At 36.1% G+C, this 63,349-nt stretch overlaps 2 protein-coding genes across 6 annotated transcripts; one reads left to right on the forward strand and one right to left on the reverse strand.

Annotated features, from left to right (window-relative positions):
* Nucleotides 1-9,446: 9,446 nt before the first annotated feature.
* On the reverse strand, nt 9,447-35,616 carry LOC117419458 (interleukin-17 receptor E-like). Of its 5 annotated transcripts, XM_034032211.3 has the most exons (19): nt 34,768-35,616; nt 34,567-34,667; nt 20,557-20,584; nt 18,628-18,762; nt 18,224-18,333; nt 17,613-17,721; nt 16,949-16,993; nt 16,349-16,488; nt 16,182-16,253; nt 15,844-15,898; nt 15,391-15,554; nt 14,760-14,804; nt 14,250-14,307; nt 13,438-13,586; nt 12,967-13,032; nt 12,814-12,871; nt 10,863-10,979; nt 10,706-10,777; nt 9,447-10,286 (listed from the first exon to the last, which is right to left on the reverse strand). In XM_034032211.3, exons 2-19 carry the CDS (start codon nt 34,648-34,650, stop codon nt 9,712-9,714), a joined length of 2,082 nt encoding a protein of 693 aa, XP_033888102.3. In that variant the 5' UTR covers nt 34,651-34,667; nt 34,768-35,616; the 3' UTR covers nt 9,447-9,711. The 5 variants fall into 5 exon arrangements, with proteins under 5 accessions (XP_033888102.3, XP_058842098.1, XP_058842100.1 ...); XM_058986115.1 differs by lacking the exon at nt 34,567-34,667; XM_058986117.1 differs by lacking the exon at nt 34,567-34,667 and having other exon boundaries at nt 35,403-35,449.
* Nucleotides 35,617-35,964: 348 nt separating this feature from the next.
* On the forward strand, nt 35,965-42,898 carry LOC117419467 (peroxisomal succinyl-coenzyme A thioesterase-like). Its single transcript, XM_034032230.3, has 11 exons — nt 35,965-36,201; nt 36,488-36,706; nt 37,029-37,128; nt 38,131-38,321; nt 38,612-38,781; nt 39,462-39,581; nt 39,811-39,893; nt 40,848-40,941; nt 41,177-41,257; nt 41,714-41,855; nt 42,159-42,898. Exons 1-11 carry the CDS (start codon nt 36,189-36,191, stop codon nt 42,269-42,271), a joined length of 1,326 nt encoding a protein of 441 aa, XP_033888121.2. The 5' UTR covers nt 35,965-36,188; the 3' UTR covers nt 42,272-42,898.
* Nucleotides 42,899-63,349: the final 20,451 nt, after the last annotated feature.

Here is a 63,349-nt window from a genome sequence, read left to right on the forward strand (position 1 = left end):
TGCATCTAGAGTTGTATCTAAATTGCCTGGGGGCTCCATGGAAAATCAGGTGCCGCAAAGTGTTACTGGCTCAGTAGGGGCCATTCTTCCTTCTTGAGTCTTATATAATGAGTGCACGTGTGAAAAAATGAAATATAGTTACGTGTAAAATCTAAAGATTTTTAGTGTAATCTTGTGATTTGTAAAATATCAAGAAAAACACTTAATCCAGTGATTTATAATTTTATTATTATTATTATTATTATTATTATTATTATTATTATTATTATTATTATTAATAATAATAATAATAATAATAATAATAATAATAATAATAATTGAATGTTAACAGATTAAGCTTTATTTAAGCATTAATGTCCAACACAACAGCTATTCAGCTAGATAATTGACCACAGTGATGGCTAGGTGTCCTGAACCACAGGGGAGGGCATTCAATGAAACACAAGGTTTTTGTTTTGCTTCTGTCTCTTTTCAAATTTTTTTTTTTTAAATCACTGCAATATTTGTATCTGCAGTAAAGATGATGGTTCTGTTTACATGTTGGTTTAGTTGTTCAGCTAATTGGTTCTGATAATTTTAGCAAGCCAGTATAACAGGCAGCAGTGTGGAGTAGTGGTTAGGGCTCTGGACTCTTGAACAGAGGGTTGTTGGTTCAATCCCAGGTGGGGGACACTGCTGCTGTACCCTTGAGCAAGGTACTTTACCTAGATTCCTCCAGTAAAAAACCCAATGGTATAAATGGATAATTGTATGTAAAAAATAATGTGATATCTTGTAACAATTGTAAGTTGCCCTGGATAATACTTAAAGATGAATCTGCCTGATATTTTGAAATCAACAATTGCCATTTTTGTTTTTGTTCAGTGTTTTTAATAATGTAGCCATACCTGTGACTACAGTATGGCGCAGATAGTGTGCTGTAAAACTGTTTAAACTATGAAAAAGATTTGTGTTTCAGAAGAATGTTGAAAGGATGATTATTTTGTTCCCCAAGGCCTATCGATTTTACCAGGCATGATAGATTGTGTCAGAATCTCAAAATCAAGGGGAAAAGTAACAGGCTGAATAATGTTGAAGACCATTGGCTTATTCTACTCGACAGACATAATCCATTAGCTCAGCAAGCCCTTATGAATTCTGTATTATTGCCAAGATGTATACCAAACTCAAAGGGAATTCTCTGATAATTATGTCCAAGCTCACTACAAAGAGACCAAATCTGTTCTATTTTACCTCAGAAACTTTGCCAGTGGTCATGATATACATTATAGCTGCTAGTTACTGTGCATTTTAATAGTGACATTTCATTTTGTGATTGAAGCACAGATAGCATGCCATTTTTTTTTAAAATTATTATGTATTTATTTATTTTTTGGTGAGAAGGTCCAGAGCCAGAACAACTACAATACCTAAAGAAGAAATAAATAATAATGGTTGTACTGTTAACCAAATAGCTAGGCATACAGTACTACTTTCAGGAAACTGAACTGACATACATGGTTCATTACAAAAGGTGTATTTGTGACAGCATGGGTTAACTAAATGCTTCTTTTTTTTTTTAAATACTTTTTTGTTTTTAAATATTTATTTCACACAAAGCGCTTCCAACCAAACTCATTTTTCATAAAAAAACAACCCTTTAATGAAATGGAGAACCAGCTACAGACTGTATTTGAAAAGATTTGTCAACAATAAGGTGTGAAATTACCAGTGAAGGCAACACCGAAAAATTATTTGCTGCAGGGTAGTACCTGTTTTCAAGGCAAACATAGCATAGATGTTCTTCAGTACTAATACTTTATTTTTCACATAGGAAAACAATAGTGCCATCTGCTGCTTATAATTGGTAGTTGTATGTGCCAGGGGTCAATGCTGAAGTGCATTATTCATTGTCATTTTCCACACAGTAAAAAACAGAAATTATAAATCCTAGGCATGTAAATAAAAGCTATAATGTTAATATCATTTAAATATTCCTCTGTCTAGTATGCCTGGATTCCACTTCATGTTTCCGTTTGCCACTGGGAATTGAAAGTGATTTGAAATCAGTCCTGTTCATTTCCATTAAAGTCAAAATGGTTTGAACAGTCTCATACAACGTCAATTATTATTTGCGGGCTGGAAGTAATCATTCAGTCCAGCAATTTCTACAGTATATTCATTCTAAACTAGCCATTTACTGAATAAAGGCAATCTATATATATATATATATATATATATATATATATATATATCTCAATCCTAAAATTCTAAATGATGCTACATTTTTGCTGTATACTGTTGTTCATTAACAAGAGGATTCCTGCTTAAGATTTTACCTGCTGAACTGTCTCTCCATGTAAGCGAACAGTTATATATTAATATTAATAATAATAATAATAATAATAATAATAATAATAATAATAATAATAATAATAATAATAATAGTCATGTATACAAGTGTAAAAATACATGCAATTTATACTGTAGCTGAAGCTATAAATAAAACCTTGTAAAAAGGATGTTACAGTGTAATTTATATTATATGAATGAACGATGTGATGGGTATCACGTAATTAAAGATTACATGATGCTAGCATGGTACTTAGCAGAATACACAAGAATCTACATGCTGCATACTAGTGTTGAAATATTTTATTCTATCTAATCCTTAACCTAGAGTTATAGGATCGATCACAGTGTTATTGCCTTTTTATATTATGTTGAAGCCTGTTTTTTATGGTGTTTTTCCCTTTTAATTTCCCAATTCTTTCACAGTATTCCTGTCTCCTTGTTTTCATTTCTCGTCATTTAAGCTTCCAATGCTGCAGCCAGTTCGAGACATTGCCCATTCGATCTGTTCTGTACGGCTCAGTGACCACGTCCCCAGGCACTGCATGTGCCCATGCAGTGCCAAGCATGCCGAAAAGGTTACATGTGAATATTAAGATCGCTAGCCCCACATGGGCCTGCTTATATATATATATATATATATATATATATATATATATATATATATTGTGATCCCCTCTCCACTGCTGTTATACCATAAACTTAGAATACATCAAAACATGTTGTACACAAAAACACAAGAAAGATCAGTGTTTAAAAATGTACATAGGAAAAGTACAGTGGTATTGCAAGGAATCTTTTGCACTGTGGTGTCACAAAGCCTTCCCATATCCATGCCATATCCACCCCACTCCTTTAGACATGCAATTTTCCACTGTTTTGACTGTTAAATTACGTTGGCATTTTCCTTTGGCAAAAGTATGTGCGACCATGGGATGACTTTCAGTGTAAATTGGCTGATAGTTAAATCGATTGCCAAGTCAGTCTGTTGATAAATAGGCTTAAATGTATATGGGTTACTTATTCTATACAGTTCCACGGTGTCTTATTTGCATCAAAGTCCTTTATTCTTGTTTAATATGAGTTTGTGTTTGTATGCTATCCGGAATTGCTTCAGTTATCATCTGAGATTGTATTTGCATGCAGGGCGAAGAGATCGGATTTGTATGCAGCACTAAATTAGTTTTAATTCCTTGTCATGGGTATCACATAAATAAAGGGCAGATTACATGATGCTACATGTAGCATGATACATACAAGAATACACAAGAATCTACATGCTGCACACTATTGTTGAAAGATTTTACAAGAAAGATAAAAGTGTTTAAAAATCTGCATTGGTACAGTGGTATTGCAAGGCATCTGGAATGTAAATGGCTAATGCCCAGTTTCAAGTAACATTTATTTGTACAGTACTGACTTTGAAAAATCAACATCTTACAAACTGACGTATACAAATGTGGGACCAGTAATATTACTGTTAGTACTAATAAGAGGTAAGGTTATTAATATATGATATATATTTTTTTTAATAATTAGCTAACTAGCCTGGGAACAGTAACACCATGGGATAAAAGCAATATTATTAGGGTCAAATAAAAAAAGAATACACTTTTGTGAATCGATTCACAGTAAATGTTTGTGAAATATACTATGGACAGTAAGGAAACAAATGCAGTCATTGTATTTCAGTTCTTGCATTTTTAATCTTCTAGTTACACCCATGAAATGTAGATTTGACTAAAGATAAACTGCCTTTCAAAAATCTGTTTGATGGAGTTCATGTTACTTCTCTGAACTTCATTTAAAGATAATTCAATTTTCCAAAGAAATGTTTAGCCTGTGTCAGTGTGTTAGATTAAATAGACTAGATTAGACAGATGTTTGTGCCTCTATAGCAGAGAATGAGCCATTTGCACATTACATTAACAAACACAGTATTAAGTACAAAGTGAAGACTACATGGATTTGTGGCGAGTAATCTTTTGGCAATGTTAAACTCAGTTTTACTTGTTAACACGTTTTAAAACTGTATATCCTCCAAGTCAGACAGTATTCTCAGTCTGTGAAATTTTATTTTCACCTCAATTATTCTTTATGTGGCCAATTTGGTGTTGTAACTGGGTGATGGTCCTAGCTTACCTCCACCCACAATCACATTATTTAGGTCTTTACAACACAAGAAAACAGTCACTTGGTAGTGTTCACAGGTATAAATATTTATTTTACACTGGATATTTCACTCAAATTGCAAACGAGAACGATGCTCACAGACTAACATGTTGCACATACGATGCTTGACATTTTCACAGACAAACTCACAACTGACCTTATAATTCTCCTAAGGAAAGACATGGTATTTTATAATCCCCAGTCCTGCCTACTCCCAACAGGATTCATTATTCAATAAACATTTTCACCTGGAATGATTTAATATAAATAACCTCTTATTTAACATTCATACTTTTACAGTAAACATTCCTATATTTTACATTACACATGTTTCTTCTCATTTATATGTATTTGTTTAACCTGCATGAATACTGTCCTTGTTTACCAAACATGATCGTTAAACTATTATATTGCTTACTCGTTATTATTATCATTGTTATTATTATTCTTTAGTCCCCTTCTCTTGGAAAATTACAGAACATATGGCTATAACAAAACTCTTGTTCCACACGTATAACTAAGGCAACTTCATTAAGGGAAGCGCCCTAATCTAAATACAGCAATACACCATCATATATCAAACACACTTGATCAACAGCATGCGCAATACATAATAAACCACAGCTGTATCGCCAGTAGAATAACAATCACAATAACAGGCAATTCAGTATTACAGTGAGGGTCTCACTGGTGTATAAATAAATCCAGTCTGATTTTGTAAAATGACCTCATTCCATTGAACCCAAGAATGATAACATATTGGTGCCAAGATATTACATGTTTGACGTGTGTGGTTTATGAAAAGAGGAAGAGAGAGTGCACATCATAAAACCTTCCTATTATGGAAACCCTAGTGACAGGGGTGCCCTTTACCATAGCGTTTCCTTGCACAAGGTATACGAGAAGGGATGACGTTCACAGGTTGTTTCTGCATTGTGGCTTATCGGAAAAACTAACCTGACTTGCTTTTCAAAGGGAAAAAAAACAAAGTGAAACTCTACACTGTAACTCTACACCCATTAAGCCCTCTACTTCTAAGACCCTGGAAGGTCAAAACACATGTGCATTAAAAACCCATTACTGAGACACTGGGTCACAGAGAAGTGACCAAAACAGAATAGAACTGTCATTTTCAAGAAGCTGGTGTGATACATATATATATATATATATATATATATATATATATATATATATATACAGTACTTGACACCCACAGTTAAAGGTTTAAAGCTAACTTGAAATCTCAAACAAAGAATTCCCCTGTGTGTAAGGACACAGAAGCTTTTTATTGCAGTAAAAAGAAAGAACATAAAAATCATGTCACTGGGCTCTTTATTTTAACTTTACCAGAAATGCAAAGCACCAAATGTGCTTCCTTAATTGACACTAGTTCCTCTACAGTATTTGTTTATGCATCCACATCCTTGTGACAGACTTAGTTTAACCATTTGAAAAATAAATGTTTCACTGACACAGATACCATTCATCATTGTTTTTTTTTATTATTTATAAAGCAATCCTTTCTTTTGTAGTGGTGCACAGCACTACTGTAGACAGACCTATTTAATATAATACATGCTAGTGTGTTTTTATTTGTATTAAACACAGGCACAAAATATACGGTACATGTAACACTAGTAAAATACATTTGAGTAAAACATTTTGAAAGCAACTGGTGAAATGATAGAACACCCTGGTCCCTTTCTGCAATGTTTACATTTGCACTCATCTTTCAAGGAACAGGCTTAACAACCTTTCTGTCTCAGTAAAGTTTCTTCGTCATGTGGGCACTCTGTAACACTGTCTTCAAATTCACTATCGTCCTGAATCTCTATCGCTAATTGTTTGGGTGAATGTCTGCTTCTATATCCCTTCAAAGAGAGCACTAGATCATGATGCACCATTGCATTTTGAGGATCGATCCAGGATTGTTTCATTAATGCAGTGAAATGTTCCTTCAGTTTACATATAGGTATAGCATTGAACATGCTAGGAATGTCAGATACCTTCACAGTATCCCTGAAGTAGGTGACAATATCAACCCTAACACATTTTAAAGGCAGAGTTCATTGCATTTGGCAGAACAGGATTGCATGTATTCTTAATAACAGGCTTATTACACCCCTTGGACCAAGCAAGAATTACAACACCATCAGGACCCCCTAGGAATTCCTGTGTTATAGATTCATATTTTAAATTAGTAAGGGTAATACAGTACTGTCACCTCAATTATTCTTTATGGGGCCAATTTGGTGTATAAATAAATCCAGTCTGATTTTGTAAAATGACCTCATTCCATTGAACCCAAGAATGATAACATATTGGTGCCAAGATATTACATGTTTGACGTGTGTGGTTTATGAAAAGAGGAAGAGAGAGTGCACATCATAAAACCTTCCTATTATGGAAACCCTAGTGACAGGGGTGCCCTTTACCATAGCGTTTCCTTGCACAAGGTATACGAGAAGGGATGACGTTCACAGGTAATTTCTGCATTGTGGCTTATCGGAACAACTAAACTGACTTGCTTTTCAAAGGGAAGAAAAACAAAGTGAAACTCTATACTGGTAGTACCCATTAAGCCCTCTTCTCCTAACACCCTCGATTTTCTTAGGGATGTGCCCATAGTCAATTCATGAAAAACTTTTGAAGAAGGTCAAAAGTCATGTGCATTAAAGTCCCATTACTGAGACACTGGGTCACAGTGACCAAAACAGAATAGAAATGTCATTTTCAAGAAGCTGGTGTGATACATATATACAGTACTGTGCAAAAGTTTTAGGCATGTGTGAAAAAATGCTGTAAAGTAAGAATGCTTTCAAAAATAGACTGCTTTCAAAAATAGATGTTAATAGGAGGCTGTGTGGTCCAGTGGTTAAAGAAAAGGGCTTGTAACCAGAAGGTCCCCGGTTCAAATCCCACCTCAGCCACTGATTCATTGTGTGACGCTGAGCAAGTCACTTAACCTCCTTGAGCTCCGTCTTTCAGGTGAGACGTAATTGTAAGTGACTCTGCAGCTGATGCATGGTTCACACACCCTAGTCTCTGTAAGTCACCTTGGATAAAGGCATCTGCTAAATAAACAAATAATAACAAAATGCAAAGTGAGTGAACAGAAGAAAAATCTACATCAAATCAATATTTGATGTGACCACCCTTTGCCTTCAAAACAGCATCAATTCTTCTAGGTACACTTGCACACAGTTTTTGAAGGAACTCGGCAGGTAGGTTGGCCCCATACATCTTGGAGAACTAACCACCGTTCTTCTGTGGATTTAGGCAGCCTCAGTTGCTTCTCTCTCTTCATGTAATCCCAGACAGACTCGATGATGTTGAGATCAGGGCTCTGTGGGGGCCATACCATCACTTCCAGGACTCCTTGTTCTTCTTTACGCTGAAGATAGTTCTTAATGACTTTCGCTGTATGTTTGGGGTCGTTGTCATGCTGCAGAATAAATTTGGGGCCAATCAGAGGCCTCCCTGATGGTATTGCATGATGGATAAGTATCTGCCTGTACTTCTCAGCATTGAGGAGACCATTAATTCTGACCAAATCCCCAACTCCATTTGCAGAAATGCAGCCCCAAACTTGCAAGGAACCTCCACCATGCTTCACTGTTGCCTGCAGACACTAATTTGTGTACCGCTCTCCAGCCCTTCGGCGAACAAACTGCCTTCTGCTACAGCCAAATATTTCAAATTTTGACTCATCAGTCCAGAGCACCTGCTACCATTTTTCTGCACCCCAGTTCCTGTGTTTTCGTGCATAGTTGAGTCGCTTGGCCTTGGTTCCACGTCGGAGGTATGGCTTTTTGGCCGCAAGTCTTCCATGAAGGCCACTTCTGACCAGACTTCTCCGGACAGTAGATGGGTGTACCAGGGTCCCACTGTTTTCTGCCAATTCTGAGCTGATGGCACTGCTGGACATCTTCCGATTGCGAAGGGAAGTAAGCATGATGTGTCTTTCATCTGCTGCAGTAAGTTTCCTTGGCCGACCACTGCGTCTACGGTCCTCAACGTTGCCCGTTTCTTTGTGCTTCTTCAAAAGAGCTTGGACAGCACATCTGGAAACCCCTGTCTGCCTTGAAATTTCTGCCTGGGAGAGACCTTGCTGATGTAGTATAACTACCTTGTGTCTTGTTGCTTTGCTCAGTCTTGCCATGGTGTATGACTTTTGACAGTAAACTGTCTTCAGCAACCTCACCTTGTTAGCTGAGTTTGGCTGTTCCTCACCCAGTTTTATTCCTCCTACACAGCTGTTTCTGTTTCAGTTAATGATTGTGTTTCAACCTACATATTGAATTGATGATCATTAGCACCTGTTTGGTATAATTGTTTAATCATACACCTGACTATATGCCTACAAAATCCCTGACTTTGTGCAAGTGTACCTAGAAGAATTGATGCTGTTTTGAAGGCAAAGGGTGGTCACACCAAATATTGATTTGATTTAGATTTTTCTTCTGTTCACTCACTTTGCATTTAGTTAATTGATAAATATAATTTAACCGGGGACCTTCTGGTTACAAGCCCTTTTCTTTAACCACTGGACCACACAGCCTCCTATTAACATGTCTATTTTTGAAAACATTCTTACTTTACAGCATTTTTTCACACCTGCCTAAAACTTTTGCACAGTACTGTATATATATATATATATACACAGTACTTGACACCCACAGTTAAGGGTTTAAAGCTAACATGAAATCTCAAACAAAGAATTCCCGTGTGTAAGGACACAGAAGCTTTTTATTGCAGTAAAAAGAAAGAACATAAAAATCATGTCACTGGGCTCTTTATTTTAACTTTACCAGAAATGCAAAGCACCAAATGTGCTTCCTTAATTGACACTAGTTCCTCTACAGTATTTGTTTATGTATCCACATCCTTGTGACAGACTTAGTTTAACCATTTGAAAAATAAATGTTTCACTGACACAGATACCATTCATCATTGTTTTTTTTATTATTTATAAAGCAATCCTTTCTTTTGTAGTGGTGCACAGCACTACTGTAGACAGACCTATTTAATATAATACATGCTAGTGTGTTTTTATTTGTATTAAACACAGGCACAAAATATACGGTACATGTAACACTAGTAAAATACATTTGAGTAAAACATTTTGAAAGGAACTGGTGAAATGATAGAACACCCTGGTCCCTTTCTGCAATGTTTGCATTTGCACTCATCTTTCAAGGAACAGGCTTAACAACCTTTCTGTCTCAGTAAAGTTTCTTCGTCATCTGGGCACTCTGCAACGCTGTCTTCAAATTCACTATCGTCCTGAATCTCTATCGCCAATTGTTTAGGTGACTGTCTGCTTCTATATCCCTTCAAAGAGAGCACTAGATCATGATGCACCATTGCATTTTGAGGCTCGATCCAGGATTGTTTCATTAATGCAGTGAAATGTTCCTTCAGTTTACATATAGGTATAGCATCGAACATGCTAGGAATGTCAGATGTCTTCACAGTATCCCTGAAGTAGGTGACAATATCAACCCTAACACATTTTAAAGGCACAGAGTTCATTGCATTTGGCAGAACAGGATTGCATGTATTCTTAATAACAGGCTTATTACACCCCTTGGACCAAACAAGAATTACAACACCATCAGGACCCCCCAGGAATTCCTGTGTTATAGATTTATATTTTAAATTAGTAAGGGAAGTACAATACTGAAGATCAGTGAGAAATGTTGCAAATGCTGTAATCAAGCTAACATGACTATTGTCATCTGCAGAGTAGAGAAGGGACACTCTTGGCTGACGTGGGTAGCCTGAAAACAACAACAAAGAATCATATCGTCATTTTTAATACGGGCAGAAAACGATTTTTACACATACATATCATACCTGATGCTTGTATGTTCTTTACCAGTCATTTAAAAAAAATAAACAGCTGTTCTAAGTATACATTAACCAATATTGCTTTGACCACTTCATAAATTGACCCATCTGCTGGTAACACAATTATTGGTAACTTTACACATTTCCTGGTTTTCATGGTTATTTTCAAAACTGACCCATCAGTTAGAAACATTATTAACCAATATTATAATGGGGGGGGGGGGTAAAATTGGTACAAAAACAATTACAAATTCTAAAATGTTATTTACATATTGAGACTCAATACTGTATCTGTTCAAATCTGGATAATCCTTGACAAGAGCTTACACAAGAAGCAAAAAAATCTCACCTGCATTTTGTTTTAAAGGTTGAACTGTCACTTTCCGACTGCCTTCTAAACCCATATTTTTTCTCTGAAAAACTAAAAAATATCAGTAGGATTAAATTCAATATAAAAACTAGAGACATTTGTTGTCACATTTGTCTTAAGTTATAAGCTGACATACCTGTTAATGTTACATGCCCAACAAGAGCTGCCACAACCACAACAGTCAGTATTGCAAATGACAGTGTCACCACCCAGACAAATGTTCTGCCATCCTTTGAATGAGGAACTATGAGTGCTGTAACAAAACAAAAAAATCAATCAAACCTATTGAAATCTGTCAAATTTATAATAACCGTGATGAACCGTATCTAGACATTTAAAAAGGTTACTTGAGGAGTGCATGGTGGAGTAGACAAACATTTCAGCTTGTTCTTTCAGGGTAAGGGTAATACTGATTACTGTTTGTCTGCTTGACTTCGTTTTACATAACATGACAAAACAGTAATGTAGATCAGCGGTTCACATACTGTGGTTGCAAAATGTTTCAAGGTAAGTGAACAGTTAACATGTACAAATATATTTGTACATCAATGTAAAGGACAGCATTACATTTTTTAAAATGTTTAATTAAATAAAAACGCTATTACTAGATTTTAGTTTTTATAGAGAATTTGTTTAACAATGCCCCACTCCCCTTATGCAATGGACTCAACCACAAATACGATGTGTCATATTAGGAAGCCTATCAGAAACATCATCAGAACATCTTGCTGCTTTGACTGAGTGTCATTTGTTTAGTATTCGTTGGGGTGGTAAAGTAAAAAAAGTTTTTGCTCAATTTCTAGATATTGCAAAAGAAAAGCAGTCCTACACAATTGGTGAGAAATTGATGTTATTACTGCCATACAAGAGCAACAAGATTCTAATAATTTGTAGTCATAAATTATATATAGCTAGGTGGTATTGCAAACAGAAGGCTCTTTACCTCAGTTTTTTTATGTATATAAATAAGGCGTCTTAATATTACATTGGAACTCAATGGCATATGATCTCATTGCAAATACCAGCTATATTTGGCATGACAGGTTTTAAGAATGGGCTGGGCTGTATTTGTTTTTCCAGCACGATGGTCTAAAAATAGCTATTTCACGATTACACATTTATGTTCAGTACTTCGTAGCAGTAGGTGCAGGAAACATTTTCAATGGTTTTATCGTTGTTGAGAACAGGGTAAAAAAAAAAAATATCTGTACTTTGCAAAACGTTCATCAAGTGTTCGAATTTGAATTACTAGATCTAAGTATATATACATTAGTTATATTCTACGTAAGGGCAGGAAATCTAAGGAAAACGGCCTTGCTTATTGATTTGTTTGCATTAATGAACAAAAATGACTTGATCCCTAAGAAGAGATTTTTGTAAAGCAATACATAAGTTACATGAAGCCTAATCATGTCTGAATTAAAGCAGAAAAATGCTCAGTTGTAATTCATTGTGAAGCAAAAAACTATTTTTTCCCCACATGCTACTTGTTTTATGTACAGATACAAACGTAAATATCAAATTTAAGTAGCCTACATGTTAGTATTTAATTCATTTTTTCAAACCATGAATATTAAAGCTGACGAGAAGGTCTTTGTTGACTTCCAGTTAAATGAATCAGTAACTATTTATAATTAAACCTTTCAACATATCCCTCTGTATCATGTGATTTTAAACATACAGCTCATCCTTCAGTGAATGTGTAAAAGCTGGGACAGCAACAAAGTCAGCTTTCTAATAAACTGGAATAATGTATCTCTAAACAAAACTGTGTAGCCCAAACAAATGTAAGAGGTATAGAAAACCGCTAGCACTTGAAATCAGTAACCGTTCACAGTACTCCTAGTTACAGGAGATAGGTTGAAGTTGGGGTATAACAATGGGGTATTGAAGTTAACTTTGTATTGGGCAATGAGTAGCTTCACAACACACCCACTTACAATGAAGCAAAGAGTCAGAAAAGTTTAATTTCACAGAAGCATACAATTACAAAAAGGATCTTGAGTATGTCAATATGCCCCAATGGTCCTGAATATATAGCTTTTCCTTTTCTATTTAATGAAAGATAAAATCAGGCATTTACTCACAGCATTGTAATTCACATGTTTGAACTGGTATGGAATACTTGACATCTACCCTCCTTCCCTATAAACACCAATAGAAACATGTCAGCAAACTCTCATTGAAGTTACAAAGGTATGACTGTTAAAAAGTTGCATTTTAAAAAATAAACTTCTTACCTGGATACAAATATTCGACTGGCACATTTCTCTGGTTAGGTTAGCTGTTACTGGATTTGACTTGTTCTGATAAACACAAAGAAAGAACAGTTTTCATATTTTTTATTTTTTTATTATGTAAAAATGCACTGGGTAGTCTGGAGTTTTTCTGATGAGTCATACACAGCTGGACTGCGTTCTCAAATTCCAAAGCACAGGGTGTGAGCAGATGTTCGATTGAACCTCTTATCTGTGTAGCTCATGACTTACACTAAGACATACATTGATATAGTACAACTAACACTTTTGTACAAGCTTTTTATCAAACCTCGGTAAAAAAGGGAATGGTCTAGATTGATATCAACAGCAAAATAATTCAGATGTATTTTTTATGAATTAGCGATTAGAGTAATTTGTTGAATGTGCTGACGAGTACATTGAATAGTTCCTTCAAGATAAAAATCTGAAGGTCTACTGTTGATCTATACTTACTACATGGATTAACACTCGATCCTTTCCTAAAGGATGGCAGATCGAATGTGCAGTCCTGTTGCACAGAGTTAAAGAAACCACTACATCCATCGCTGATGTGATGACTACTTGGTACTGGTCTGGTGTTAAAACCACCTTCATGTTCCAAACTGCAAGTGACAGAGAATATTAAAGTTTTTTTTTTTATTAAAAAAAAAAATATTAAAAAATTTAAAGAAATATGCTTGCATTAAAGATGGTTGTAGCTAACAAAATACTTTCATCGATTGTACCTGCCGTCCACTTTCTTTCACTATAGGTCTTATTAAATGGGCAGTTTCAAAAGAAAATGACATTGCAAACATTTGAAAACAACACTTCAGATACTAGACCAGGTCAAATATTTTTTCTGTTTGCTTGCTTTGTCTTCCAGGAAAAACAGTATGTTAATAAAAGGAAGAAGGTACTGAAGGGGACATTTTTTAATCCATATTTTGGTAACACTTATAAATAATGTCAGCAGTTTCATAAGGTATCATAGAATGGCACTGGAGTTAATAACACATTTGTGTTGTTATTTTGTATCAATGATTCTAGTCCTAAATATATATATTTTTAAATGGCCACAAATTCATAATGAATGTCTGTTCAGCACCACCGGTATAGCAGCTAATATAGTCAACAGTCATATCCACTTGCAGCCATCATTTTTGAAGTGTAACCTTTTTTTATGCACAGTAAGGAAATACTTTATTACCATATTTATATAGAGACCTACTGTAACGAGGGTGTGCATGATATAATTATTTAAAGAAATATGCTAAGTTAATTACCTGGAAAATATCCATTTGCAAAAGGACATCTTATCCATGACCCACTCTTGGTTGTAAACTTTTAAAAAAAGCAAAACAAATCTGAATGTAAGTTATCTATGAAACTATAACTTTCCCCAACATAGCTAAATAGTTTATACACAGAGGACTGACCCACCCAGGATGCCTTTCTTTTCTTGAAAGAAAACTTTATTGTTACATTTCATGTTTCATATTCATTAATTGTACATTTTCCAGTACATTGTTTAAGTACCAGTTATGGCTGATAAATCTGACATATCCTGTACACGGAGGCCAAATGTGGCTCACAACAGTAATTTTAGCAAGTTAAAATAAATATAAATCATTATTTTCTATGAAAGTCAGTATGACAACTATCAATTTCCAGGAGCTTTACAGACATGTAATTATTGAAGTAAGTTGTAAGCAAATGCTTGAAAACTACAAAATATCCAACAGTACCAACAGGAATCAGTAATTTGACAAATATCATAAGAATAATGCATTTACCTTTACGCACAGTCTTGGATGCGAGTCAATGCCAACATATTTAATCTGTAAATAGATCAAATACATAAGGGATCATTATTATTATTATTATTATTATTATTATTATTATTATTATTATTATTATTAATAAATCTCATTTTCACAGAGATCCCACAATGTAATATTATGTTGCTAAGGATTTTTGGATGTTGTTCGATGAAAAACAAAATAGGCACAGTTAAAGATTTTTTTAAACAAATCGTTCCCCTAAAAAAACTAAAAACCCAGCCACTATATGAGCATTATCGTATGTGAGTGTGCGATTTGCCGTGTTGGCAAACACCCTGCTAGGTACTGATCATTTGCAGTAAGAATAATATGATATTTCTATAACCCCCAAGTTGATTATCTTGCAGAAATTACAATTACAATACTGTTTTATTATCAGACGTGTGGTACTATGGCAATTCTATGGTTTACCAACTAATACTGTGTCATCATTGATCTGTAGTCCATATTCTTCAAACAATGAAGGAATATAAAATATTATCCTCGCTAACAATTCTGACTGCTAAATAATGTATGGTTTGTAGTAATTGCACATGCTTGGGTTTTCTTATATTTACAAGATTCAACAAAGTGTCATTCTTACTTTGTTCTGCACTGTTTGTGAAGAGTTTGGAAGGTCAGTGCAGTTATGAATGTGTTCTGTTGTCCAACAAAGGCTCACCCTAACTTCAATGGGACAGGCCAACTCCCAAACTAGCTCCTGCGATATTGGGTTGTAGGTTATTCCACTCCAGAGTTCTTCAGTATCTGAAGAAAGTGGAGGAAAAGAAAACATTTAAATGTACAGTACAAGCTTTCATTTAAATATGGATGGCACAAAGAAGGGTAAGTAGAAATTGAAGTGTTATGAACAAAAGCAAAGCATGGTTTATAAAGATGAGGTAAAATGTGACTTCTAAAACCTCAAAAGCACACAAAACTAAATAAGAATATCAGGTACAAGATATCACTTTGATATCACGCTTCCAAGATTTGATCACTGGTATGATTTGAGTCATGTTTAAAAAATGGAAACCACTTTAATTTATAAACTCACTTTTTTTAAATGGACACAGTTGTATTCTACTTGAATCTGGAAATGAAGACCATCCCTAAAAGAAAAAAAAAATGAATATTTAGTCATGAATAAAATATCTTCTAAAGTTCAACGTCTAAAAACATCTGCTAGTTGTTTTAACGCTACTGTAGTACTGATGCCAAGGTACGATGTCATGTTATGCATATGTAGTACACAAGTAAAATCCATGGCTAGGGAGGAAAAATGTTACCTTAGGAAGCACATCACAAAAGAGCAGCAGATTGGCAAAACATTCTGTATATTTGTACAAATTTGATTCCAACTGAGTTTTTACGACAAAATGTTAAAGCTATTACCTCAATGCAAAGACAGGGCACCAACTTGGAATATGGCAAGGTCACCTTTTTCACAGGGTCCTCCCTTTTGATCTATGAAAAACAAACAAACAAACAAATAAACAAAGAAAGAACTAACAAAATACATTGCAATTGTAAACATGAATTATATATATGTTATTACATACCAGTACATAAGCTCCAGTACTTTCACAGGAATGCCATTTATGACATAACCTCAAATGATAGTCATTGTCTTCAAGAAACTCTGAGACGTGCACAGAAACCAGCTTCTCTTTTTGATCAACTGAGTAATCTAGTTTTCCAGCTGTTTAAAATACACACACACAAAAAAAATTTAACTGTTTGGAAAAGGACAACAAAATATGTATATAATTACATGAGATTTATGTGTCACACCGTACTGTACTGTATGTCAAAGATTGTGTTACATTTCTTTCTTTCCCACATTTAAAAAAAAAAATGCTAAAACATTTGGAGTAAAACCTTTTTTCTTATATAATTTGGCCAGTCATTTCATATTAGTATAACTAATTAGTTATAACCGAAAAAATGAACACACAGAAAGAATGATCATTGTAAATGGAGGGAGAGTCTATTTGACTCGTATTCCTGAGAAATAATCATACCATATTTAAATGCTGGTAGAGAACACTTAACAAGGAGTAAATAAACCAATTTGAAAACACTTTTGGCACCTTTGGCATTTCGTCATAATCACATTATTTAGTTTTTTTTTTGTTTGTTTTCACATGTGTTTGTCTTACCTATGCATATTGGAATGTTCCCTCTTATATCTCCATTATTGCAGTCTAAAATCAACAAAAACATTGAGAAAGATTCACATCAGATTTTAATGATCAGCTCAATTGACATATCCTGCTTTATAATACCTGTCTTGTAATGTTTATTTATTTATTTTTTTTAGAAATACAAGCTTTGCATGGCATCTTATAAACTGATAAATCCCTTGTGGGTAACATGACATGTCTCAAGCCACTTTTTTCCCATTAGTATTGTACTGAATGCTTATGATTATGATGTTCCCTATTTCGAAACCCTGTTCCCTCAAACCTATTCTGTGTTAGCATCACAAAACACATTCCTTAAAGAGCACGTCAGTTTTGATTGCAGTTACTTTTTTTCTTTGAACTCATACATTACAGTATACAGGTTTATACTAGTTACTAGTTTTTTGTTAAGAGAAACACTACTGAGGAAACAAACTGTGCCTCAATCTTTAAAAATTGTTACATGAATAAAGGCATAAAACTTTGGAGCAAATGTATATGGTTGACAACAAGTACTGTATATGGGTTTCCAGAAATGAAAGAGATGTGATCCAGTTCTACAAGCATATTTTTTATCATAAATCAACAGACAGAACATTTAATTATGTATTTATTTTTTTTACTCAAAATAAATCCATACCCTGAACATGGTACTCCATAGTTTGCGTGTTTCCATCTGGGATTGTTTTTAGCGTTACAATAATCTGTTGGGCAATCCCAACTTCAAAACAGTTGTACTGCACATGCACCTAGGAACATGAAAAGGGAAATGCAAACTTTTACTTGTCGAAATATAATTCCTTTGTGTAAATAGGAGGATTCCTGTACCCTGTGCATTCAGGAAACGTTGATAAGGGCTTTTCTCAGTTTCACATGTGCAACGTCCTGTATGCATTTGAAATGTAAATTAAATTGGTAAATGGGTATTAATATTTTTTGGCATAAGTTAATGAGAGTATCGGGTTCTGGAGATATTAGTAAAATAATTTACAGCTGTGGCAGGCATGTATGTTACTGACATGTAAAAAATGTTGGTATAAACCACCTTTATTAGTATGTAACTACTGTACATTGTATGCAAATGTATTTACTTTTACGATATGTAATGTACTTATTGTATTTACTAAGAAATAAATGGAACACACAAACAACATTAATGTCTGTATTGAACTGAAAGCATGGATTCTTGCTGCAGTAGATACCTAGCAGTTTCACTTCTTCCTTGTTCACATACTGTAATAGTTTCCTCACCTGCTGCCCATGAAGCTTCATACTTTCAGTTTTCTTGAATCTGACCGTTCTGCACTGACGCCTGAGGGTAGAAAGTGTAAGGGAACATATTTCCACCCCCTGCATATTCTCTAGGAAACAAAAAAAAATAAATGATCATGATAACTGCAGAGGACAACCACCCTGTCACCCTGTAATCTCTATAAAGAATTACACTCCTAAACCCAATTCCAAACGATTTGGAATTCTCATTGTGACATTGCTGCTGCTTACAGTGCCTTTTCTCATTTAAAGCTCATAGAAAATGTACTTCACTATAACCTCCTGACAAGTTTAAATTCGAAAGCATTTTTACATGCTATATCTTTCACTTTTAAGTACTTCATTATGAAATATAAAGACAACAACAAAAAGCTATTACATACCATCAAGCTGTAAAGTTCCATTAACATTTAGATATAGCAAGCAATCTCTTTCTTTTTTACACTTCATTACTGTGGAGATGTTCACACTTTGAAAGGGCTGAGCCTCAAATGATTGGGGTCTTCGAAATACGTCAACTGAAAAAAAAAAAAACCATTTGTTTATACATATTGGCCAGAGTACAACGTACAGTGCCAGGCTCTGTAGAGTGGTCTCCACAGCTGTTTTATGAAAGCAAAGCAAAATCACTGGCTTTACCATCACCACCTCTTGTTTAATTATTATTGATTCAGAGACCTTACATCACAAAGAGAAATTGGTCGTTTTGTAATAGTAATTTAATACTTTTGCAAAAGCAGGTGCTTGGTCTTTGCTGATACAGAATATACAATAAGACAGCATGTGGGTGCTACAGTGCTTCGTAAGCATTCACCAGGCATTTCCTTTCATGTCTTGAGGCACATGAAAGCTTGTGCACTTGAGCAAAATTCAGATATTAATTCAGGGTTGAGTCATGCTCTGTTATCTGGTCTACCAGAAGCACCTTAGAAAACAGGCTGCAGTTGCTACAAATCACTACTGTCAATATACTGAGACTTAATAAAAAAAATAGCATGCATATTCACATGGCTGATAACTTGCCTGTTATTGTAAATTCTTTTTAATCAGATACCACTTCTTTTTTTATTTTTAGCAATGCTATTTTAATTTTAGTTACAGAATTATTACATTAATTCTTCTAATTTAGCAGGAGTAATAGTCATGTCTCTTAATATAGAACGTTATGGTAGTTTATTGATGAAATTTGAATTTATTTAGTGGGTTATAAAAAAAAAAAGCTTCAGCATTGAAATATACACCATGTGGACTATAGTTCTATTTTAAAACATAATGAGTAAACAGTTGTGAAATCTTTTGACATTGTTTTTCTTCTTTGACTCTTGTCATTGAGGCAGTTGCAGATTTGTTTTTCTTCTTTGACTCTTGTCATTGAGGCAGTTGCAGATTGTTATTTTATGTTTCATGTGGTTTCTGTTCTCTCCAGAAGAATCAACCTATTTATCACGATTGTGCACAACACCCACATAATGATCCCTCAAGAGCTTTTGTCATGTGCAGTAATTTAATGTGGTTCTTTTTTTTATGTTAGCCCAGTTAAGGTGGTCTCCTTGGCAGGCTCAGCTCTGTTTTATTAAACAGAAAACAAGCTCCCATTGTTCCGCACTTCCCCACTGTGCCTTTGTTTTCAGTTCAAGACATTTTTCAGTTCATTTTACTTTAGTTAAATCGGTTACATATTAAGCTTCATTTCTAATTACAGTTTAGTAACTGTTTATTTTATAAGGCAATTGTTTAAACTGTATAATACAACAGCAACCTAAATGTTTCTTGTCACAAGGCACCTCTTACAAACTCTTACTATAGGCCCTAGGTTAACAATAAAATGCCATGTAATTAAGCACCATTGAAATTATGAATGTTAGGAGAATCTAAAATGTGTAAAATGCGACCGACACTTTACTTACATCATATTCAAGTGTGTAGCGAGATAAGGTTTAGAACTCTATAACCACAAATGCAGAAGAGACTAGCTCTTTTGTATAGAGGCTGTGAGTGCATTGTCGTTGGTTCTCACCAACGACAATGCACTCACAGCCTCTATACAAAGGTTAAAGGGTGTGGGGGGGGGGGGGGGGGTTGTGTAATACACTGCTGTTATAGATTCTGACCCGTTGGTGAGATGAGATGAGGTTAAAAGCTCTATAACCACAAATGCAGACAAGCCAGGCTCTCTTGCATTGTCTAGAAGTGTCTCGAATTTGCCCTACAGATTCTGTACAGACTGGAAAGGTTAAGACACTGTTGCAGTTGTTCGGCAATATATTTCTTACAACCTGCAAGGGTATGGATTGATATTTAAATATACTCACGTGAAGCTTTACTTTTGCAGTACAGTCCCTGTAACAAGAAAGACACACATGGTTAATACTGTTGATAATATTCCTTAAAAAGTTGTAATTCCTAACTGAATGTGCCATGCTTGAGAGGAAATAATCAAAATATCCCAAATTCTAAGCTTAACAGGTTCACCATAGGTAACAGAATGTTAATACTGTGAACAAACCAAGTTAGTTATACATGTTAAAATTTCACTGGATATATATATATATATATATATATATATATATATATATATTTATTTAGATAATCCACTTGGCTGTGGGTGTGGTGAACATTGCCTTTTCCTCATTTAAAATGAAACTTGATATTTGACCTCTCTTCCCTGGAAAAGCCCTTCAAATTAGGAAAGACAGGTGGGAATCCATTAAGATTTTACATTTTTTGGCTCAATTTGCACTCCTAGGTGAAAGATTTGTTAAAATACTTTCTTGGGAAGTGGGGTAGAGGCAAGTTCACCTGACTAACAGTAGAAAACTGCTTTATACCAATTGCACTTATGCTCTTAGGCCCTGTCCACACTATACCTTTAAACCATATTAGTTGCGTTTAAACCAGCTTAAAAGTACAGTTAGCGTCTACGCTATGCAGCATTTAATACCGGACTCAAGACCATCTCAGGTGGTCGTCTCGTCCGGTTCTAAATTAGATGGCCAGGTAGTGCGGTTTGTCAGAAGTGTGGATGCTATAATACCAAACTACATTTTTTGTGTATCCTCCAATATCCCAAAATGCTTTCTGATATGTTTTGGCGTGTGGACATTACAAATACAGTACTCAGAATAGGCGCCTGAAGAAGCTGAGAACGACTATCAATACTGCTGTACCGTATACAATTTCTGAGGCTTGTTGTAAAATGGTGGATCATGTAGTGACATGATCAGATGCCGAAATCAAGGCACATTGATATCTGGAGCGATGAAATCAGTCAAGGAGAACTTCAGAGTTCAAAACAAAATGCACACATTATGATAAAATGTACCTTGTATTTTTAAGAAACAAAGCTAAGAAGCGCCATGCCTTCCGTGGGCATGGGATTCATATTTGCCAGGTTGTAAACAGAAAATGCAATGCATGATGGGATAATGTCATATTAAGTCCCACAGCCCATTGCGCTGCTAGGAACTGTAATCAAACTATTTTAATAGTGATTGTACGCATTCAGCCCCACTAAACATGAAACAGTACTTTAGTGTGGACACTTTGAACATTTTTCAGTAGGGTTCTCGAGATCAGTTATGTAGTGTGGACAGGGCCAGACACACAGGCTATACCAGGAGTTTTCAACCGGGTGTACACATGCCCCTGGGGGTACTTCTAAGGGTCATAGGGGGTACAGAGGACGATTCAGAAATTAAAGTAAAAGAAAATAATCATCTTGAAGGATTTTTATAAACGGTATTATATATTATCTCTATTATTTTATTCTTATTTTTGTTTAGCAGTTCAAAGGTTAGTATAGTATAATTTCAAAATGATCATCCACCTTGACGCATGCGTGATTAAGTTAAGCAGATTTCCACTCTGATATTATGGTGAGTGAAGCAGGCATCTGGTGATTCTGCCTATGGAGAGTTAGTCTCAGAGCGCTCTGTGTTGCTCATGAACTTTGCAGTTTTCAACTCGTCATATAATTGAATACTAATCAGTAAAGCACAATCTTTCTGAATTTTTTTAAGTATAAAGGCTCCGGTAAACATAAATAATAATCTCAATAGTCAGACTTTGACGGTTTGTGTTTAATTAATATGTGCGGCTGCATTTTAGTAACAGTAATAGTGGCAGTTGAATTTGTTTTTGGTGTTTGATAGAGTACGCCCAGATTGACCTGTATATTGTGATAAACACTTACAGTGCAGACTATTTTGGATTATTTATAATAACTTTGCCAAATGGGCAGCAGTGTGGAGTAGTGGTTAGGGCTCTGGACTCTTGACTGGAGGGTCGTGGGTTCGATCCCAGGTGGGGGACACTGTTGTTGTACCCTTGAGCAAGGTACTTTACCTAGATTGCTCCAGTAAAAACCCAATTGTATAAATGGGTAATTATATGTAAAAATAATGTGATATCTTGTAACAGTTGTAAGTCGCCCTGGATAAGGGCATCTGCAAAGAAATAAATAAATGCCAAATGTGAGGTGCGTTATTATTACGTTCACTTTTGCAACCAGTGCTTCTATTTGTTTCCTTTTAGGGGTGTGACATATTTATTTTGATATTATGTTGAAAGCATTTTTTCAGGGAATGATGTCTTCCCATTGTTTCTGGGAAACCCCTTGTTTCTACAAAAATGGGAAGGTAAACAAAGTAAAATGTAGTTCCTCTAAATATTTTAGCCATTATTACATCATATCAGTATCTGAGTCATACCCAGATCAACAGCTGGCAGCAATAAGTTGTAGCAATACCATAGAACATATAAATGTCAACTGTAAAATGAGGAAATTCTGTTTGTTAAAAAAATAATTAAAAACAAATTAAAATGTGGCTGCATTATTCCTGTTGGCTGTCTGACAGCATTCATGACCACTGCTTATTGTAACCTTGACAGAGAAGTTTGTAGCTTCTTTACCTTCCAGTGCTCTTCGGTGAATGCCCATGTTGTTAATAAAGGGATTTACATCAGTGAGAATTCCCGCCTTCAAAGTGTGAAATTCTAATTTTAGAGGCCAACAGTGTTCAACTGACTCAGCTGATAACATTTTCAAATGCTGTTTATTACTGTTAGTATAGATCAGTGTTTTTCAATCTTTTTTAAAACTGCATCACCTCTGTCTGAAGGTTTCAGCTCAAGTGCCCCTTTACAATTTTCACTCTACTGAGTGGTACCACAGTTGCAATAAAAGGCAAAATAACCTGATTAACACATTTTATTCCCATTTATTTAATATATGTGTCACAACAATTTGGGACTAACAAACTGTTGGTTTAGGACAGAATATCAACCAGGACTTTGGGTGCACAGAATAAAGACAGTATTTGGGAATCTCTTTGGAAACACAAGCATTCACTTTCTATTTTATTTGGTGGACAAAGAGATTTCCTAATAGTGTACAAGTAAACAGCCTTCATAAAGGAATAATACAATGTATTTTAAATAACTGTAATTTAAGGTCCCACTCCAGCTTTAAAAAGTGCCTGTTCATGGTGAACGGGAAATTGTGCTTGTAATTAATACATATGGACTTAATACAAATTAATATGAATTCAATATACACATTCAGCTGAAAGGTCATTAAGCATACTAAAAAGGAAGTAGGAATCAGAAGCAAATAAATCAGCATTTGCATATTGCAAGATAATCACATTTTGGGGACTTTCCCTGGTATATTAATTTCAGAGTTTCAGAATGTTTTCTAGTCACACCAAATCAGTAGTAGGATATACTTTTTTCCCCCCTGTGCTACAATAATGGTAACACAGCAACTTCCTTTCTTATCCTTACATGAAATTGATTTTCAAATTCAAAATATCAGCAACAAGACATCAAGTTGCTTTTTGATGTTGACTAACAATCTTTCTGACATGGATACATGCATGCTATCTGTCTAGATAAAAGAGAATAAAGATGTGTGTCCACTAGGAGCACTCAGGTGTAAATATAGGCAAAGAATCTGACATGGTTGAGTTTGCAAACTGTTCCTTGATCTTGAGCAGACAGGTTTCAAGTGTACAAGTACTTTCCATATCTTTTAAAATATATTGCTACAAGTACAATGGCTGAACATTGCAAATACTGTATTTAACAACATTTATTTTGTATGTACTTAGTGCATTAAGCCATGAACAGAATACCCCATAGCACCATAGTACTGTGAAATAAACCAAATGCACTGTATTTATTTATTTTAATTATTTTAAAGTGACAGTATAGCATATTAGTATAACTGTGTTTTTACATTATTATATTTCATAATGCAGCATTGTTTAAAAGATGTATAATAGCTATTTATTGGCTTCTTGACAACATTCATAAATTAATTGTAGTACTTGGCAAGCTATCAGACATTTGATCTAAACATATTCAAATACTACATTAAAATATTGTAATTGAAAATGTGATCTCTGCAATATATTACATTGGTATTCTCTAAATAAATAAATAAATAAAAGTAGTTTAAAAGAGTCAACTTACCGGAGAACACTGATGCCCACATTCTTTAATTCTATCAATTCTTTCCCAGCCCCACACAGGACTCATCATACAAATAGTAACAACAGCTAGGATCTCTAAGACCAGCTTTATTTGAATACTTAGAAATACAGCCATGCTTATTATATTCAGCCACCAGCAGCTATCAGCTGTATCACTGGTTTGTTGTCTCTGTTTGTTTAGCTGGGGTTTAAATTGAGGTGCTGGTATAGGTCCGCCCATTCTGTGCTGTTTGGGTGCAGCCCTGTTAACTCTTTGCAAGATGTTTCTTAAAAGGTGACTTTACTTGTGATTGATAGTGGGTATACAGACCCAGATTAGCAGTAATATTGGACTACCTTGGCTAAATGGGGTCTGTAAAAGCAGCCGTATATGTAACGTATATCTTACAAAATATAGCTTTGACGATCAAATCTATTATCCCTAACAGTGTAAACACCAATACATTACTTTACAAATGTCCAGTTTACATAACTAGGGGTCTTTATTTATAAGATTTGGTATTTATTTATATTTTATAGACCAGTTTGACTATTCTTGATAGATGGTTTAAGAGAAGCCGAGTGGAGAAAAAAATACAACTTGTTGGAAAACAAATTATATATAGATATATATATATATATATATATATATATAATTATCATTTATAAATTATACATGATAATTTATGATCTCCTGTATGGAAAAAAAAAAAATTCAAGAAAATAGTACCATATAGTTCCTTCATTTCCTGTAAGACCATTAAATTATCATGTAATTGTTTCTGCATAGTAACAACTACGTAGTCATAAAATTCCGTTGAATTCCTCTGTATAATAAAATCATGTTGCCACTCAGTAATTACTTATAAATTAATCAAATGGATGTAATAAATCTCCCAAGCGCAGTAAATCTAATCTTAAAAGATATATATATTATTGTAAAACATCTATTCCTGTGCCAATCTGGGATTAGCATGCTAAATGGCAGTATTATTTAAACTGCTAGTGATACCCAAAGGATGATCACGGGGGGGGCGAATTACTGGAGCAATCTAGGTAAAGTACCTTGCTCAAGGGTACAGCAGCAGTGTCCCCCACCTGGGATTGAACCCACAACCCTCCGGTCAAGAGTCCAGAGCCCTAACCACTACTCTACACTGCTGCCCAAAAGGTGACTTCCAACAATAACATATAATTGCTTAAGATCGGTATTTCAATACTGGTACTTGTGTCTTGCCAGAGGTACAGACTCACTGACGATTCAGAATGACCTTGTGACAGAAAGCAAATGACTCCTAGTCAACAATCTCCCTCCCTCCCTGAGGGTACGGTATAACAGGAACAGTGTGCCCCGGACTAGATGGTTTGGCAGTTCACTCCAGGGTCTAACAGTTTGCTAGCAGCTCCTGTCTGCCTCATATCTCATATCTTTCCAAATACCTGGAAGTACAACATCTAATTATAGGAATTTCAGGATTTTCAACTTACCGGCAGGCCCGCAGGCGCCCGGTCAGTCTACAGGGGTCACTCAAACCTGCAATCTCCAGGCTATAAGGCACATCCTACACTCCACGCGGAGTGCCCATCGGATGCACCACTTGGGAGCCCCTGAAGTGTAGCAGTTTAAAATGTAATGTATCCAAGTGAGCATCTCAAACACAAGAGTCGGACTTCTTTGACAAGAAGTTAGGGCTTTGTCTCATCAGCAGGGTCGAAATGTTTATGCACTGCCCAACACACACATTACAGAACTAAATAAAACATTAACATTGATGTGAACCTGCACAGCTTGATGTTTTAACCCTCTACCTTCTGTGTAAATTGTCAAAAAAAAAAAAGGCTCAAAATGTTATTGTAACCTAGAGCTGTGTCCAAAGTTTCGAAGGTTCGTTCGCTAGCCAGGGATTCGAAGACTGTTATAAACCTTCGAAGGTTCGTCAGGCGTGTTCACGCACTGTATGGTTTTGTTTTTTTTCTTCCAATTAACAGAAACTGTTTGACAATGTGTGAATACTATAAATCACACATTAAATGTCACTCACATACAAAATTTGATCTTTTGATTTGTATAATGAATTTTACGTAAACAAAAGTTGTTATTAAAATCTGCTACCAAATCGTTATACATTACATACAACTCTACATGGTGACGCTGCCATGTATGGAGCAGGGTATAGTATCCAAAGCAGTGGGCTCGTACCTCCAGTGGCTGTATTGCATCAGTGAAATATGTAGTGAATACCTAGTGTACAAGACAGTGTAAGAGAAGTGCTATGGTAGAATATGTTTGAAACATAAATAAAATATACGCTATTTCGAAAACTGTGCACCGTCCGCCCCTCTCGCTCCAGCTCGTGTTATCCAGAGCCAAACCTTTACTTTCTTCATTCGCCATCTCGACAGCAAAGCGTTGTATAGCGTAAGCTGTATTGAAAGAAATGTCTCGAACCCCGCTGTTGTTTGGGATTTTTTTATTAAATGACTAGACAGACAAAAAAAAAAGTTGAACGCAAACTGAGGAAGGGACACGTATCATGGAGGCATAAGCAATCTCTTAAGTTAAATGTAAAATGTGACTGATAACCTGCTTGGAACGGTGACTGTTAAATATTGCTTTGTCCGCTGCAGTTGGTGCTGGTGCAATGCAAGCTTACTGTATATCGCAAGCAGGCTCAGTTACGTGTAAATAAACAATGTGTATTTTTATTTAAATTATAAAAACATGATTACTGTTCTATATAACGTATGTATAAACTACATGTGAATGTTTTATTCCGTTTATATGGATTACCTGTAAAATAGGATTTTCAATCAAATATAAACAAGTAGCTATGGTGACGTCACCACTAAATTATGCAAATGTGTACCATCGAAGGTTTAAACCTACCTTCTGTTATGTGTTCGGAACCTTCGAAGGTCAAGATGTACCCTTCTTTGCAGCCCTATTGTAACCTGTAGCTTGTCCCTGCTGGTCTGGATCAGCATGGTATCGTTTTCTTATCATTGAGTCATTAAGTCTGGCGGGCAACTGGCTATAGTGCAAATCTGGGTTTTATAAATGTTCCTGTTAAACTATTGTAACAAAACCTGTTCTGGCTAAGGTTGTGTTCTGACTGGATTGAAACAGAGTAGCGTGTAGTTGCCCGGTTAAAATAACCCCATATTCAAAAAGGATATCTTTACTTTTAAAGGGAGTATAAAAATGATTTGGGTATACAATGTAGTACAGGCAAAGTGGACGATGGTAGAAAAACAGTTACAGCAACCAACAAAAATGTTTGATCCAGTCAGTTCTCATAGAACAAGTCAAATTACTATATATTACAGTTAGGCCTTCAGTTAAATTACCATACAGCAATAAACCAAACTTCAAATATAAACAAATCAAATAAAACTATTAAGTGTTGGTACACAAACCAATATTCAAAATCATAGGAAAAACACACAAATCAAGAAACAACAACTTCAGTGTAAAAATGATCACACACACACATTTCAATTATAACACAAACACAAATAAGTTAGATTAATTGCTGTATGCTTAATTGGCAAGACAATGGCAACTCAATCACGAGACACAATTGACAAGTATCACTAGAAAAGATTAGCGTCGAAGAAGTACCCAATTTTAGTAGTCAGTTTACAAATACAATACTATCAATAATTCATAAACTATTCAGTGCAAATCAGCATCAATTAATATTACCTTTAGAAACCAGATTGTATTATATTACATCAATATTTCATACTCGGCCAGTGTATATTAGCAGCAGTCAATATTGCGTTAAAACTAGATTCTATTATATCAGTAATTCATAAACCATTCAGTACATATTAACAGCGGTAAAAGGTAAGTAACAGATTCAAATGTCCAGAGTTATCAGTAAGCTGTTTCACATAACACAAGCCAACTTTCAAGAAACCACTGGGGCAACCTTGCCCAGCACAAAGCAAATAGGCACAACTGTAAAACCGATGGGGGCTAAGGTTGTGTTTTTCAGGCACAATAAAAGCGGATCGAACACATGAAAAACACAAGCTAAGTTAGTAGAAACAATTGGGGCAACCTTGATCCCCACCACTTTTACAGTTGTGCCTGTTTGCTTGATGCTGGCCAAGATTGCCCCAATTGTTTCTTCTAACTTAGCTTTTGTTTTTGATACAAGTTAGAAGAAACAATTGGGGCAACCTTGGCCCCCATTGCAAGATTGCACCAATGGTTTCCTGAAACTTGGCTTATGTTTTTGATATTACCACTTTAATTGGCTGGCACTTTTGATAACTTGGTGTTTTTTTTCACATTTCCAATGTGTTTTTGTTTCAGATTGTATACACTGGTATGTTAAGCACCAGGATTTTGACTTGACAGAGGTGCCACATACAACTTTTCATACAGTGGGGCCTATTCTTAAAAGCATTTGACTCAGGTCTGTGTATTATAGGAGTTTCTTCAAGGTTAAAACTATGTCACGATTACAAAAACAAGAAACAAACAATTGTGATGTTATAATACCTTGAATTAAACTCCCTGTTTGGTTCTAGTGTTTATTCCTTAAAAAAAAGAGACTACCTTACAAGTAGGCTCCAATAAATGGTTTTCTCAAGTCTGGAGATTTTTAATTTTTTTTGTTGTTGTTGTTTTTTGGGATCCATCTACTCCATCTAGTGGCAGTGATTGATCACACCGAAATTTCACAATATGGAAAGTTTAATGATCGTTGTTTCCATTAAACTGTTTTAAATTGTTATATTGAAAAACAAACAAGATGGGTTTCTTAGGGGAAGCTTGGTGCAACACTTAGATTAATTTCTAATCATACATATACCAGTTGCTACCAAACAAATACACTATCATCCACAAAATTCTTGAAAAATAACAAGTTCACTGCACTGAGCTCACTTTTCTATCTACACAACTGAAGAAGGGGTTTTGTCTGAAAGCAGTAGTGTGCACATGTATTAGAATACCCCATTGCTTCTATTGTTTCGATTTGCTGTGCACATGAAATCAAACCACTGTCACTGAAAATCTTGGGAAAAATGTCAACATAACCAAATTAATGATGGTCTAATTTAATTGATGACTTTAATAGGCCACACATGCAATTCATTTAAAATAGTAAAATATTTAAAATAGTAAGAGAAAAAGAACACAGCCACAAATGGAAAAATGCATGAGACTTTTCTGAAGTTGCTTAAAACCTTTTACGCCCCTCTTGTCCCGCCGGCGGAACACGGAACTGCACGTAAATATTATATTTCATAACTCATTTTTAATATTATTACAAAAGCAAAAGAGAAAAAAGCTGACTCGATATCAAAATCGTTGTTTTCCTACCGTCAAACAGCGAAGGAATTTTTCGAATCCGTCATTTCACCGCTGAGATATCCCATTCACAATGTGTCTAGTACCCCCATGCATTCAAAACAAAAGCAATCGACTAGCTTGCATTTTGCTGCTGTGGTCTTACAACCTTCATGACGATGAAATCTCCCTGATCACGTGGTAGGGGAGGTCACAAGCGTTCCATTCATGCCTTTACTGTGTTTGTAACCCAATACATCACAGAGTAATTGATGTGCAAACAAACACGCCCACCTCTTGAATGAGATAAGGGAAAAAAAAAAAAAAAAAAAAAAAAAAAAACCTTTCAAAGGCAAATGCTTGTGGCAATGGCTAGCCTGTGAGGTGCCAGAAGATAACATCCCTTTTAGAACTTAGTATATCAATTGACATAAAGATTTACACAATGTTTATTTTTGGAGAGGTTTGGGGACCCTTGGGCTTAGCTTTGTAAAAACTCCTGTAGAATTTGATCCCTTTGTTCAAACAGTTCCAAATTTTTACCCAGTATATTAGACATGTTGGTGAAGCACTGGAAAAAAATCTGGCTCTTTTCATATGCTACAAGTTGAAAAAATGACTATAGAACATAAAAAAATGAAAAGCGTTTGTTGTTTTTTTATGTGTTTTTTCTGGATATCTCCTTCCAGTGTGGTACTGAGTAAGACTTTTATCACACCTGAGGTTTTAGTCTTGATGCCCAAGGGGTTACCTTGAATTCAAGCCCTGAACCATGCCTGTGCTGTCTATACTTTGGAAGATATTGTGATTTATTTAAGGGCACAGCCCCCCAGGCGGAAATTGTCTGTGAGGGGCTGGGGTTTTAACAGGTTAAGATGCCTAATTAAAGCACAGAGGGGTCTAACATGTGCACACCAGTGTCTATTGTTTCTATATCACTGGTTACTGACCGACAATGTGTTAACCCCAGCTAGCAGTTTATTTATGGCAATTAAAAAAAAAAAAAAAAAGTGTATTTCTGTATTTGGTTTGTTGTACCATTTATATCTTGCAAATAGTGTTTACCGTTTCCCATCCACTTCAATAATAAAGCATTACAGGGCCGAGATGACTTGCACAGTGACGTATAGCTCTTCAACTTCATTCATGAAATAAACGTATGCATTCCCCGATTTAGTGAATTTAAATAGCCCTAACCTCCTTGTGAACTGCACATAATTATTATTATTATTTATTGGCAGATGTCCTTACCGAGTAATGTGCATAGCAACATTACCTTAAAGACAACATTGAAAATCGAAAGCTGGATGAGTGGATTTATTCTTTTGATTTCTGCATCAGAAATCTTGAGCACGCAATGTGTTTGTACTGGTTTAAAGTACTCTTACGTTATTGTTTTTAGTAAGTCAGCAATATGAAAGCCGTGCTCATGTTTATTTTCTCTGGGTAGTTTTGGGCCACGGAGTTTACTTTATAACGGTATATTGTATAATAATAATTATGACAATAATAATATTTAACGTCTGAAATAAACAAATGCAACACTTACTGAGAACTGATTATGCGCAGTGGATAGCACTAACGCACATGGTTATTCAAAAAATCTAGGGCGTTTAATTTTACTGCGCATGTGCACAGCATTGTTCACGTGCACAACACGCACAAAATTGTCAATTGCATCTATCTGAACACGTGTAGCCCGCGTGTTAGCTAGAGTATAAAAGAAAAGGAGCGTGTGCGTTTCGAGGTTCTGTGTGTAACTATGACGGAATAAATGAGATTGGGTTCTGTACAGTTTCTTGTTCTCTCGGTGCCTTTTGTTTTCCTTACCCAAAACACATAACATATGGTAATCATTTTTATATCTGTATGAAGTGTCTTATAGATGCAACTATTTAAAAAAAAAATATATATATATTATATATATATATATATATATATATATATAAAATAATATAAAAGTAAACGGTTTAATTAAGGCTGGTAAAAAAAAAAAAAAAGTATTGTGGTTTCTAATGGTTATGCTGTTGTCAGGGGAAAATTAATCAATGGTCACTTACGTGATGACTGTCTTTGTCAACAGCTGTCATTGTAAGGTATGCGTGTATTTATGAACTTGTGTACCAGTGTCGTACAAAAGAATAAAAATAAAATTTGTACCTGCCAGAAACCAAAAAACAAAAGCTAGTCTCTGTGTTCCGTGTTGTACAAAGTGATCATTGCATTGTGCATTGACGAACTCGTTGATTTTACTTTCATGGAATACAGTACTTTTTTATTATTTTAGATGAAATGTATTTTTGACCGTTGTCCACATTTTAATTGACAGCCTTATAAATACTGGTTTTAGAGTAAATAGCAAGAAGCGGAAAGCAACTGCCAGCGAAAACAAAGTATGTTGTGTGTTGTGTCGGTGTTCGTTAAAAATGAAAACAAAGCTGGACACAGGACAATACGTAAAACGTTGTATTTGAGCTAATATAGTGCTTTTTACGTTGGGTTTGCTAGTTAAAAGTAAATATTGTACTAGTGTTAGAAAAGAACGCAGTATAGTTTTACAGTGGCCACGGAGGATTGTGATTATTCTATGAGATACCGCAATGCTAAAGTGATGAAATCAGGTTATTGGCAGAAGGTATTCGATAAATGTACGTCGTTTTTTTTCTTTTTAGCTTACTTTAACTTTGTAAGTACTCTTAAGAAAAATAATGCGTAGTGTTCTCATCCAGCAGCTAAAGCTTATATCAATGCAAATCGTTTAAAAAACAAAAATAAGTAAGTAAAAAAATATAATTAAATGTTAAACACTGATATTATATATATATATATATATATATATATATATATATATATATATATATATATATATATATATATATATATATATATATAGTACTTTTCAATAACTTATATGTAGAAAATTGAATCTGTAAAAACAAACGTTTGTGAGGAGGAAGGGGAAAGGTAAAAACACCTGATAATCCCTTCATAAGATTAATTAGCCATCATCCCCTTGTCCACCTCTGCTACATCTCCAAAATATGTAAGGTGAACTTTTGAATTGATGTTATTCTTTCTTGGTACCAGAGAGGTCCTGAACACAGCATGCATGTGAATACAGTATATAAAAATACATAGAAGATGTGTTTAATATATAACACCTATCCTGGTGTAATTATCCCAATAATAAGTCAAAAAATATATATGTGTCCCTTTTAACATCAAATGATCTTCTCCTTATTTGTTTGGCTTCATTACATAGATGTGGTTTAACAATTAAATAAAATATACTGGATAGAGGCTGGTAGAAGGCTCATAGCAAACTTCTTAAGCAGGCAACTATATATTCAAGCATTCTCACTTAAATTCAGTCTATCAGGAACATAATCAAAATATAACAGTCTCATTTAGCCATTCAGTGCTTTAAACTAAACGTGACCTCTCTCTCTGTTTCTTTTACAAAAATCCTGTTCAGGCAAGTTCTAAACCACCTGCTTCTCTATCAAGGGCATCTCAGATGTATGGCATACCATGGTCCTATGCTATAGCCCCCCTCATTTGTTCCAAGAGATATTTCTTATATGTAATAGATCACTCATTATATAAACCTTGGATTCCAAACATCACCCTCCTTCTGGTACTGCAAGCAAGCAAAGGTTAGCAAGATTAATTACCTTCTTTTTGGCAAGCCTGCTGATCACTGTATGCTTGACTGGTACTATTATGGTTTGACTGAAGTTTTTACTTTAAGTTAATGTCTGCACTATATTCACTTAGTTTCAAACTCTTAGAGTTCTGTTAAAATAAAACATTTAGACGTATATTCTGTTTGTATTATTCTAGAATACCTGTGTTTAGCTTAAACACTACTTTCAGATCAAGCTTACTTCTCTAAATAAGAAACTTGATGCTCAAGGATATAATAGACTAAACTGGAATGTAGAATGCTCTAGCATAACTATAGGTTAATACAGAGCATATTGTAACTTTTTGTATGAACAGTGTGTTTTAACAATTTGTTTAGCATTTCTGCTGGCTTTATATTCTTTAAAACACAGTACAGTTATTCCAACATTTTAACACACATACAGTTTCACAAATGTTCAATTTGCATCCTAAAGATCAGCCTGCTGTCACAGTCTTGGGTCAGTTTCTGCTCTCAGTGAGTTTGTCAAAGCCACCACAGGTGTGTCTTTAAAAGCCTGATACGTGCAAAAACTTAAATCTTGTTAGCAGAGCTTCCATCTCTACATTCCCATTCCCATCATCAGTGGGAAGACTTCAAATAAAGTAAACCGTTTCTATCAAAGAGACCTCTATCTCTATTGCATACACCTTTCACTCAAAAAAGTGATCACACCTTCAAGGGAAGACAGGTTTTATATTAATTAATGACAATGGGAAAGCAAGAGACAACAGGTGGGTCTTGAGAGTTGATTTAAAGTGAGCGACGGTGGGAGCATCACGTACCAAAGCTGGATAAGGGCGTCTGCTAAGAAATAAATAAATAAATAAATAAATAAATAATAATAATAATACTGAACTTTACAGGTAGCCAGTGCAGCTGGGCAAGACGGGGAGGTGATGTGATCACGTTTTTTACATCTGTAAGGATCCTGGCAGATCATTACCAAATATCAGACACCTGCAAGCATAAACAATTTTAAAAGAACAATAAACATGTATTTTTGTTTAAGGTTACATAACCAAAAATCTGTATAATAACAACTGTAAAGTCCACATACCTCGTGTTGCAAAATCGTCCTCCGCCAGACTGGAACAAACAATATACCTTCCAGAGCGTGTACTTACGGCACCCCAGTATGTTGTCCAGGAAGTACTGCAGTTGCCACGTTTGTTGCTGGCGTCTTTAACCTTTTTGTACTGTATTTTTAGTTCATTTATTTTGTCACAGCACTGTATTGCAGTCCAATGCAATCATTTCTCGTGCACGATTTTCGCGATCTTTTCAAACTTTTACATTTCTTATTGCTCCATGCAATTGTTCCTGTATGGCACTTTCCGACCATACATTAATACGTGCTCTAATTTAATCGTTTTCCTAAGGTAAACACACATGTTCTTTTTTGGTATACATAAAAATAAAAACTATCCCCTCTCGCATCGCTTGCGTCCGCCATTGTTGTAGTTAAAATTTCAAAATGCAGTGACGTTGCATCTGGGTACTAAGGGGCTTCCGCCCAAACTAGTTCGGGACTCAGCGGTTGAGATAGATGAAACTACCTCCATATTTGCCAACATTAGGAAACTGTTAAGCAGAACGCTGATCATATATATTATCATATAACAGACGTATCCCACGATTCAACACTACACGACCATCATGACAGTAAAAATTGACATAATGAAGCGTTCTTACCTTTGTATACAGGTAAGTTAGTGATCAGCAGATGTAGCCGCATAGAGCACAGCGTGTGGTTTTCATTACTAGTAACTACTGTGCAGAATAAATGTTTTGTTTTTTTTTCAATGGGTAAATAGCGGGACTTTCTTTGTATGCATCGGGTCGCGGGACATTTGTTAGGAAATCGGGACTCTCCCGACCATATAGGGACTGCTTACCTGCATCTGACTTTGATTTTGTATTATGGTAAATAGCTTTGGAATGTGTAATAGTACGTGTATTGTGAAAACATAACAATTGAACTGATTAAAATATTTCGTCGTCTTAAAAAAATAAATAATAATAATTTAAGAAATCACCACGGAAAACTGACTACATCAAATTTAACATGAACTATTGCATACATGCCAACAGTCCCTATATGGTCGGGGCAGTACCGATTCCAATGAAATGTCCCGGGTCCCGATGCATTTTTTTAAAGTCCCGATATTTACCCATAGGAAAAAAAAAAAAAATTCTGCAGAGTAAAGTTAGGCTGACACACCTGCTGATCACTAATTTACACAAAGCTAAGAACCCTTCACCGTGTCTATGGGGGCCGGGAAGAGTATGACCCGCCCCCACCCGTGACGAGGATTCCACTGAAAAGTTCCGGAAGGTTGACAACAATTCTGTTGAACTGGTTGAAATGTTAATATTAACTGCTCTTGGAATACAAGAGTCACTTTTTTTAAACCATAAAAGGGACGGAGATACCCACACCCTTACCTGCACAACAGTGACAAGCCTGAGAGAAACGACATGACATTACCCGGTTAGTAAATCACAGGATTTTAATGTAGGCTCAGATAGCAATCCAAAAAGGACACTGATGAGAGAGCAGTAAATAACAACCACAATATAATCCGAGGCAATGAAGATTGAGGGAATGTAATATATTTAGCCTAAACAGATACTAATTTGGGGAGATACCAATTTTTAAAGCGTAGCACAGAAAATGGGAACAGAGGACACAGTTCCAAATCTAGTGGAGACGTCAGAGTGTTTAATCAGATCTATGCTTTAGTAATTTAACGTATTATCATTTTATTTGAATATAGGTATGGCAGCGAAAATGGGTGAGATGGACATAAACGACGCAAGTCTGGTGATCGTTGCACATCCAACAAGGGGACTGGTAGATGAAAAGTTTCACGTAGACGTTTTAAACCTTCGTCCTCATCAACCAATTACATTGCACTCTGTCTTTCAATCCGAGGACAATGATTTTTGGGAAGCTTATGGCCACTATATCAGTGACTCTAAAGGAATGGTAAAAGGTTAGTCTTTTTTTAAGTTATGTTTTCCTAGCTATAAAATCATTATGAATGTTAATATTTTTTACATATTAAACTGATAAAATTAATTATTTTATGTCAGACAAGGCTCTACCGTGTCAAATATCCATCATGTTCAAATTTGAATTACACAATAAATATTCAAAACCACGAGAATCTAGTCAAGACTAGAAAAATCAATATCCTTCATAATGACTAAGGCTTAATACAAAATAACACCATGCTGTGAGATGAAAGCAATTGATTGTAAGACAAACATACATTTTTGTTTTAATTCTTCTTTACGTTTGTTTGTTTATTTAAGCTGATGAAACAGAGTCCCTCGGTGGCTCATTTACAGGCAAAGATCCAATGGGACTGATCTGGAGTATGAAGCCAGTACCTGGAAGCCGAACTGGGCTGAGGTAAAACGCTTCAAATTTCAGAAAGATGTCGTGTGTTCAGAAAGATGTAAACCAAACTCACACACAGTCTGCAGTAATGCACGTTAAACTCCAGAAAAATCAGCGTTTCATACAATAAACGCAGTACTGCAAAAAGTGCATTTAACAGATTAAGATGGCACCTTCAGATTTTCAGTTTTATGGAAAATACTCTGGCAAAATCGAAACAGTACCCTTGACTTTAACCTGTGGCTTGGTACACACACATATGTATTTGGTGATTCTTGAGTGTATTTATTATTATTATTTTTTTGCAAAGCTAGTGTCTTCAGTGTCAAACCTCTAATCTCAGAAACCATTAGCTGTAGTGACTTCATGTTTTGATGGTTATATAAACCCTGCATGTGCAATGTGTTGGTGACCATGACATTGATCTCTCACCTAATATGGCTGCCATATAAGGTCTTGTGACTTAGTTAAAGCTGTTTAGAGACAGTACACTTAGAGTTTGGTACACAGCTGCATTCTTTGATTTTTTTACTTATCAGTGGTGTTCGTTAAAAATAAACCATTTCACTGACGCACTGTAATGAGTATAAAATAACAGCATATTATACCTGGTCTGACCTATACATGTTTATACATGTAGCTGCTTGTACTGTAAGGCTTCATTTAAAAAGAAAAAAAAAGAAAAATGGTTTTGTTTATAAACAGAGATTGAAGTACTGTACCTGTACAGTACTTCTTGCTGACTTTGGGTTTGTCCAACCTAATTCATAGAATTTAAATTCTAGACTGAGAAATACAATATATTTTATATTAATAGAACACAAATATTGTTTTCTCAATACATGCAAGTTATAAGACTGCACGTTTCTGTGTAAGGGTTATATTGGCATATCAATAGTCCCACACATACATATGTTTTCCATCCTATAATAATCATTGGGAGGACTTTGGCATTTAATCAAATACATTTTTTCAGAATACGATATATCATTCAGTCTCTCCCTCATATTTTAGGTTTCGAAAAAGAGATGTCCAAACTCCGTATGTAGTTCATATTTCTGTGTTTGATGGGCATATTAGCAGTGGTTTCAATGAGAAGTCTGCATTGGCATGTACTGTTATGGAGCGCTGGTACATGGCACCAGGAGTCTGTAGGATTGATATAAGGCAGGATGGAGTTCAAGGAACACTCTTCCTTCCACCAGGTAACATGTATTTTGTGCTTGTACGTATATATATAGAGAGAGAGAGAGAGGGTGTCGTGTTATAATCATACTCAGATACTCTTACTCAAGTGGCATCACTTGAAGTGTGTGGGTCTGACACCAGAAGTACTGTGAAATTAACATCTGGCTCTGATTTTCACTCAAAGTGACCATACCGATATTTCCAAAAATGAGTGAGCGGAATTGCTCATGTATTTCTTGTACTTTCTGCCATACGTGTGCCAATGTTCAGTTGTACTAGTAAATACGTATCTATTTCCTTATTGTAGGCCCTGGACCATTTCCTGGGATTTTAGACCTGTGGGGAGGTGGAGGAGGGTTAGTTGAATACCGTTCCGCTCTTCTTGCGTCTCATGGTTATGCCTCCCTGGCTCTGGAGTATTTGTTTCAGAAGAACACAAGTGAGAAATCTGCTGTGGTTGGAGAACAGTATTTTGAGGTATAAATATATTTAAATATACAATACAGAGTTGAGTATCCAGAAGTCCCATGTAAACGTATTTATTTATTTATTTATTTATTTATTTATTTATTTATAAACCCCTCTGTGTGTGTACAGTTAGTACCCATACTGCTTCCCTCTACACATTACTCAGTGTCTGTAAATTATTAAAAAAAAATACATTCGCTATTTACTCAAACTAAAATGTGGGATATGCAATGGTATTTAAAGCATAGAGTGACCCTGCAGAAAACACATGTCACAATAACAAGCAAGTTAACATATAGAAAAACATATGAAATGTGAGATTTTATCATAAATGGGCAAGAAAGTATTGTCGTGTTACATTAATGGTGTATTTTCTTCATTGGATATGAACAAACAGTCAGTCAGCTGTTATGCATTGTTATGCGACAGCTGTCTAAAATAATGATTTATTTACGTATTCTTTATGAAAATTCAGTTGTTACAGTTTTTACTTAAGTCTGGCACTGCTAACTCGGCAGGAGTTTTATTGTAATTTGTAGAATATAAAACATTTTAAAAAATGTAAAAATATGAACTGTATGAAAATATTAGAACATAAGAGGATAAGGCTTGTCTTTGACACATTTAGTGGTCACTTACAATAGCAACCCTGAAATCCTTCTTCGTAAGCTTCTTTTTCCCTCGATCAGGCAGCCTTTAACATCTTGAAGAACCACCCCAAGGTAGCCAGTGAGCGGGTGGGCCTGTTTGGGTTATCCTTTGGGACATCTGTTGTGCTGGCAATGGCAGGAAACTTAACAACAATCAGTGTAAGCATTCTACAAACTTTTCCATGCAGCACAGTATGTTTGTTGTTTATAATAACAACTTGTTTTAAAACTTAAAATACAGCATTTTATTTGTGTTCAGTCATTCTATTTGTCTATTGTAGCTTGTTGCAACATGTTCAAGTGTTTTGGGTTTACTCCTGTTATAAACATCAAAATGCTGTTGTTGGTGTTGAAGTGTTGACCCTAACGTTGTGTTGTTTTCTTTAAGCCTAAGTGTTTGGTTTGTGTCAGTGGAAGCCATGTTTTTCCTGTAAAAGAATCCCTTTCTGGTGCCTTCGCAGAAATGAAAACGTGAGTTGCTCTTAATCTGATCACTTCTCACATTATTTACTTTGGTTAAACATTAATAACTGTGTCTACTGAAGCTGATCATAGTACACATTTTCTATGATTTGCCGTTTGTATGAACTGTACTTGAACTGTTTGCACAATATGTCCTGCACTCTTTTGCTTAACACAGCCAAACCATTGTATTCAGAAACAACCTTTGTTAGTAACAATTAAGGTGTTCCAAGTTAAAGATTGCTCATTTTGAGAAAGAATACTTGTTCATGAATGTGGTCTAGGACTCTAGTGGCAACAAAAGTAAATTGAAGAGTTTTAGCCTAAAGAAAGTATTTTATGAGAAGCTAATGTCCTGCACCAAAATAACAATTTCTTACACCTAGCTGTATCATTTGGAGTGTGAGTTTCTAGAACTGAACGTACATACATCTGACAGGTGAATAAGAGTTAATACATTTCCTGTACATGTTAATGTGAAGCATTAACCCAATTGCATACTGTATAACCAACATAAGTTAAATAGCAGCATTTGTACGTATTATAGTAAAGGTTAATTAAAGATAAAGAAGTTCATATTGCAAAAATAAAAAAAAGAATGCTTAGTTATGTTTTGGAAAGCAGCAATCACGTTTTCTATGTAATTTTCATGCCATATGTACACCTATAATTAAAACAATAAACGGCACACAAATACAATTTAAATAGAGGGCAACAAAACATACATACAACAATCATAATATGTCAATGCAATAGGACAGTTAAACATCTACATTTAAGCACCAAGATCATGTTTATAATGTTAAAATCCATTCTTAATACATGATGGAATTCTGGAAGTTTTAAATGTATTTAAGGGTACTTCACAGCAAGTCTTAATATATCGGAAAAATAACAATGTGCTTTTCTAAATGCCTTAATCCATTGTCAGTGGTGTATTTCTTCTTTTGTAATTACTTTTAGAAAACTGAATAAACTTAAGGTTGATGAGAATAATCACCTTATCTGGAGAAACCTCATTCTGCCTATTCCTACAGATCCAGACAAGAAAGTCAATGTGAGTAAAGTCAAAGTGTTTGTCAAGGCTTACTAATTTTAATGGATTTTTTCCCCCGTGTTTTTATAAAATTCCAGAAAATACAGTTAATATCTGAAGAAATGCTGTTTTGTCTCTGTCTCGGTTTAGCGATTTAAAACAGAATTAGTTTGTACTTTTATCATACATTTATTTTATGTATCATAAATAAATATTTCTAATAGTTATCCATTGTAATGCTTTGATTTGTATTTAGGTTGGGAACATAAGATGTCCTCTGTTACTGATTGTGGGCGAAGATGATCAAAACTGGCCAGCCCCTGAATGTGCAGTAGATGTTAGTACCTGTTATAGTACTTTTAACTGTAGTTAGTATAACAATAATATTCACCATGTTTGATGTGATTCCTCATGTCCTGACATTGAAAAAGACTTCTAGTCAAAACGTTTGAAGTTTCTTCAAGTATTTCTGATGTTAAGACTACAAACATTCCAGTGACCAGCATAAACTAGACTCTAATCAAAGTGTAAATGTATAGTTGACCCAACCTATTTATGGTGCAATATGCAGCACTTTCACTGGGCAAGAGACTATAGTGTCTATAGAGTTTTTCAGCCTCATAGTTTTACAGTACAACAGTACTACTTGTTTAACAGAGTTACTGTATTGTAAGTTGAATGTACATACATTAAAACATATTGGTATAGTCCCTTGCTTTTAAATAAGAAACGTAAAACGTAAATTCAAAATTAAAATAAAGACTTTCATTTACATATTTTCTTATCATTTCAGATTGAGAACATGATGAAAAAGGCAGGAAATGATCATCTGCTCACTAAACTGTCATATCCTGGCACAGGTCATCTTATTGAAACTCCATACAGCCCTCATACTCGATTCAGCAATTTTATGCTAGCAGACAGTAGGGAGAAAGGTAAGACGGTTGGTTATATTATGTCAGCTGATATCATCAATTATTTAAAAATGTTTGCTTTTGTATTTTATATAGCTTGACAAATATAGCTTTCCGAGATTTGACTTGAGTATTTTATAATGATTTACAAAAAAAAAAAAAGCTGTTCCCATAATTGTGTATTTCAGTTTGAAACCTCCATAAATGATATTCTGCTATTTATTGTGTGGGCAGTTTTCAGGATGATTCATCATTCAAAGTTATAACTCATGAGCCAAATACATAAGAGATTTTGTTACTAAAACATAGTAATTTTGTTTTTAGTGATCGTTTTATGGGGAGGGGAGACAAAACCCCATGCTTATGCACAGGAAGACTCATGGAGAAGGATCTTGAAGTTTCTGGAACGTCACCTTTACCAGAGATCAGTTCTGTGATCTAATACAATTCATACAATTTTGAATAAAATGGCAACCCTCAAGTCTCAAGCATACAATGTGTGGTGCCACAAGATGGTGCTATGGTACAGTTTTTGATTTGGCAAGCATCTGCTTTGTTTTGTGGTGTTCATTTTGGTCCAGTATTTTTATATATTTACCAGCGTTTCTGAAGAGAGAATCACTCTAGCAGAATGGCTGTGCAACACAAATTCAAAGTAAATTTGCCGGAAACACTTTATTATTTTAAAGATAACAGAATTTAATGCTGAAGCATTGTCCACAGGCTACCTTTATTATTAAAAAGGTTGTTCTTCTCTGATAAATTTACGTGAAATACAATGTTGTCATAGATTTTATTAGCCGTTACTTTTTTCAGAGATCCAGGCTGAAAACATTTGAAATTCTGTTTTTTCCCAGTCCAACTGAATTTATTATGTACTTAATTCATCATCACTACTTTCATGATTTATTAAAACCACAACATACAGTATGTACACCATCCTGTCTGTGTATAAAGGAAACCTTAATTATGTATGTTCCTTTATATTCTCTGTTAAATGAGTATTTGAATATAATGATGCTGAGTTTCCAACTTATTAAAAGTTATAATTAATAAAACAGTAACCATGCTTCTTTTCCTACATACTAAACCATGGCCTAAGTGAGCTAGTTCTGTTGATTTTAGCTTCTTGGAAATGCTTTATATAGGTAGAAATAGAGTATGACCACATTGCTTTTCTTTTTGTTCTAATCGACAGGCAATCTAAATCTTTTTACTGAAAGTGATTGAAAAAGGATTCTTTCTGGGGTTCTCCGACATTTTTTAATAAACAAATACTGCATTATCTTTCTCTCATGCACATTGACTTATGAAAACATGGAGGGGATGGGCATTAGTAACCCTGGTTCCCTGAAAGAGAAGACGACCATGAACCGCGAGGTCGCATCGGTCGCCCTCACGGGTTCGATGGAAAGAGAAAAATGGCTTCCTCAGGATCACAGTTTTAATCCCTCGGTGGGCGGGACCGAGTGTGTCACCTCAGGAAGGGGTCTGCCGGCAGCTCTGATATAAAGAGCTCAGCAATACCTACCCAATGGGCAGGCATACCCCATATATAATGTCGCTGGTGGTCTTCGAATTGAAAGGGAACATTGGATTTCCTCCTCAACAGGAAAAGTGTTCGTTAGCTTCTTACTATTCCGTGGATATTGTGGAGTTATTACAAATCATCACTTAAATAGCATTGTGTCATCCTGTCTGCATATCACCATCCGTATATTATTATTATTTATTTCTTTGCAGACACCCTTATCCAGGGCGACTTACAATCGTAAGCAAATACATTTCAAGTGTGACAGTACAAGTAATAATACAATAAGAGCAAGATAATTACAATGACTTTTGTTCAAGCAAGTACAAGTGTGACAGTACAAGTATACACCGTAACACTTCAGTCAGGGGCAGGACACTTGCTGGATCAACACAGGAGTCCCTGTAATGCTAGCTGGCACAACAGGTGCTCACTTCATGACCTTTAGTGATCTTGGTGTCAGATATTATGATGCTTACAATGATGTTTGATGAAACCTTGGTGTTCCTGAATGGTGGCCCGTGCTGTGCAAACTTAGAGCTATCCATGCATGGAATATCCCCATAATGAATCAACTTTAAAACTGGGTTTTGGGCATTTAGATGTAGCTTGCAGAATTAGAAGTGATGTCTATAAAATAGCTGGCTGAGCTCAGAAACCCTGTAGATTTGATGACCATTAAACTGGTTTGCATTGGGGCAGTCTATACTCGTTTGTGGTGGCTTTGTTAAAATAGATTAGCTTAAATGTGTTTTTCATGAAATATTTAAATGTCTTGAAAAGAAATGTTATCATAAACATCTGTCTTCTTTATTTTGCAAAGTTTGGGGAACTTACCATAGAAGCTATGATAACATAAGAATTACAGGGCTTCTTGAAAGTTACCAGTTGGCCAATAAATCTGCTGCCAACTTGACCGTTTTTCCATTCCAGAGACAAGCCACATACCTGCAAAAACTTTTCATGTAACCACATACAGACGTGCTCAAATTTGTTGGTACCCTTACAGCTCATTGAAATAATGCTTCATTCCTCCTGAAAAGTGATGACTGTCATAGAATAAAGCAAAGAAGCTGTGATGGTACCCCTTAGTAAAGATAATAAATAATTGGATTATAGTGATATTTCAAACTAATTAGTTTCTTTAATTAGTAACACACATGTCTCCAATCTTGTAATCAGTCATTCAGCCTATTTAAATGGAGAAAAGTAGTCACTGTGCTGTTTGGTATCATTGTGTGCACCACACTGAACATGGACCAGAGAAAGCAAAGGCGAGAGTTGTCTGAGGAGATCAGAAAGAAAATAATAGACAAGCATGGTAAAGGTTAAGGCTACAAGACTATCTCTAAGCAGCTTAATGTTCCTGACAACAGTTGCAAATATTATTAAGAAGTTTAAGGTCCATGGAACTGTAGGCAACCTCCCTGGGCGCGGCCGCAAGAGGAAAATCGACCACAGATTGAACAGAAGGATAGTGAGAATGGTAGAAAAAGAACCAAGGATAACTGCCAAAGAGATACAAGCTAAACTCCAAGGTGAAGGTATGTCAGTTTCTGATCGCATCATCCGTCACTTTTTGAGCGAAAGTGGGCTCCATGGAAGAAGACCCAGGAGGACTCCACTTTTGACAGAAAAACATAAAAAGCCAGACTGGAATTTGCTAAAATGCATATTGACAAGCCACAATCCTTCTGGGAGAATGTCCTTTGAACAGATGAGTCAAAACTGGAGCTTTTTGGCAAGTCACATCAGCTCTATGTTCACAGACGAAAAAATGAAGCTTTCAAAGAAAAGAACACCATACCTACAGTGAAACATGGAGGAGGCTCGGTTATGTTTTGGGGCTGCTTTGCTGCGCCTGGCACAGGGTGCCTTGAATCTGTGCAGTGCACAATGAAATCTCAAGACTATCAAGGCATTCTGGAGCGAAACGTACTGCCCAGTGTCAGAAAGCTCTGTCTCAGTCGCAGGTCATGGGTCCTCCAACAGGATAATGACCCAAAACACACAGCTAAAAGCACCCAAGAATGGATAAGAACAAAACATTGGACTATTCTGAAGTGGCCTTCTATGAGTCCTGATCTGAATCTTATCGAACGTCTATGGAAAGAGCTGAAACTTGCAGTCTGGAGAAGGCACCCATCAAACCTGAGACAGCTGGAGCAGTTTGCTCAGGAAGAGTGGGCCAAACTACCTGTTAACAGGTGCAGAAGTCTCAATGAGAGCTACAGAAAACGTTTGATTGCAGTGATTGCCTCTAAAGGTTGTGCAACAAAATATTAGGTTAGCGGTCCCATCATTTTTGTCCATGCCATTTTCATTTGTTTTATTATTTACAATATTATGTTGAATAAAAAATCAAAAGCAAAGTGATTTCTATTAAATATGGAATAAGCAATGGTGGATGCCAATTACTTTTGTCAGTTTCAAGTTATTTCAGAGAAAATTGTGCATTCTTCGTTTTTTGTGGAGGGGTACCAACAAATTTGAGCACGTCTGTACCTCACGGCATGATTTGGCTTTTTTTCATTCATGACAAGAACTAATTCAAAGTGTGTATGTCTCATACATCAAACACCAGTAGTGGCCAATAAAAACATTCCTATAACAGTTCTTAAAAGGAACATATGGAACCATTCATTCTTCTAAAAACAGATGAAAGAGAACACAGACCTTTAAAGTCAACATATTGAAACTTTCCTGAACCGACACAGAGAAGTTTGAGCCAACAGTTTACAAGCTTTCTGTTTGTGGAAATGTAATGTTACTGATTTGTTAAAAAAAAATGCTAGAGCAGTGTGGCAAAGTGGTTTGTAGTGTGCAGGTGTAGAGGTGAAGCAATGCGTAAACAGATGACAAAGTTCACGGTCCAAACAATTCTTTATTTGTTTTTATATCCAGGTTGTTTCGCGTAAATAATAATCCCTGGCAATACACAGCAATGTGTATTGCAGTTTAAACCATGGGGTACAGTCCCAAAATAATAAACATGGTGTAAACACACACACAGCACAAACACGATCAGTGTCCAGAGTGAGTGCTTTGATGCAAGTTGTGAAATACAATTTATTAGTGAACAGTAGTGCAGTGCTGTCCGGTTTAGTCCTTCAGCGTTTCTCTTGCAACCATAATAAAGGAACAGTTCGCTTTGCCACATCCCCTTTTGTACCTTCAGCCATGCCCCCTTGATTAGCCAGTGCAATTGTTTTTCCTTCAATCCGTGATTGCCACATCGCCTCCCGTCTGGGGTGAACACTTGGTGTACCATGGCTCCGTGCCCTTTCTAGATGGCCGACTTCCCTCGAATGAATTGCCAAACCATTCAGTCTGGGGCACACTGCTCTCTTTACACAGCACCCTCAGAGGTCAGGAGGGAGATTTATAACCAAGATTCATTCTTTCTTTGTCACAAGTACATGATGGTTTCTGACAATTTATTGTGCTGAAGAGTTTTTGACAAGGGGTTCTCTGGATACATTTAAAGTAATTACTGTGACATACAGTGGCAGGGCGGAAGCCCTGCGCATGGGAAATATGTAGTTTATTGTATATTTTTGGGTTAATTGTTGTAAATAGATTGATTTCATTAATCATTTAACTGCTGTGGCGCTCTGCCGGGGACGATTACCTGTCTGCGTGGAGCAGCAGCTGATAGCAATCAGCTGTTCCAGCAGGCAGGTGGGCATGTCTCAGCGGAGCATCAGTATAAAAACATAGCAATCACTAGGATCGGGGCTGTTGTATTGTGTTTTATTTTTAGTGTTTTTTACAGTCTTGTACTGTCCTCTGTGCACTACCATTGCTGGTAGCGTCACATGACATTATTGTTTGTTTTTTTTTTTGTTTTATGTGTTAATAAATCCTGAGCGCCATGCTGGTGTGTTTCACTGTAGTTCTGTGTCTCCGTGCCTCCATTCCGGCTCTCACCTGCCTGTCTGCCTGCTTCAGTGCGGGAACAACACGTAAGAATGCCACATATGGTGTCAGAGTGGGATGCGCTGAAGAGGGGACCTAACTTCAAAATGGCGGACGGCCCAGAGATGGTGAGAGAAGACCAGTGATATACATGGGGGGACAAGAGCCAGAAGTGCTGCGGTTGCTGAGAATGCCTGGAAGTGGAGCTTGAGCTCCACCCCCCACAATTTTTTTGGGGGGGACAAAGGCAAGCGTAAGCCATGATGATGTTCAGCAGGCAGGGGTAGTGCTGCTGAGGAGAAGAAAAAAAAAGAAAGGGGGCCAGAGTTGAGTACCACTGTTATAAAACCATCCAGTATAAAGTGTAATAGAACCAACAACCACACACTCCCCAAGCAAGCATCCTAACCACTGCACTTAAAGAGACACTTTTCTGAACAGTTATAAAGCTTTTAATATTGTCTCACCAGCAGCGTTCAGAATCCATATCTCACAATGCTGTTACATTAGTAGTTTGTAAGAAAATAGAAATGTGTATGTTCAGTATTTTTTATAATTATGTATTTCTTAACAGATGCCCTTATCCAGGGTGACTTACAGTTGTTACAAAATATCACAGTACAAAGTACTGCATCATAAAATATCACATTACAAGTTATCACAGTATAAAATATCACATTACAGAATATCACAATACAGATAAGAGCAGTTATGAAAGTACAATAAGATTCATGTAAGAGCAACATAAAGAATACAGTAAAGTATAAGTACATTTTTAAAGCAAAACCAGAATTGCATTTCTTTTTTGCAATTATTCCCAAATAGCCAAAAGCAACGCGTTTCACTTCCAAAGGTATAGACTTGGTTTTAGATGCACGAGTCCCAACAGTGGTTTCCTGGATCTTGCATTGCAGTAATGCACATCTTAAAATTATGGCAACCATGTCTTTAAAACACTGGTATAATGAGTTTGACATGATTTACATCAATAAAAAATAGATTTATTCAACAGTTCGCAAATTGGCCTTCACCAGATGATAACCAGAGAATGTGAGTTGATAAATAAATAATAATAATAATAATAATAATAATAATAATGATGTAAATGTGTTGCACAGAAATCTCTGGTGCAGGATAATAAGACAAACCGAGAGAAAAACGTAAGATCAGAGTCATCCTGAAATTAGATAGGTGAAATTAGGTAGGTGTTGCTAGGATTATGTGGTGTGCTACAGTACCAAAATACTCATTTAATAATAATCATTTAAATACCAGTACATCGCTGCACCACCTTGAATGACTTTTCATACGTGTCTAGTGTAAAAGAATGAATACAATCAATGAAGCACATCTGAACATTACTATTTGAAATACAATGTACAGTATACAACAGGGTTATCTACAACATGGCTCTCCTGATTTAGACGGGACATTCTGTAGTTTAGTGTAGTTTAGTTACAGGTCTTTGGTCATCGATATGGCTGTTTCCATCAAAAAGGTTAGACAGCTCTGGTGTATTATTTTGAACAATATCATTAAAGATATAATGTAAGACATTGCTCATAAACTTGAAAGGAATGTAACTGGTATGTTTTAATCCTCAAAGCAGCAAATGACAGGTCGTTGATCATTTACGATATAATACAGATACACTTAGATTCCTGCCACATAGACTGCAGCAAGCTTTTGAAGAAGAAGTTTACTTTTAATTCATTCCAGATGTAACAGCAGCATGCAAGAATGAGGGACAATCCCCCAGTGATGGAGTGTTTAATTTAGCACTGCTCCCTGTTGTGGGATTGTTGATTCACTGTAATGATTGTTGTGACAAACTTGTGGCTTATAGATTAAACAGTAGGAAAGAAACAGGCATGTTGAGGGACTAGGGCATCTTTGCATACACTGGGCTGTACTCAGGTGATTACTCAGTCATGTCAGACTGCACAAGAGAAATAAATCATATTTCATTGACTGTGGTTTAACAGCATTAGGAGCTTTAATGTTTAAAAGTAGCTGACGCTGCAGTGAAAATCATTCAAAACAACTTGCTTAGGTAGTTGCACACAGCAAAACTCCACTTAAACTCCCATTCATAATATCTAATAAAATATGTAATCAAAGTTGGACAACCTTTGTCCTCAGAGATTTCCTCTACTAAGTGTTTTTTTTTTCACTGCTGTCTAACTATGTATCAATGCTAAATGCTAAAATGTGTATGCCTACAAATGTATACAGAGCGCAACATAAAAAACCCTTTATTTATTTATTTATTTATTTATTTATTTGTATATGGAATGACTTGTCTTAAAAATTACTATTTTGCAGTTGAAGATAAAAAAAGTGAGTCTATAGTTCTCTTACCAGTTTTAAGTACCTGGATGTCATCACAAGGTTTATGTCAAAGAGTAATAAAGTGTAGTTTATTGTGTTTCATTTTGTCTCGTTCGCCAATGAATGATTCTTTGGTTTCAGTGTCCAAATTTTTAAATAGGCCACAGCCACACTCAGTTATAGGACGTATCAATATATTACATATTTATTTTTAATCTGTATTTGGGCTACTGAATTCATAATATAAAAAAAATACACACACAAAAAAAAAACATTCAAATATTTAATGCATAAAATAGCTCAAAGAATCACTCAAAGAAAATACAATACAAAATACATGACTAAGGTTATTCATTGACTTTATTTGATAAATGGTTAAATAACAAACTTCCTTCACAGTAGGTAATGGCTATCATCTTGAGATTCATTGCTGTCATAACAATTATATTAATGGAATTTTTATGAAATCCATACATGGGAATAATAAAGTTCATTTTGTGACATTCAAAACCCCAACAATATCTTTGTTTCTCTTTTACAGAAACATGTTGTGTTCAATTTCTAGTGATTTAGAATTGCTACACCCCACTAGGACATGGCTGAAGTGGTGTTTGTGTGGTTGGTTAACGGTTATCTAGGGAACAGTATGACAACAAAGTTTTAACCTCCTAAGAACGTGACTGTTTTTGGAAGGCATGTTGTTCTAAACCTCTGGTCAGCTCCGGCAACATGGTTATGTTTTTGTAGCATGAAATTAATGATAAAAACTTGCAAAGCTTCAGTAGAGCAGCGATAAAATTATACTCATTGTAATAACCCCTCATTTGGATATCTGACTAAAGCAGTGTTTTAAATGCCTCATTAAAAAATGGTAAATGTATAGTTCAATAGCTGTCCAACAAAACTTTAATTGATCAATTAAGGTGTAATTGTAATATCCAGCAGAGATTTTAATAAAGGACTGGCATGTAAAAAATGTGTCTTTAATTCCTCACATGGAATATATTGTACCGGTATTTATGTATATACCCCTTTTTGTGTAGAACAGATGTTTACAAACTTAAAAAATAGGTTTGCAGATGTTTAAAATAGCCGAATGGTGATTATAGTCGACTGGCAGATACATAAAAGATAATGGGAAAGCCATGAGAAAAAAGAAAGCCAGCTGAGTATCATAATATTTTCATCAGAAAAAATACTTTGTAGTTTACTGTTTAAATGAAATTACCTTCACATCCCTGGCATTGTGACAGCAGCTATTTAAATTTGTGCATCTGGAATTTTTAGTTTTTCTGGAGGTAAGCAATATGTTGTCTGATTTGTCTTTACACATGTAAATAATTGAACAAAAAGTCTGGTGGTGGTGGTAGGGAACCCTCAGGTACTCAAAAATAAAAAATGCCAGGAAAGTGTTTATTTACAAATATTTAGTGGTTTTACAAAACAATGAATAAACTTTAGGCAAGCATGGAAGTATGCACGTCCCACACTCACACTAGGGAGACCATTCAAAAGGTACGGCCCTGATCACAGAGACGGGTAGAGAAACACAGTTCTGCTTGTCACCTGTTTGGGCAGCCTGTGTGTGCTCTCCTCTGAACCCGTACTGAGCTAGCTTTCCCTGGGCTACCACCGCTCCCTCTATATCCCAGGTTCCACCCCATGAACCCCGCAACAGCCAATCATTTAGTGGATTAATATATTGCTAAATAGAGGAGCTGATAGGAACCTGGAGCACCTGTGCAGCCATCCTCATTAGGATGTCTGCCGCAACCCAGCTATAGACCTAATGTCAGACATTCAACAAGGCAGGAAAGCTAGCTCAACTCCACCTCCGTCTGTCGGGAGGCCAAACTTCACCTTTGAAGTGTTTACATAGATACTGATGTGATTCAGCCATCTGGTTTTACTCCGATTTGTATCAGATTTTTGAGTCACGAGTGTGTCTGTGCTCTGATCTCTCATGGCGTGGATATCTGCTTGTTTTGTACAGCACTGTAGCGGGGTGTCCCGCCCTTGTGTGTATTTTGTGTTTTATGTTGTATGTGGTGTGTTATTGTTGGTGTATATATGCTGTATATATATTGGTGCATGGGGTATAAGTTGGGCTGTGTAGCACAAGTGATTTAAAATGTATATTTGTATTTTGGCACAGGGATTGCGCAATCACTTCACATGCAGGTAAAATGTGTATTAGTATGTTGCCACAGGGATTGCACAAATTTGTTCACATGCCGGGATTCAAGTGAATGATTAATTAGCAATTGAGTCCCGGCACAGCTGTATATAGAGAGGCACGAATCACTCACTCGGGGTTGGGTGTTCAGAGGTGGAACGAGCAAGATGGTAAGAACTAAAGAAATAAATATTATAAATAAATAATTCCTACTCGTGCTGGCTTTAAACCAACAAGATATTCGTTTCATTTAGTGCTCGCTTTATTTTGTGTTTTGTTGTCTGTTTTGGCCACCATGCCATTTTCTTTTGGAAAGTGTTTTCACTGATTAAATAATTTATTTGACAATAAATCTGTGCATCAGCACCTTCGTTCACAAAACTGTTGTCTGTTTACTTCCTGGTCTGATGTCACCACAAACCACCCTGTTCCCAAGCCCCCCCTATATATATATATATATATATATATATATATATATATATATATATTGTGAAGGATTAGTTCACTGTTTTATAGGTATCCCAGGTGGGTGGAGGTGCGAGGTATATGATTGGTCCAGACAATAGGGTTCAAGGGCAAAAGGTTTTTAATATTTTCCACAAACCGTAGTTAATAAGAAAACCAACCACAATTAATTATCTTGTCAAAGACTCTTTTCAAGGCACCTGCACAGTTCAGACCAGTTGCCCCCAACAATGGGATTCCAAGGTAAGTAACAATTTTTTAAGTCAGTCTTTCTTCTGGATAATCCATAGTGCAGTACAAAACAAATATTTGTTTTCCCCAACAGGACCAGCAGGCGGCACTGTTCTCCCGATCAGTGTATGAAGACAGGCAAGTCAAATTGGTTACCCTCTAGTGGACACCTGCAGCAGTGTAGCATACGGTACGTATAATACGTATAACGTATAATACGCATAACCTCAATGTAATAGATCCTTGCCTTCAGTAGGCACGAGGTTGCACGCTCACACCGCTTACGTTGGGTTATGCTGTTCTGACGCGTCCCTCATATGCTGCCGTTCTGTCTCCCTCGAGACTGCTCTGGTATACTTTCCAATGTTGTTCGTCTGCAAATTTAAAGGGAACGTTAGTTTGCTTACCATAACCCTGGTTCCCTGAAAGGGAAGACAGCCAACAAACCTTGCGAGGTCGCATCGGTCGCCCTCACGGGTTCGATGCAAAAAGAGAAATGGCTTACGTGGGATAACTATTTTGATCCCTCAGTAGGCAGGACCGAGGACATCACCCCAGGAAGGGGTCTATTGGCAGCTCTGATATAAAGAGCGCAGTAATGCAAAGTTGTTGTTCTAACTGTAAAATATATTCTCTCCCTGATAAATTCTTCTCCGTGCATTCTTTGTAAAGTACCCAGGGGTTGATGGCTGCTAGGTCCAATATATTGTAAAACACCTGAACAGACCATCGTCGGGAGCCAGCTTTCACAGAATACTTCCGTGCCATCTGATCCAAAACAATCAACTCTATATTTTGTTGCGTTGTAAAACTCCACATCTCTGGTATTTATTTTCACTCGTCCCGATGCTAATTGACTGACCAAAGTAGCACAGCTGGCAAGCAGGCGCCAGCCTTCAAAAGGCTGATTGAAAACAATAAACTGTCAGTCACTGACTGAGGCAGAGAGTAGAGACTAATCTGATTACAGCTAAACACATTGCAGACTGGTAAATAAAAATAATAAAGTAGAATACCATTCTGTATAATCAAAATACAGTTGTTTTCTGTGAGTAAAATTCCGGAACGTGCTCGGTAGTGTTTACACAAGCGAAATTTTCCGGAATCGTAACTCTTGTCCTCTCGTTGCGGAATATATGTGCCAGTGTAAACACACCTATAGTTATCTCTTGGAGCAGTAATGTGAAGCAAAGGATTCTGGGTAGAATACAGCCAAGTCAATAGTTTTAGCTATCCAAGCTACACTGAGTAATACTGATAGGTTTGCCTTGGTCTGCTGGCTCTTTCACTGAAGCTCATCAGTGTGGTATAATCGCCCTTTAGCCAGAAGATGGATAAACTTGCCACTGGAGAATGTATAACAGTACAGTTAGCTCAGATGTAGGTCACGCAGTAAAGTCAGGGATTCTGGGTCTAATACAATAGGCCCTGCTTCTCAGATAATCTTTTTAAATACAATATTAATCTGGTTACAAATATTCATATACTGTAATTTGGAATCAGAATTTCCAACAGTGTGGAGCACTTTCCTGGCTTTGGAAATATGGTTTAAATTAGGTTGGAATATTTTACTAAAACTAATTACACCGTTAAAACTAATTAAACGGTCGTTAAGCCTATTTCGTTATTAAATAATGATTTCCGATTTCCGAAATTATGTTGATTTACGAAATAAAGTTAACATCTTAACGAGCAGTGCTTCTTTGTGTGGGAATTTAAAAGCAAATCTGTGTTAATTGTCATCATTTATCAGGGGTTAATTTGCACTTGGAAAAGGAGGGTTTTAATTAATGATTAGCTCAGCTCCGGACAGCTCCGGCTGAATTCAAGCCCTGATTTTAGCCTTTTCTATACTTGTGGTTATGAATGAGATTTATTTACTTGTTTTAACCAGTTGTAACCTTACGGAACATTTGTTGTATTGCTAAAATTATATATTGTTATTTGCACCCAGTGTAATGTTACTACCAAGAAATTATCAATGCAACTGTAGCCTGAATTATCTGAATTCTGCATATGTACATTAATGACAGCTGACCTGTACTGTAGATGTTATTTGAATTACACAAATAAAAACCTAAGAGTAAATAATGAAAGCTTGGTATAGAAAACAGCATATTAGATATTACAATAAAGTTTCAATAGGTAATTGCGGATTTGCAATGCGTCCTTGGCTTTAACATCTATGTCTAATCCACACAAGAACAAAGAACTAGTGTACAAGGACACACAGATCCACTTGGAATGTGATCGAGATCATTGACATGGATTTTACCTAAACATATTTGTAATGTTGTCAGACTCCTCCCAGACTTCATGTACAATGTACACTTTCACCTTCACATGTGTGTATGCATATGCAATGGTCCTATAATACTGTAAGCGTTCATTGTTCAGAGTTTATTTATCACGGAGGTGAGCAAAGAGTACCAGAGAAAATGCATGATTAGAGGAATTCACCGAACAATTAATTATAAACAGATTGTGTATTGGGTAGGGAGTTATATTGTAATTTAAAAAGCTTAATAAATATATAATGACGTGTTACATACATGGTATACATGTATAATAACTAACAACTACAAACACCAATGACACATCAAACGTATTTATTTATAGTATTTATGTACGTCCTGCGTGACAAAATGCACAATTTTAAATGAAGTTTTCAAATTACATACAACATAGATATTGCCATTATTTTTTATTTCCATTTGGCTGTTGCTCGCTGGTAGGAGAGCCATCTCCCTGTATGCTAGTAGGTTCCATAACAGCGAATTATGCTTCCATTCATTTTTCTTGATCTCATTAACATGCATTTTGATTAACAAGTTCCCCTTATCTAGTCATTGAGACAGGAAGTGATGTACGTGACCTGCGGCAATTAAGCTTTTTAATGCGTTCATTAAGATTTTCCTCTTACCATTTTCCAGCTGTGTAAGTTAAATAAATTAACAATTGACATTTGTTACTGATGGACATACATTGTGTCCGGCATGTCCCAATGTACAGCATAACATTGTCTGTACTAGTGAGAGACTGGAAATAGTTTTGCACAAAAAAAACAAAATTATGTATATCCCCCTTCGCATAGCTTAGGTTATCCATGTAAACATTACCATTTGCTATTAGTGTACTCATCCATTACCTCAATAAGAAGGCCAAGACAATTTATGCCTGGCTGTCAGTGACTGACAGGCCGGACAGCTTGACCTGACCACTTAACTAGAATACCTTGTTGTTTATATTTCCTCTTTCAAAAAGGCTAGTGTCTACAAGCTTATTAAACTCAAAAGATGTCTGTGACATTTTTCTTAACTAGAAATCATATTAGCACTATTGTTATTTAGTGTGGTGTAATCAGCAGGTAGGTATAAAGCCTAAATAGAAATCAACAACAACAAATAAAGTAATTTTAATATAAGCAAAACGCATTGTTAAATTGAAGGGAAATTGTTCTTGTGAGTGAATGACTAAATAGCCTACGCGAAATGCCAGAATGACAGTTCAGAACGACTAGCCTGGTTAGGAACACGGCATGAGATGACAACTCAACAGTGGCTTGACCTCATCTCACAGCCAGAGCCAGGCCTGTCGAGAGAAATGTGCGTCACTGGTACATGAGGTTGGCTGCTACTACATGACCGGAAGGAACAAAGGTGGTAATTCCGAGACTGCAGCCAAAAATTTAAACATACCACCAATCTTCAGGATAGGTGGGATTTGCTGAAAAAGTACTGAAAGTTGCTTCAATGATCGAGGAAGATAGCAGCAAGGTCCAATATATCTTACAGCTATTGTTATACTGACTCTTTAATGTAAGAGTCTACCAAACTGAAGTTAGATAATATTTACAACCACTTATGAGTTCAGTGTGGAATGAAGAGTTCTGAGGTCATGACATGCTCATCCAGTCATGAGGCTGGATGAGCAAAATCAATATTGTGCGACATAGCCATATTATGTGCCTGATTATTGCAAGACAAATGGTATTTTGAAGACTGGCCGCTTTTAATCTGTGAACAGTTTTTTTGCATCTAGATCTGTATCGATTGAATATTTCATGTGAAACATCAGTCAGTTCTACTTCATTTCAATTTTCTGCCACTTTGTAATTTATGGTGAAAGAGCCTCTGACAGTGAGAAGTTTTACATTTTCTAAAGCGGAACTGGACTGAGGAACTTTCTTTAAGACTTCTCATCTGATGAAGAGACCACTGTGGTCACAAAAGCTAGTGTGTTTTACATACATATTCAGCCTATACTATTAAAAGGTATCTCCAAAACATTAAGCTTTGTTGCAAGTCATGCATGTCGACCAGCAAGACTTATCCTCGTCTACCGACATACTGCATGTTTATTATGAACAAGAATCTAACAACTTAGCTGTCCTTGACCTGAGGTCAAAGCACTTTAACACATAACAGATTAAAGGTAGTATTTCAGTAACTGCAATAAGAATCCCTCAGAGACAACCATAAAAAGGCAATAAGGTAAACAGTAAAACAATGTGAAAATGTATTGCAAAGCAATTTACTTTGATATATACTGAGAAATGCATCCCTGTGTGTAAACAGCTTCACTGTATTAAAGAGCTCCGAATAAAGGGTATGACTCAGTAAGGTGGAGATCTTTATTCGGTTCCACTCAGGTTAAAAGTTTAATGAAACTCTTCAAATGATTGATTTAATTTAATTTTAGGTTAGTTATAAACAATATTCTGCCTCCACTTGTAACCTCAAGAGACCAGCCAAAACATGATAAGTTAATGAATATAACACAAAGTTCAGGGATGGAAAATATAATGCCTATGTCATTGTAGTCAACTGTGCTCTGGCAGCTTGTATGGATCAGTTTAGGGATTTTCCAGACCACCATAAAGAAAAACACACACGTAACCTCTCAAATAAGTAACAATGGGGTATATACCTCCTGTAACTGTTAACTCCAACCTTTAATTAACAAGTTGTTTTTAGTTTTTTCACTTTTATAACATACAATCAAAGGTTGGAGGTAATGCTTTGAGAATATGGCCCAATGTCACTTTTCAACTTGGTACCACAGTCCTTATATAAATGGTGAGGGGAAAATGCAACAACTAACCATTTTGTTTATTAGACATTGGCACAGGAAGTCTGTAAATCTGTAAGTGATAAATTGGGAACCATATAACTGTAAATTATAAACCGAAATCTTTGTTTGTAATTTTGGTGGTGGAACTAATTCCAACACTATGGACTAGTTTACACTGAACTATAGTTAAAGACCTAATTGCAGATATTTCCATTTCAGCTGTATAAACCATATGGAAAAAGTTTACCTGCACTGCATCTGAACTGTAATTGAAATGCAATATAACCATAATTGCATGGCAACAGTCATATAACACCACATAACTGCAATAACCTCCAGTAAAGATCATTATGCTTCACAGTTTTTTGTTTCAGTTTAATTCACTTTCACTACCATTGATTTTATTTTGGTCAAACCATATTATTTCTTCGTGTCCTCAACATGTGTCTGCAAAAGAGCATGCTTTACTATTTAAAGTTAAAAGTCCACCAAGACAGGATTTGTTTTCTGATTTGTATTTTATAACCTTTGAAATGTGACTTGTCATATTTTAAATGACCGGAATGTAGTTTATTTTCTCTTCATTTTCTACTGTACTATAATGCCATAGATTTGTAATGTACTGAGTGTTTATGGTATTGTATTTAGATAACCTGATAACCTTTAAATAGAAAAAAAATCTCCATTTTTTACCAGATATAATATATATATATATATATATATATATATATATATATATATATATATATATATATATATATATATATATATATACACTCACATGTATATTAAAAGGTTGTAACATCACCTTTTAACCCTCTCATGCATATAGGTCACTGGAGTGGACAGCTACACTGAAGTGTTTTTCTCCTACAGAATTGCAGTTTTAAAACCTCAAATGCACATTGTCCTATACAGTGGACACCTACATAGCTTATTAAGGTCGCCATCTGCTGGTAAAGAAACAAAATTACAACTACATGAAAACGAAGTAGCATGGCACAGAAAAGTTTTGCAACGTCGAGCACGTCGAGCATATCAGTAAATACATTTTACAGGAAGAGACCACTGCAGGTAAAAACATATAGTTGTGGAGTGTGCCACAAATCCTCGACAACCCACCTCCACTAGGTAAATCTGGACTCTCCATCCTCACTGTTCGCTTTAGCAGCCAGTTGAGCCTACCAAAATTTCTTCCTTTCATATGCCTCATCCACAGCATCCTCCCATGGCACTGTTAACTCTACCAAGTGAACAAGGTGTGCTGATCCAGACCACAAGACAATATCAGGTCGAAGGTTAGTGGTGGCATTCTCAAGTGGGAAAATAAGCAGTTGTCCAACATCTGCCAGCATTTTCCAGTCTCTAGCAACTTCCAGTTGTCCTAGACAAGTTTTGGTTTTAATACCTATTTTTGGTGGTTGCTTCCCGGACTGAGGAATGTTGTTCTTCGTGTGTCAACCTGTTGGTCATGCTGCACTTGTCTTCCAATGCTAAGGTCAAACATTGCAGCACCTGGTCATGGCACCAAGTAAACCGTCCTTGGCTAAGACCCACCTTACATCCTGTCAAAATGTGTCTTAATGTAGCTGGCGATGAACACAAAGGACACCACGGATCCTCTCGTACCTATCGATTAAGGTTCTGTGGTGATGGGAGAACATCATATGTTGACCTGATGAGGAAACTGATCCTGCTCTGTTCCATTGTTCATAGAGCTCGCCAGTTGATCTTGCGTTGTTCCACACGCTCCTATCTCGTCCATCCTCCCTGCTTGGCCTGCCTTTACACACCTCATCCTCTCCTCCTGGTTTTGCACCTCGTTGGCTACCAGCTTCCTCCATTGAGCTAGGGCTGCTTTGTGCCATGTAGGAGGAGCTGAACTGAGACCAAGGCATCCTCTTCCATGCTGTAGGGCAGCCTTTGCATCTTCCACAGATTCCTTTGCTGCACACTTTCTTCCAGTTTTCAACACAGGTGCTGCCTCCCTCACACATTCATTGTGTAACCAATGTAATTTCCAATCGAACCTTGGCACACTTAAACTCCTCAGTTAGAGCTGAGACTGGCAGCTGCAGTATCCCTTTACCATACAGTCCCACACTGCTGAGGCAGCGTGGAACTCCTAAACATTTCCTGACGAATGAACTGTTTAACACTTTCAGCTTCTCAACTGTTGTCAAGGAAACCTCATACACAGTGAGTGGCTACAGAAGTCTTGGCAGTAGATCAAACTGAAAGCACCAGAGTTTCAATTTGTCCGGTAAAGCGCTGCTGTCTATGCTCTTCAACCCTTGCACTGCTTGTTGTCTTACTTCTCCCACATGAACTGTGTCCTTTAGGTCCCCATCATACCATCTCCCAAGACTTTTCACAGGCTTCTCAGACACTGTCGGTATTGCCTCACCATTAATGTAGAACCTCTTATCCACTACTTTACCTTTAATTATAGAGATGCTCCTTGACTTAGTGGGCTTGAATTGCATTTGTGCCCATTCAATGTTATTGGTTAGTTTGCCCAGTAACCGATTAGTGCAGGCTACTTTTGTAGTCATGATTGAGTTGTCATCCATGTATGCTCTAATTGGTGGCAGTTGCATTCCCAAAGCCAAGTGTTCTCCTCCCACTACTCATTTTGACACCCTAATAATTATTTCCATTGCCATTGCATTTGCTGCCAGATTACACATATGTTCTAAGCATCCTGGGAAACCTGGAATACCGGCTTTCTGTACTGAAGTGTCAATGAAGCAGTTCTTCAATAGGTAAGCTGACAATCTCTGAGCAACAATGCTGAAGAAAATCTTGCCTTCCACGTTTAACAGGGAGAAACTGACCAATACTCTTCTTTGGGTATAAAGGCCCCACCTGCTCTGCGCCATGCTCTTGGTACAACCTGTTTTTCATTAATTTCCTATATTAATTTTCTATATTCAGACAGCCTATCATTCCTGTTGCACTTATAGTTTGATTTGTATTTCCTACCAGATTTACATGAACTTTTAGTGCCTAAAAACATTACTTATACTGGGATTCTTGATTGGGAATTGTGACAATCTCCCTCCCGACTTGTGAAGGCACTGTATAACAGGAACAGTGTGCCCCAGACTGGATGACAGTTCATTCCAGGGTCAGTTGGTAGTCGGCCATCCAGGAAGGGGGCGGAGCCACAATACCAAAAGTCATCGTCTTAATGCAGTAGGCGATGTGTCAGTCATGGATTGGAGGATACGTGACTGCACTCGCTACCGAAGCGGGTGCCACTGAGGGTATATCAGGGGATGTGGCCAAGCAGTCTGTTCCTTTTGTTATGGTTGCGGACAGATTCCAAAAACTGTAAACTAACTGTGAGTGTTTTTGTGAGTTTATTTGTGGGTTTTGTTTTGTATTAATAGTGTTTGCTTTGTAATTAGTAGATGGCTAACAACCGGGAGCTGTCACTGTCAAGCCAGCATCCAACACGGATAAATACTGCACCAGTCACAATCACTGTATTCACCACCAGCACGGGAGCACCGCGAGAAAGAACCGCGCCTGTATTATTATTATTTTGGGACTGAAACCCTGTATTGTATAGCTGTGCAAACACAGAGTTATTATTTAACGGTGCCAAACCGTGCAACAAAATAAAGAACTGTTTGGACAGTGAACTCTGTTGTTTGTTGTTGTTTGAGCACTGCATCACCTCTACACCTGCTCACTGCAAGCCACTTTCATTTACATTATCCAACAAAAAGAGATGGTGTACACAGTGCTTCCTCATTATATTTCAATATGATACATTAACAAAAGTGAAATATTGAGGGTATGAAATTGGTGAAATAAAGTATAGTACACAAGCTATGAAGTCTGTGAACAAGGCCTACATGAAATTACTTGGGAGCACATTATTTTTGGCTGTAATCTTCTGATCTTTCATTTTAATTTGGTCAGTGGTTATAGTAAATGTGTAAGAGATACAACATTTGGAGTATCAAGCTTGATAAGGTGTGGCACACTCATAATTACACCAAGCTCTACACTACATCTTTTTGCATATGAAGAAACATTTTATTAATGTTCCATGGTACCAGGTACTGCACGGCATATTGTTCTTGTTCATATCAGCTTTACAGTGCTGCTGTCTAAATATACAAAGTGCCCAGCACCAAGTAGGGGTAGCAAATTTCTATTAATACAGAGAGTTTGGCATGTCCAGTCTCTGTAGTTTCTTTCTAAGCATGATATTCTGCTGTCATTGTTGCTTTATTAGTAACACAATCCTCTCTGTTATTTAATGGAATTCTTCACCATCGTGCCAAGTTCCATGTTGACTATTGTCACATTATCAGATCATCTGCCACAGTATTGGCATTCAACTAAAATGACATCATGAACATGTTGTATCTGAAAGTGATTTAATCCTGTTAGGGTAACACCATATGGCTCTCTTCTACAGTCTATCAACTACATTGCACATATAGTACTATTGTAGGTTGTGTAAGATGTTTTATTTGACCCACATTATTTTTTTAGCAGAAGTTAAAGAGTAAGTAGCAGGGTTCCAAAAAATATAGCGCTACACGTCCCCACGTGTTGCTACAACTGTTTAAATAACGTACCTGTAATTTTTATTTTCATTGTTAACAAACTGACAACTTTTTACACTTATAACTTTAAAGTCTGTTTCAAAGCTCTTTTCAAACAACAAGCTTGACAGTTTGCATGTCGAAATAGTACACTTTTATACTGGATTAAAATGTTACATTTTCATAATTTTTACATTTTTTATTATTATTAAGGTTGTCAGTCTTCTGTATAAATGGTTGTTAACCGTTTAAACTATTGTAATTATTTTCAATGAAAAAGTAGAATTGTTTTTTTCAATTTCTAAACAAAAATTTCACATGCAGTATTCACTTACTTTACAATGTATCCACATACAACAAATGATTAAACTTTTTGATAAAATCAATGCAATGTTTAAACGTTCAGTAAATATAGTTTTTTTTTTTTTACTGTTTAAAGATTACAACCTTTAAAGCCTTACAATTATCACAAAAGCTTGATAATTATGATTGATATGCAAGGGAATTACATTTTTACATTAAGGTATTCTATCATATTTTTCTCTCACTATTATTGTTGTTGTATTTATTGCTGGCTCAGCAGTCTTAATGAACCCGTGGACCGCCTTTGAGGAAACCCTTATTTGTATTCATTAAATATTTATAGTTGTTAAACAAAAATACAATGACTGCTGGCTTTACGAAACACAAATCATTACGTAGTCTTCAACTCATACATATCTATAAATTATGCATTTTTCACCTTTATTAGGCCTTACTAAAAAAAAAAATGTAGTTGGACAACTGCCTGTGAACACAAGCAAACCTGTACTCTGCAACAGAAATGTCTTTACTAGGTGGGCCATTGGGGACCCACGCCTCTACAAAAAATACTGCCAGTGCCAGAAATACAAATAAATACATTATTATTATTAGTTTATTTAGCAGACGCATTTATCCAAGGCGACTTACAGAGACTAGGGTGTGTGAACTATGCATCAGCTGCAGAGTCACTTACAATTACATATCACCCGAAACACGAAGCACAAGGAGGTTAAGTGACTTGCTCAGGGTCACACAATGAGTGAGTGGCTGAGGTGGGATTTGAACCAGGGAGCTCCTAGTTACAAGCCCTTTTCTTTAACCACTGGACCACACAGCCTCCTATTTAAAAATCTATTTAAAAAGGCGATGTTGAAAATATAATTTAAATTATTTTTCTTCAGTGATCAAACTACATGAG

Source organism: Acipenser ruthenus, chromosome 14 (genome assembly GCF_902713425.1).
Source record: "Acipenser ruthenus chromosome 14, fAciRut3.2 maternal haplotype, whole genome shotgun sequence".
In the NCBI taxonomy this organism is placed as follows: domain Eukaryota; kingdom Metazoa; phylum Chordata; class Actinopteri; order Acipenseriformes; family Acipenseridae; genus Acipenser; species Acipenser ruthenus.

Excerpts from the sequence above, each read along its gene's own strand:
- LOC117419458 (XM_034032210.3), bottom strand. The coding sequence starts at position 24,958 with ATGGGCGGACCTATACCAGCACCTCAATTTAAACCCCAGCTAAACAAA. Across the intron at positions 15,899-16,181 it reads TGCCCTGTCTTTGCATTGAG|GGATGGTCTTCATTTCCAGA; the intron begins GTAATAGCTTTA and ends TTTTTCTTTTAG. Across the intron at positions 14,805-15,390 it reads CACAAACAGTGCAGAACAAA|ATTAAATATGTTGGCATTGA; the intron begins GTAAGAATGACA and ends ATCTATTTACAG.
- LOC117419467 (XM_034032230.3), top strand. Across the intron at positions 37,129-38,130 it reads GGAAGCCGAACTGGGCTGAG|GTTTCGAAAAAGAGATGTCC; the intron begins GTAAAACGCTTC and ends CTCATATTTTAG. Across the intron at positions 39,582-39,810 it reads GAAACTTAACAACAATCAGT|CCTAAGTGTTTGGTTTGTGT; the intron begins GTAAGCATTCTA and ends GTTTTCTTTAAG.